The sequence below is a fragment of the Melospiza melodia genome, chromosome 3 (assembly GCF_035770615.1).
Source record: "Melospiza melodia melodia isolate bMelMel2 chromosome 3, bMelMel2.pri, whole genome shotgun sequence".
Classification (NCBI taxonomy): Eukaryota; Metazoa; Chordata; class Aves; order Passeriformes; family Passerellidae; genus Melospiza; species Melospiza melodia.
In genome coordinates this window covers 64,888,245-64,960,333 of record NC_086196.1, presented here as the reverse complement: position 1 = coordinate 64,960,333, position 72,089 = coordinate 64,888,245, and the positions used below count along the sequence as shown (strand labels likewise).

Genomic DNA, 72,089 nt, shown 5'->3' with positions numbered 1-72,089 from the left:
TAATTTCTGTTATTTGAATGCTTCTTTCTATATCTTCTGAAGACTATGTATGCAGAGGGGAAGGGCAAATCTTCATTTTTGTGAGATGTGACAAGTGTTGAGGTGTCAGTTTGAAATGACTCACAGCTGGGATACACTTCAAATCCTGTAAATCTGAGGAACCAGTAATCACATATGGGTACAGAAGCTGGCAGTCTGGCTAGGAGAGGGCCTTGTATACCTTTCTTTTGTACAGAGCAGCTCCTGCCTGCTCCCATTGGCAGCTGAGGGATAGCCTGTGTTAGCACATGGACTTACAGAGCAGCAGTGAGGATTTGTGGTGACTAATTATTTGAATATGAATCAACAATGCAACGCTGTGGCAAAACAAGGCAAATGCTCAGCATTGAGTCACATTAATAAGAATGTCACGCATAAAAGAAATGAGGTAATTATTCTGCTCTACTTCACTTGATAAGCCTCTGTTGGAACGCTGCATGCTGTTGTGAACACCACATTAAGAAAGAAATACATACTAATTGGAGAACTCAAGAAGAGAACAACAAAAATGAGAAATGATTTGGAAAATAATGCTTGTGTATATGACTGTTCATGAACACATGAAGTGTCATAAAAAAAGGAGCAATTATTCTTATTATCTTAATTCTATACTAATACAGTCATTAAGTAGGGAAGAAATTGAAATGGGCAATGCCAGGGTTACAGGCTGAAACACAACACAGAAACAAGACTTTCAGAACAAGAGGTCAAAAAACCTCTTGGCATCACTATTTGTAGAAACAAATTGAGCTAGCCTGGACAGTAGAACTGGCTGGAGGACAATTGATTTCATTCTCCAAATGTTTCTGAGGTTTCCAAATTTAGCTTCATGTCAAATCAGAAAATGTCTATATTCTCTGTAGAGGAAAATGTTATGAAAATGGCACATTAAATAGAAATTGTATGTTTGACAAAATGTATTTAAAATGAAATTATTTTCCATTTCATGCTATAATGAAAAGTGATATGGAAAGGAAAAAAACCTTTCCATATCCCTTTTATTTATCCTAAAGGTGACAAAATGGAATATGTCCACAATATACTCAAACATGAAAAGAATATTTAAAAAGAATCAAAAACATGATACCATAAAATAATTTCAATTTTCAGTAGAACATTATTTTTAAATTTGGTGTATGATTTATTTTATTTTACCTTATTTTATTGTGCCTTATTTTATTTATTTTTTAAGCCGGCTTTGTGAGTCACATGCTCATCAGGGAAATTTAGGAAATGTATCTCTTGTTTTGAGACTTGTAAAATTATTGTATAGCAAGGGAAACAAAAGAAGGTCTCTACAGTTGCTCTTGAAATTAGAAAGTACTTTTGCAGACTATACTCTCTACTTCCAGTTTTTAACAATTTATTTCTAATACTTGTAAAATACCTGAGAAAGCACACAGATCTCAAATTCGTGCAGTGCTGTTGATCAAATGGATAATTTAACATACACTGTGTTAGTTTTCAGCAGTAAAACTGTCCAATTTAGAATCTCATTGTGGCTTTTTAAATTTATGAAGGAAAAAGCTGATTTTTAGCAATATCCACTCTTAGCTACTGGAACAAACAATGAGAAGGGCAACATATCTGTATAAGACTGGATGTTGCTTTTTGGCCCCCATGGTTATGCTGTCCCTTCTTGCCGTCAGACGACTGCATTAGCAAATTGCCCGTCAGTTCCGCGAGCGTGGCACGGGGCCTTTGCAGCCCGGGGGATATCAGTAACACAAAGATTGCCCCTTGCCAGCTGCAGTGACCTGCGCCCTACAGCTCTATCTATCACATGAAAATGCACTGCTCTGCTACTGTCACTTTTCACAGCTCCATCTCAGTGTCTCTCTTCAGGTTTCCTGCTGACTGACAATGTCAGTTACAACATTTCGCACAATTTTTCTTCTCGATGTGTGAAATTACATATCCAAGAACTGTGAAAAGAGAATCAGCAGGTTCCTGGTGCTTTCTCTCCGTAAGGAAGAAGAACTAGCCACCATCTAAGGAAGCAGCACAAGGCAATAGCTCCAGGGGGAAAAAAATCTATGAATACTTGTTCACATTTTAAAACACATCTGCTATGATTCTCTTCAAACTGTTTGTTGTCAGAAAAGAAGGCCAACAGACACTACTTACCTCAAGCAATTTTAAAAGATATTAGCAGAGATTAATTCCTGAATTCTTAATTTTCAATATTTTGACTGGAAAGATGATTCTAAGAATAATGTTTATCCAGAAAATTCCAAGTTTTAAATGCTGCTTACTGACAATGTATAGACTAAGAATTATTTGCCTGGTAATTTCAGTCAAGTAAATACAGCAGGTTTATAAACACACAGGACAAAGAGGAGAAAAATGTATTTACAGACAACAATTTTCTTATTTATTCTGCTCAGCAAAAGTAAAGTAGGATAGATGCTATAGCTGCAGACCCACGGCTTTTTGTTCTAGGCACTGACTTAAGAAAAAGATATTAACTTGCTCACCAAAATACAGCTGACCCATTTTCATTATATTTGGTGAACATATTACACAGTTATTTTTCCTGACACCTGAGAGAGAGCCCAGGTGAGGCTACTGAGTGTGGTGAAGAGATGTGGAATCCCTTGCCACGTCCTACACCTCTGGCTTGGTTTTTTTGAGTTGTTGAGATGTTGCTCTATGAGCCACGGCATCAGCACAGCTCCCAGTGATGGGGCTATGGAGACTGACGTAGGGTGAGAGGTGCAGTCCACACAAACATTTTCTCACATGCTTCCCTTTGCAAAAAGTACCCCCAAACAGTCAACAATGAAAAGGAAGATCAACACAAGCAAATCTGATTTATAGTTAATTAGAGAGATGGAGCAAGCACTCACTCCAAAGACTTCCTTTCTGCTTGTAAAGCAGCAACCAATTCCCCACTGAGGAGGCATTCGTGCCATCTACCTCAAATGCTTACACAGAAATACCAATGGCAAGAAGGCATTTTGTATATTCTTTTTGCATTAATTGAACATTTGGGAAACAAGGACAAAGCAGCTTCTTACTGATGACACGAACTTACTCTGGAGGTGCTTGACTGAAATTTGAAGAAAGAAACATTTGCTCATGAAGGAGTATAGTGGGAATAGAAATGCCTGTGCCATGATGAAACCCTATCTGTAATGTATCAAGTGAGGTCATTGATAAAAACGAGTGCCACATAACAATTTCCTCACCTCCACTTTAAAAAATTTTACAATAATTAATTCCTATTAATGTAAATTTTATTTAGTGTAAGTTTTAAGATTGTATTTCTTGATAGTTTGTTCTTTTCTTTGCCCATTTCCTAAGCAGTCCTTGCCACTAAAATAATATTGTTATGCCTAAATTATGCTGCTCTTAGCATCAAATTTCAAGCAGTTTTTAATTATGAAAAATTAGATATGTAACTTAGAGCTTCCCCAGGATAATCTTTGCATATGTTACCAGGACTTAACACACCAGGTCAAAACAGGTTTTGCAGTCCTTGGAAGTGATCTGTGGGCTAATTTTTACATGAATAAACTGTTCTTGTACACTTTCTCCAGTCCATTAACATGAACAGTCTCTTCTTTAGAATTAGGCACAAATGTCCTCACTGATTTTATCTGATTGTCAGGGTGATGCATTTAATATGTTGTGTGCTTTGTAACAGTTTATGTCCATCTCCTACAAAGTGGTAAAGGGGGTTTTATTTTTATTAACAACAAACACAGTCAGTGGGGTTTCATATCATACTTTGGGGTGTTTTCCCTTGCAGGCAATTGAAGAGTAAAGCAGAACTGCAGGACTATTGATGCCCTTCCTAAATGTTCTTGTGTAAGTTATTGCCCTGGGAACCTTAAGTGTTCTACTACCACAGACAGCACTTGAATATCTCTAGAAACAAAGACATATTTTAGACCCCAGAGACCCATTCAGGTTACAGATGACCTGACATGCTGTACTGGTAGATTTTCAAGATTTGGACCTCCAAATCCAGTTTAGCCAGGGTTTATATTCAAAAATCAGTCCAGGAAGGAAAGGTGTGTGTCAGTCTTGTTTTCTAACATGTCTTAGTCACTGAAGGATTTTTCTTTAGCCTTTTGAAAACGAGACAATTATAAGTTGTAATTTTGTATCTATTCATTTTTATACATGCGTGTCCAGCCTTGGAAGGCCATTCTCTATAATCACTAATATTTCATCTTTTAAATGTGAGCTTTTTCTGTGTTGTGTAGGATCAAACTGCTTGGCAGGGCAGCAAATTTGATTTACACTAGGAAAGGGATATTATGCATATAAAATTTCACAGTTCGTTTTATATCCTAATCATCAGAAGCCCTTATTTGAGGTCTGAACCAGAGGGATTTGCTGCTCAGAAAATCAGTGTATCCAATATCAAAATATTTCAAAAAGTTAATTTCATTTCATCCTTCCGAAGACAGTTAATGAAAGGTGCAATTCTAGTGAATAGTCTTTGGTCACAAAACTCTCTGAGTCCTCTTTAGTTTCATTAAGAGAGAGATTTAATGTAATGTTAGATGCTGACATTTAAGGGTCACTGCACTCCTATACATTGCAATAGAATGGATACCCATTAAAAATATTGTAAGACTAATCCTGCAAAGGGTGAATCAGAAGCTGAGGACACTCAGACCTCCTTAGGGGCTACTGATTTCTAGACAGATCTCTAATGACTCAGCTCTGCTCTTCTGATGCTCGTGTTCTACACCTTGTTGTGATTGCTCCTTGTTCCTGGCTCACTGTGAGCTTCACAGGGATCAAACCCTGCCTTCAGGGATGTGCCCAAACTCCTATTCATTTCCACTGGAGAAACAATGACTATTGCCAGAAAACCCCCTGCTACTCTAAATTAGGTGAGGGAATGCCCTCTTTTTCCTTTGTTGAGGTGGTTCAGAAGGGAAGGGGCTTGCAAAGTCTGTGAGGCAGACCTGTCAGCATTTTTCCTCACAGTTACAGACAGCCAGGAAAGAAAGAACAGAGTACTTGGGTGAGATTAATCTGTCGTGGCAAGAGTATTTATTTTACTGACTTAAATCTTGCTTCTCCCTCCTCTTCTCTCTACAGCTGTGGGCCATTATTGGTACGTATTTCTTCATTTATAACATTCTGAAGTAAAATATCTTTAATCTTGCTGATTTTTGGAACTGAGTGTGGCTGAGATGCTGTGCCACTGGCAGAGTACAGGCAACAGAGAACAGGTCTTCTGGCAGAACCAAGGCAATTTTTGGCTCAGCAAAGGCTTAAATTGCTGCACCCCCATACTGGGTTCAAGGTGCTGCAGAGCTTAAGCTGATGCAGAGGGCAACAATCACAGAGTGTCAGGTCTGTTCTTTTGCCCACATTAGTGGGTGTCTTCACTGTGGCTGCTGAGCTTATCCAGTCTTCAGACTCCTTCAATATGTCACTTAGGGATGTGAAAAAGTTGCTGGAAAATGTGCTCTATATTTATAAAGAAAATAAAAAAACTTCACTCATAGGTCTGTGTTGTTGCTCTTCTCATGTGTTACTCACCCAGTGTGAAGTCAGCAGTCAGCTCCCCACCCAGGTCTGCAGAACTGAACCTCTGAGTCCAGTTCTTAGTTAGAGTCCTCTTAAACCATGCACAAAATCAGCAAGGGGATGCTGAGAGGGGGGTGCTGACCTGAGAGTCAGTGCAGACCTGCAGTAAAACCACAGGCGAGTAACTTCAGATTCAGTTCTTCCATCTACACTGATTTCTCTCTGGACTCTGAAGACCATGACTGAGAAATGAATGCAGGCACCAAACCTGAGTACCAGCCTTAATAAAACCCTAATTGAGAAGAAAACCATTAAATCCTAACTAATATCCATACTTTGACACACACCTATGGAAAATTATTAGCATTTTAATTGTAACAAGCTACTTTGTGTTTTAAAACAAATAATAAGTCAAAATAATGTTTGATTGCTATGATTAATTCAGTTTTGACTCACAATCCAGTTGTGATTAATTTAAACAATGTGGGTCTTGAAATATCCATTTAATAAGGTAGGATAAATCCTAGATACATTTAAAAATGCAATTACAGGATTTGGGGTTTTTTTAATCATCACATGTAGTTCCAAAAACCATGGTGCTGTAGAAAAAATATTACTTAATATATGCAAAGTTTTAATAGTTTTCAGATAGTTCTCTATACATTTGGCACAATTTAAGTCTCTGAACTTCCCTAGACATTGTGGTGCACAAATATAGACTGATCAAGAGAAAATAAATCCAAAATTAGCCCATCTAGCAGTTTCCAAATGATGCCTGTGCTGCAAGATGCAATCCTTCAGGGTGTCTTTGTGTGTACAGTACTATTGATAAACCCCAATTTTTGAAAGAAATGTCTGCACATCCATCTTCAAAGCAGGACAACCATTTCAGCCCTAGAGCTAAAAGTTATTACTAATAAACCAGTCTCCAACCATGAGCTCACAGTTCTAAACTACTGGTTATGCAGGGGAGCAGTAAAGCACATCAGACTCATGGTCTTCATCAGCACATCTCCCTTTCCTCTTCCACTCCAGTCCCTTCCTCACACCAGGATTCATGCTGAAGTAGAAGACTGTCTGGGCAGTCACTCCTCGCAGTCATTTGTGCCTCTGTGACTGTATCAGCAGAGCCAACTGAGGACAACAGATACTTCAAGTTATTTCAGACAGGAAGTCAGGAAGGTACATGACCAGCCTGAGAAGAGGCTGCCTACATCAAGCCAGAATCATGCTTGTGTTCTGCTGCATCACACTGACCTGTTTTGTCTCTGAAGGTTGTCACAGCTTTGAGATTATTGTTAACAAAGTGGGAAATAATAGCCCTGTGACTACCTTTACATCTACAGGGCAGTACCAGATAACTGCAAAATAGAAGTCATCTAGATGCTTAAATCAGTGTCAATATTTCATTACCACAGCTTGTGCCCAGATAATTTTCCAGGCTTCAGCCAGCATGTGTAATGAGTCATTGACAACTAGCAGTGGAAGTGCACACTGGTTACAGACCTACCAAGGAGGCTGAGCATGAGATCACTTTCCAAAATTCCCTGAGATTCTGGGACAAATAGTGACACACTGGGAGTTCCATCCATGATGCCTGGGTCTCCTGGCTGAGTAAAGGTAAATGGCATTTTTCTGCTGCTGTGACCACAGCATGTAACCACATACTGCAACCACAGATGGTAGCACCACGCCTTCGGAGGAGCTGCTCTTTCCCTCTTTCTTCCTTGTACCTTTCCCTCAGTAATTCTAATGCTATGAGGAATGTTTCCACAGCACTCTGTGGATTTTATGTATTGAAAGATCAAAGCCTAATATGGAGAACTATCGGATCAACCAGGCTGACTTTTTACAGTCCCCGGGCAGCAAATTTCAAGACTTATTTTCCAAGCCCTTTTTCAAATGGGACACAGGAGAATTTGTACAGTGCTGGTACCCTAACAGTTCAAGCACATATCTGAGCAGAGAAAACATTCATCCTTTTTGTTGCAGACACCCGATTGGATATGCTATGTTCTTTCAACTGCTTGATTGCTATTTGGCAGTAGTTTCTGAACAATTTCAAATTTAATGGTTGTGTGTATCAAATAAAGGGCCTGCAGTAAAGCAGACTACAAGGATATGCATATTTTATGCTTAGATCTAAAATTAATAACTGCTGTTAGTGCAAATAAGTAAAAGAAGTAATATGTCATCACTGGACTTTTGTTTAGACTAATTTATGTGATATCTGCTCTGCATCAAGCAATACAAACATACTTCTATCTGGCTCCAGTATTAGTACATACATTTGGGATGAAAATAGTATGACAGAAAAAGCAACCTGCTATGCTTTTGATTTTGACTAAAATATGTTTCTCAGCAAAAAATAAATTTATTTAAGGTAAGAGAGAAACACTGTTCTTTACCTCAAGAACTTCCAAGGCTCTCCTCTGAAGCCATGGGGATTTGAGAAGAGTCTGGATTAATCCATAGGTAGGATTCAGTAAGGTGCAGAAACTACTCAGAGAGAAACATATCATATGTCGTCCATCCATCCATCCATCCATCCATCCATCCATCCATCCATCCATCCATCCATCCAAGCTGAAAGTCAGTTTTGACCAACACTAGAGAGCTGGTCAAAACTAACCAGACAAGTTGAAAATAAAGTACTGGGTCTTTCCTCTGCTTTCAGAGACTCATAAAATAAAGAGTTGTCAATTCAGCCATTGCTGATTTTAGTGAAATCAAGTGAGAGGTGAGGTAGCAACCCAAACCCAAGGGAAAGGATTTGCCACTGCAGCAGTCCTGTCAACAAGTGGGAAAAGCACAAAGGAAAGCCTTTTATGTCATGGAGGTTTCTCCCTGAGGCTCCACAGAGCCTTAGTGTGCATCATTTCCTGAGAGAGCCCTTCAGAAACACTTCAGACACCCATATATGATAAATATTCAGCGAAGTCCTTAGCAGAAGACTAAAATTTTAGTTAATATAAATGACTGCTGTCTGCAGCATAGCAGGCTAGTCCATGGAGGGAGAAACAATTTTTGATTTAGTCCTAAACAATACCTGGGGCCTCCTTCAAAATGAAGAATCATTCTTTCTGACCATAAAGCACTTGAAATCAACATTCCTATAGCAGTGAACAATCAAAAATGTATTTTCAGAATGGGGAAATACATAAAAGTGAGAAATCCTGTTAAAATGGAATTTAAAAGAAGAAGAAAAATTGTAGACCCTATATTTATGCACACTATTAAAGTTTCAGAATAATTGTATATTACATATCTAAAAAACCCTCAGAAACCAATCCTTAAAGGACCACACAAAAAGGCAGCATGAGTGTATAATATAGCAAGGGCAACTAATTGGGATAAGAAGAAATCCTTCAAACAGTGGAACTCATGGGAAGCAATGAACAAAATAGCAAGGGACATAAACCATAATAAGTCAAATATCAATTCGTAATAAAGCTGGCCAAAATAATTGTAAGGAACAGTGCACAAAAGGAATAAAAAAGAGTAATAAATATTTTTTTGCAACGCATTAAAAGAAATTTTGTCAGAGACACTGTAAGGTTCAGAGATGATTGTGCTGTAATGGTAGTGCTGATGAATGACAAAGTAATATGCATGGGGCAAGAAACCCTAATTGCACACACTCAGTTATGAGCTCTAGATAAGCTATTATCACTGAAAAAGAGATCTGGTGGGTTTTGTTCTTGTGGATAGCTCAGAGAAAATGTCAGATCAGTGCTCAGCAGCTACAGAGTACCAAGCAGAATGTTATAAATAATTGAGAAAGGAATAGAAAAATTGAGAAAATGCTGAATAAAATTTGCAAAAAACCCCCCTAAAATTTCTAGATATTATGTATTGCTGGGCAATGGTGGGTTGTCTGTGGGCATTTCATTCAAGGGTATTCTTTCCATCCCTGAAAAACAATGACTTGGGGGCGATCTCAGTGATATAAGCTTGGTTTTGTTACTTTAAAAATAGATTTTATTGTTTGTGCAATGAAGAGGATGAAATAATGCTCTTACTGGAAAAAGACAATCACAGCATTTTTCTCAGCTTGATACAACCATCTGCTTGGTCATCTTGCTACTTAGGAAAAGGCATTTTCTCTTATTACGAGCCAATATTACTCAACAATTGCTGGGTGGAGTCAGGTGCTTACACCAGGTTTCACACCTTTTTAGTAGGGAACAGCCTGGTGGAGAGCTGAAACTCCTACCAAGGATGTCTGTGGTGTGAAGGCTCCCAGGTCAGGTGAGATTGCTCAACCCCGAACCTCCTCTGGTCATCATATCCATAATGACCCTCATTTCCTGAATATGGCTGGGTGAAGGAATAGCAACAAGCCCCCATTTCCTTCCTAAAAGGAAACTTAAGCATTTCCTTGAGGCACATGAGATCTAATTGCCTCTCTTGCCTAAAACGATGTTCACTGCCAGTAGAATGTCCTTGGTATGATCTGCAAGGTATTTATAGCTGGGATATGTGAATTTCTTTTGGAGCAGGCTTTGGAAATCTGTCTAAAACATAAAATATCGATGAATAAGAAAGTGGACATGATTCTATAGCCTAGTGCCTGAGTCACTTGTTGGAGAAGGTGAGGAAATCTGGATTGGAACTGCTCCTCTTGTTTGTACTCTTACCACATTGAAAAGCATCCTATCCAACAAGTGACAGGTACCTTTTCAGTGTCTCCATGTATCTGAGACCTTGAATCCAAAAATGTCTTCTTGCCTGGTATTTGAGAACCTCTCTTATTCAATACACTTGAGAATGGATTTGAGTTCTGGGTCTGTTAGTAGTGACTATAGTAAATAGTGATTAGTCTTAAGGGTCAGCCTGCTTAGTGCCAGCATGATGTGGATCCTTCTGGGTTGGCCTTTCTGTGCTAGGGGAAGATTCATTTCAGAAATGCAGCCATCTGCAGATCCACAGGTATTGAGGACTTACACAAAAGTGTGGCAAGAATGTCCTCAAGCTGTTTTGTGGATTTATTGCCTACCTAACTGCTGTCACCAGTTTCAGTGAAGATGATCCCTATGGGACTACCACCTTTTTGCAGATCCAGATTTTAGGTCACTGTTATGGTTTGGGCCTGGCAAAGCCAGAGCCCCCATGAGTACACCTTCTCCCCGGTGTCTGCTGCGAGATGTGACCAGGAATAAACAAAGCAGGCTCCAACTTCAACATACAGAAAAGTTTATTAACTAAGCTACACACAAACAATTACTAAACTACAAAACTACACACAAAAGAGGGAAAAAAAAAACACGAGGAAAATGAAAACCTCACAAAAAAACACTCTCCCCCTCCTCCCCCCTAAATTCCCAATACAATACATCCTCCAAAATCACAAATTCTAGGTCCAACACCACCCTTTAGATTACTCAAACTTTCAACTCCTCAAGAGGAGAGGGAGTCCTTCCATGTGTCATGGTGGCCTCTTCCGTCCTTGTTCCGGTGCTCTCACCACCGAACAGGGATCAGGGCTGCTTCCAGGGTTGTCTTTTTTTAAGGATGCTTTGTCCAGTTCCAGAAAAACACAGTATCTCACCTTCTCACCTCTGGGACATCCGTCCCCCCCATATTTTATATACCCCCTGGGGCCGAGGGGTACCCACACTGAATCTTCTCTGGCACTGGGACATTTCACCCCCTGGACTCAGTCTCTGTATCTCACGGAAACATAGCTCTGTCCATGGCTACACAAAAGAGTCCAGCATAAAATGCCACTCCATCTTCTCCATTCTTTCAACATCTCTCACTCTCTCTCTCTGGTCCAGACCTCCATCACTCGTTCATTTCCTTCATCCTCCTCCACTCTTATCACTCGTCTAGGAAGGGTTAATGTTCTGTAAGGCTTTCATTGTCCAAAAAGGGTTAAAAAACTCCTCCAGGCGGCTGGACTCCTGGCTGCACCCCCCCCCCCCCCCCATCTCCTCAGCTGGGCTGCCTGCTGCCAGCACATATTTACTGAATTTCAAGGTAACACAGGCTGCACTCTCTCTCTCTCTCTGTCTGTCTCAAAAAAGGGGCGGGGGGGAATGGCTGCCCGATGTCTCTTGTTGCTCTCCACCCTTCCATCCTCCAAGGCCTCCTCACTCCCATCTCTGTCCAGGCCCAGGCCTACCGCATGGCTGCCCCTCCCCTGCCCAGCAGCAGCGGCTGGACACGGGAGAGCTCCGACCTCCGTCCCTCGAAGTCCCAAGAGAGCCTCCTAGGCCACAAGCTCTGCTTTTAACCCCTGGGTGTTCTCGGAGGTGTGTCCTAAAACCCACTGGCTACCCCAGGTGCCAATATCAAAATCCAAGCACCCATTGGTTTGACCACAACATCCCAGAATTCCCACTTCTTCCTGGTGAAACCACCACAGTCACCCGTACCTGTAAAGCTGACCATTTCTCTGATGACTTTCTTCTGAGTTCATGCATCTTGAATACCTTAGTCCTTATTTGAATCTTCATCTTTTTGTTAGGTTTTGGACAGTATTGAAAGAAAGCTACAGAAGAATTAACCCACTGATGGGGAACTGATCTTTTGAAAACTGGTCTAAGACTGGAAGGAGTGCTTGTTACACCAGAAAATCCCACATACCTCTTTAACTTCTCTTCCAAGTGCAAAAGAAACTCCCCCAACCTCACTTCTCTACTAAACACATAATAAAACATCAAAAAAAAGAGGGATTTACACAAATCTGTGCACAACTTCTTCCTCGGGAAAGAGAGCAGGAACCACACATGTTACATTGCCTTAAAGTGCTACTGGATGGCCATCTGATCCTGCTAATGAAGGGTGTGGTGCAAGAGCCAGAGCGAACCAGAAAATGACACATTGGCTTTTACATTAACATTTTGTTTGCCTTTGAAGAAAAACCAAAAGCAAGTTAGAGAGTTCAGAGGAGATCTATTTTATGGTCTGTGCCTTTGATTTCCTTTTGAAAGAAAGTTTGCTTCCTTTCCAAGAACTGACCTCCAGGACAACTTTTTTTTGTTGCATTTCTCTTCCTCATTTTTCTTGTCCATAGATAGGCCAACAATATTGCAGCCTCTGGAATCCTGAAATCTTTGGCACAAGGAGGAAGCTATTGTATAAATCTGCTTTAATAGGTCAGAATCTCAGCTGGTGTGAATTGCTGTAACTCCACCAGAGTGTTGCTGGTTTACACTAGTAAATAATATGGGTCTGCTGCTCTAACTGCCAGAATTCATACTTCTTTCAGCAGAAATACCAGGTCCCATTAAAATCCTTCTGTTGGTTTCTGCTGGACAAGCAGAAGCCCTGTTACTCTGTTCCAATATCTAATTGCCATCTGGAACCAGTAGCAACCACATGAGAATGTTAAACTGCACCTTTGAGAAGCCTGCCTCTCTTTGGGCTTGATTCACTGCTGCAGCACTAGGTCTGTGTAACTTAAAAGAGTTGAAGGGAGTCCTCCATGCTGAATTCTGTGCCCTGTACTTGTCTAATCACTTTCCTTACTACTATATGTTTTCTCCTTTTCCTAAGCACTTATTTTGCATGTTTTGAGGGGAGGATGGGCTCTAATGGAAAATTGAAGATTCTGTCCCTTCTGTAAGATTAACATCCTCCATTTGCCAACGCAGTATAAAAGCTGCCTCATATTTTCTCTTGTTTGTTTCTTTTTTGCTGAAGTCATCATCACTCTGGGATTTTTTTCATTCTTCCTGTGAGCTATTATTTATGAATTCACTTTTAAATTATTCCCCTTTAACTTCTAACTGATCCCACATATTGTTTTGTGATAAACACAAGCACATTAGCAGAAGGGAGCATTAGGATGATTAAGCTTTTTGTACGGAATAGGGCAGGCCAAAATATTTTCACCAGTGATTATATTTTCAGTTAAATCAAAAGTTATTGTCCATATGCACATGGAAGGAAGACATTTAAAGACTTCAAATGTGGAATTCACTGTAGGTAAACTATTTGAGTTTTTGTTGGTGGGTTTTTTTGGGTTTTTTTTTTGGTTGGTTTGCTTGTTTTTGTTGTTGTTTTTGGGTTTTTGTTGGGTTTTTTTCTTTTGTTTTAAAGAAAAAAATGGCACGTTATCTTCTTCAAAAGGAACTGACATGGCGTGAGTAACATGAGTCTTGATATAAACATCTTCTCTGAATCTGCCCACTGGTGCTTATCCCATGAACTATCACTTCTGTAGCATGGAGCGTTCATCTCCCAAACACATGGGAGCCTCAGTATCTGCAATGTCTGCACAAAAGCTTGGCATGTCCCATAAGAAAGTCTGGTTATTGCCCCAGGCAGTAAACAAGATCCTAAATCCTCTTAAATCTGTAAGACAGAGCTTCTCAGGACTTGTGCATAAAAGTAAGTTCAACAAATGGATATTAGTGTGAAATATTTGTACTATCAGATCCCCAGCTTCCATGTGGTGAGGAGTGTTTTTAAATGTTGCAGATGAAAACAGGATAGAAAGACTCTGGAACCAATAAAAGCAAGGCACGGTTCCACCAAAGATGTCCTCAAAGAGCAGAGAACAGGCAATGATTTAAGGACTCTGTGCATGAGATTTCAGCAACCTCCAAAAATCTGGGAAAGGTGAGAAGAAATGTTTCCCTCACTGGAAAGGGGAACTAATCTTTGAATGAACTACAGTAGTTTTCTAAGAAAAGAAATAGCATATGTTCAGGGCTATTTCTGTGCTGTCTGGAGTTACATAAACACAATACAGTTATGGATGCTAACAGCTCTAGGTTCTTTTTATTAGTCAACCAAGTAGTACATTTCATAAGGTATTATTCATCCAAAATTTGCTTCCTGCTCAGTCGTGTCAGTATTTGACCCTTAGGATTCTTCAGATAAGCTGTGTATTCTTTTCTGTCCTTCACATGGAAATAACACCTTTGCTGTGTTACAGAATGAGAATGAAGCTGGAGACTGATGGCATTGTGCTGCAGTGGACATGGTATTATTATTAATTTAAAATTGTATCTTCATCCTGAAACTAATTTCCACTCCTGCATGCAAAATAGATTTATTTTCAGAAGTTAGTGTGAAACCAAGAGGTAACAACAAAATGGAAGCAGTAATAGGGAGGATTCCTTGGTTTCCATGCTTGCTGTACAGTGGCAGCTAGTTAATGCTAATCATAGAATCATAGAATATCCTGAGTTGGAAAGGACCCACAAGGAACACTGAAGTCCAACTTTTGGCCCTGTCCAGAACAGTCCCAAGAATCACACCATGTGCCCTGAGAGTGTTGATCAAATATTTATTGAACTCTGTCTTGATGCCATGACCAGTTCCCAACCACCTTCTGTGTGAAGAACCTTTTCCTAATACTGACCTTAAACCTTCCCTGACTCAGCTTTGTGCTGTTTCCCCAGGTCCTGTCACCACACAGGAGAGATCAGTGCCTGCCCCTGCTCCTTCCCTCACGAGGAAGGTGTATTTGTCCTCAGTCTCCTCTTCTCCAGGCTGAACAAACCAAGTGACCACAGCAGCTTCCTCTGCAGGCCCTTCACCATCTTCCTTGCCCTTCTTTGGACACTCTCCAAGAGCTTTATATCTTTATATATGTTCATGCTGCTCTCGAGACTTACATCACTTGGACATCCCTCAAGCCGCCGCGTGTCACAGAGGGAATTTGCTGAAAGATCACAGATGTGGACTTCCACAGCACCAGAGATGCTACAACCAATGCACAGAGAGTACAGAGATTGTTCCCAGATCTCTTGTCATCCAGCTGTGAGAGTGCTGGGAGCAGGAATGATCTGGAAAAGGAGAATCAAAAATGAAACCTCCACAATGCCAGTATTTCTTGAATTCAGCCCATTACCCGGTCTACTTCAGAGAAAATAAAAAGTTGAATGTCATTCCCCCCAAAATTGTAAGTAAAATTAATAGATTTTTCAATCCATAGATATTTCTCTTTCAAATAGTGTATCTTGCTGACTTGTTTAAAAAACAAGTCAGTGATTTCAGCCAAGTCTCCTACTCAGAAATTGAGTTGTAACAGTCTGCGAGATCTGATTTAACTTCAGTTGCACACAGTGTTTTTCTTCCACTGTTATTCTGTGTATTTTAAATAAATATTTTACTTCTTTATGTGTTTACTTCGAAGCAACAATATGAGTACAGTATAATCTTGTCTGCACTAGGACTGAGAATAACATGGAACATATTCAGAGTAGTATAAAAGAAATACCCTTTCTACATGGGTGTTATATTCAGGTTTTATTTGCACATATTCCCTATAATTATAGTTTAAGTGGGCTATTTTCCATACCCACATAGGCAGCATTTTCCACATAAAGGTTCACATTGACTTTAGACCCACCCACAAGGTATTTACTTGCATCTATACATATAATGATCAAGCTCAAAGCTGCTTCAGCCAAACCTAAATATTTTAACTTGTGCTTCTTTTGCCAGCCATTTTCTCCTGCATGAGTTGTTTCCAGTTTACACAACTGCTTTTATAAAGTTTCCGGTGCAATGTGTTTGCTCTTTCACATGAGTATTGAATGCAGCCTCAAATTCAAACACAGATTTTGAGCAATCAAAACATTATGAAAGTTTTCTCAAAAAAGTTTTATTTTACCTGTTTTCCAATGTTTAGGTTGTTTGCAGAAGCTGGATCTCACTTGAAATTAAATTTTTTAATCTCCCACAAGTTCAGCAGAACTAAGTCATACAAATTTTTGTTTATTTTCTATGTTCATCTCTTGGACATCAACTCGATTCTTATTGCCAGGCATTTTGAATCTGCAGATATGAGAACGGGCAAAATACTGAGCAGCAGCACAAGCCATAAACCCCTTTCCCACTCAGTTTTGGACCTTTCCACTAAACTCTTTCTCAAGCTATTCCTAATGGCACTATTGTAAACATGCTCTTCTCCCTGGATTTTTAGATGGAAAATATGATGACACTGTAAGCTGTAAAGTAGCATGGAGTAAGTGAGGACATCTTTGCAACAGGAAGATTCCCAAAGAAATAACATCTGTATGTATGTCCCTTGATCTCAGGGAAATGTCCTCTCAGGCTTGAGAGAATTTCCAGTTCAGAGCAACCCCCAATGTTATCACTCTATTCAAAGTGGACCATCAGTGTAAAACGAGCATTTTTCTCAAAAGAACATATCCTAAGCACAGGAAAATTTTGTAGGTAGGGATATTCCCAAACAACATGAAAATCCTCAAAGGGAAAGCACCACAGAATGTGAACTCTAGGGAAAAAGAAGGTATTGTACACATACATGCATAAAATGTGAAATCTTTCAGGGAAAACATTCTGTCCAAAGTAATATGTGAAGGGTTTTGTTTTGAAGAAGCCACCCCCTGCTGTGGCAGTAAGTATGCATGTATGATTACTAAGATGCCTAATTAAATTATCCTTATCTGAATGCCAGCTGAACTCAACAAAGCAGATAATAAGTTCCAGAAACAGATACCATGTGGGGGGCAAATTATTTTACTTCGAAAAACTGGAGCTTGAAATTAGAGACGTGTAAATAATAGAGAACATGGTTTCCCTCCACCCCCACTGTCTGCACCTGAACTGCTATTTCCATCAGACGGATCATGGAGCCAAAAGGCAGCTGCTCTCACAGCTCTGCATCTGTGAGGAGATTTTTGTCTGCCTTCTAACTCCACTTTTAAAAATGGGTTTCCTGCAGATTTGCAAATGGACAAGTGGGAGTGATACTGTCTTATATTCTTGCACAAATTAAACATCAGCTATAAAGAATCAGAGTATTATAAACTCTTAATTACTTTTCAGAGTTTTATCTTGGCTGCAGATTAAGTGCATCATGTGAGGAGAGGCACCAAAGATGGTTTTGCATGGAACTAACTCTTCTGAGGAAAAGCCATCCATTGGGGCACTGCCCAGCACATCTGGAGTGTCAAGACATCTTTGTGCAGGAACAATCAGATCTTCCACACAACACTCCTGGATCTGAGTCCCAGAGAACATTGTGCTTTCTACATTTCCAAATATATTCAATATGTGCCTGTGTTAAGTTAACCCATCATTATCCCTGCTGGATCAAAGCTAGGTCCTAAAAATCCATTGGCTCAGGCATTTCCAAGCACTTAATGGACTTCTTGAAGTGCTAACTCAGGTTTGATGCAGCACCTGAGAGAACTAGGGCTCCTTGAACCTGAAGACCCAAGGAGTACACTGCAGAAACCAGATTATCTTTAGCATCAACAGAAGCCAAATATTAGCCTTTTTAGATCTTACAACTCATCTCTTAGATTTAGGTTTCAATCACTTTCCCCAAAAAGTTTCATGTGACTATTTATGGGCACACTCTACAGCACAGGAGTGGTCCAGGCTTTTGGGGCAGTGCCCAGTCAGTGCCCAGCTTTGGCACAGGGGAATGCTTTGCTGGGAAGTGTTTTTTGGAGCCAAGGCCCCTCTGGGAAAATATGGCTTATAGGGCAGAAGAGGGGACTTCACTGTTTTGACTTAATGCCAGTTCAGGCCTCTTCCAAGGACAGCAAGCAAGCAGCCAAAGAGGTTGGTAATTTTGGCACATCTTGGACTTACTAATGTATCTGTTGAGTCAGTAAAACAATGCAAAGCAATGGATTTTTCAATGCAGTGTGATAGGTAAATCAATACTAGAAACATTATTCTATGTAAGGTGTGATCATCTAAACACTCTCATGGTACCTATAGAAACAACCTTCTACTGATTCTGCATGAAATTCACTGATCCAGGGAGCTTTCTGTCCCTTGGTTAACATGAGAACATAAAAAAGGGGATCAGATATCAGCCATTTATTAATCTGAACTGCTGGAACTTGAGCTGAGCTTCACGAGGACCTTTCCTGCAGGCAAGAGCAGCTCACAAAAGCATCATCCCTAAGGGAGGGTTCAGCCAGTGCAGATTTGCAGTTTCTTGTCCCAGACAATGGACTCTGGTGGAACAACCTCACTCATCTGTACTGCAACTGAGCGCTACTGGCCTCACACCAGTACCAGCTGCATACCAGTAGCAGAGCAGTTCTGTGGAGAGCCAGCAGAAACTTCTGTCCTGGCCTGACCTACCTGGCCAAAAGTTAGTCAGGGAAATTTCTTCATGCTTCAGACACATTATAGACAATTATAGTAAATATCAGTAATAGTATAGTTATATCAGTATGTCCTTGGAGGAGTTAATAGATCTAATATATTACACATCATATGTGTATAATGTATGCAGTCTATATAGTTGCATGTGTATTATCATAAGGCATACATTATGTTACATATATTATAATATATAATATTTTTATGTTAGTCTATATATTGTGATATCAATAAAAAAAGTAGGAGCATTTAATTTATAACAAAATTTTCCCTCTTTTCAATTTTTTCTTTTCTTGTTTTTTTTTGGTAAAAAGTGTGTTGCAGTGGTAAACACGAAGGTACAGTACTACAAGACTAACACTGCTGGAGTTTGAAAGATGTGTTTTATGTTCATAGCACAGACCAGTATACATCAGGAAACAAATTTTCTAGGGAACTCATTTTTTTCTGTGAAGGCCAATATAATAAATCAAATAAAATTCACTTTTGCCTTGAAATTCTAGTGATGCTGTGACTGGTTTTAAAGAAAAGATTTGGCTGCAAGAAATGTCTATGGTGAAGGTAAAATTCCTAAGGAACAAAGGTTTTTCCTCATGCTGGAGGCACAACTGCAGTGCAAAGTCTTGGTCAAGAACTGTTCATCATTCCTTACAGATTTCCTTTGTAATATTGCCAAAGCCAGCTTCAAAGATTTCATAGAAATTATGGTCGGAAGGGACTTTCAGATCATTCAGTCAAACTTCCTGGTACACCACTAGTCAGGAAGCACTAACTAAATTCTTTATAACCACCTAAGGAACTTGGATGCAACAAGTATTTTAGAAGTCCAGAAGACTGGAAATATTCAATATTAGAACAATTTAAATACTAGAGCAACTACAGACAGATGCTTTTAGGCCTAAGGAATTTTAGACGAAATATCATTAGTGAAGGAGTGGAATTGTGGTTCAATAAAAGATTAAGAACAAAAATAAGACTGCCATAATATATTATGCTCCCATGGAAATTTGGCCTGATCAGACGAAGCTATTTCTTTTTCCTCTCTTCATAAAATTACTTCTACTTACAAAAGAAAACTGCATTGCTTTATTATACTTTGCCTTCTCCAAGATATTAGAGTCACATGATATTAGAACAGAAAAGCATGGTTTTGTTGGCTAAAACAGGATTGCAAATATGTCTGAAGTGTAGCTGATAATGAGGAAATATCAAGGTTCCCATTGAGATTCCAGCAGGATCAGCTCTGGTACAGTATTATTTTGTATTCACATGAGAAGTCTCAGTAGTGTCATAGAGTCCTTGCTGAAAAAAATCTGTCAGGATTTAGAGATCTGTGAGGCAAAAAATACTGAAAAGGAGAAATTACTTTGGCATGGTGACGTGGATAATTTGATTAAATGGTCATGATCTGACCATTTAATGGGTGCATTTTCATACATCTAAGTGCCAGGTATGGGAGACTGAAGAATACAGTCTCTTCCTAGAGGACCATAGGTTTTATCCTACAAAACATCAGCTCAAAAGAGGCTTCTGTCTTTGTGTATAATTGCCTCAACAGGCAGCTTCAGGGCAAGCTGTGGCAAAAAATCCTAGTGCAAATCTTGAGTTTGCAAGAAAAGTATCAGGGAGAAATAGGAAAGCCTTCTGCATCCTGTGGGGCAAGCTTTTAGTGAGGTGTTAATCTCTAGATCCACTGCCAGGTGAGAGAGAGGCTCTAAATCCTCGTGGTCCTAAATCCAGCTGACTGGGCTGCACATTCATGGAGGCTGGAGGAAGGATGCTGTAGCTTGCTGCGGAGCATCTTCCCAAAAACAGCTGATCCCAAGCCCAGGCTGTAGAGCAGGATTGCCCCTGGGGTTGGTCTAACAAACCATGGCAGCCACAGGCGGGGTGTGGCACACCTACCTGCACTGCTTGGGAGCACTGTGCACCTCAACACATCTGCCCATGCAGGCTGAGAAAGGCTTTTGCTGTTTGGTCATTTTCATTCACCCTGCAGGGAACAGTAGCAATAAATTACAAATGTGGAATGGATTGTGCTGTTAGTTTTGCTGACAGGGATTTTTTAGTTGCATTAAATTCCAATTATTTTCCAAAAAAGGAACTTGTGGCTGACTTTGTATTTATTTTCAGCACAAGAACTAGTTGTGTGCTAATTTATTGTGTGTTTTTGAATTTATTTTTTTTTACTTAATAGGAATAAAAACTACTATACCTGCTAGGAATTAAAAGTAATATGATAACAAATAGGCATCTGCTGGAAGAAAAGAACTGTAAATCATTAAGGACATGTGCAATCCAGGCCTCTTTCCTCTCAAGGCTTCATTGGAGCAACATGTAGAAAGAAACAGCCAATATTTTAGAAGCAACAGGAAAAAAAATCTGCACATAATTTGACTTTTTTTCTATAACAGCATCTTTACTTGCATGTGACCAGCTTATTAATCAAAAAACTGGCAATATATAACTATAAAACGGGCTTTTCAAAGATTTATCACTTTGTCATGCACACAAAGAGATGCACATTTTACGTGTTGGAAAAATGCCCTCAGCAGCAAATAACGTTTATACAAACTCTGAAAAGCCAGAATTCCATATCTTGTGCTAATGATGTTTAGTATCTAACAGAAAGCCTGAGAAGGAACTTTAACATGTATTAATAATACTATGCATTTTAGGTAGATATTGAGCACCCAGCTCCGGTGTGATGAATGTACACATAAACTTCAAAATTAGTCTTAAAAGCATATAAACCACTTCAGTTGTTAAGATTTTCTAGAACCAGCGTGTGTGGGTAATATCACTAAAAGCAGGTATGTTGGATAAAAATGAATGATGTCCCTTTTCCAGTATAAACCCAGGAGTTCATCTTCCAGTGTTGTTTATAAATAGAAGAGAGTCAATTTGCTTAGGATCTGCAGGACGTTTGGGTACTCCATTTAGATAATGACAACATTTTTAACACAGCTATCACTCATTAGGTCAAGAGGTTGTGATTAATCAAGAAGTGTTTTGGTTTCGTCTGATAGACATCTAGTCTCTTTAGTTTACAGTTGAATGAAGATGGCTTCAAGAGTTTACAGAATAAGCTGCAATGATACATTAGACTGAAATTGAGATGGAAGAGAGATGTGTGATCTATTTTAACCATTCCATTTGCATTACAATGTGCTGTGTGTGAATTCATCTAGGCATTGCTAGAGTAAATTAAAATCTGCTGGGAATGTGTTGAATGCATTACACAACAGGAACGCGCTGGCAGGTTACAGCTACAAGTCTGCTGAATGTTACTAGATGATATTGTTGGTGTGTGGATGAAAAGAGGAGAGTCTTTTAATAACAAATGGTTGGTTAATGGCTGATCAGGAGATGAGAAAACTTGAGATAGAATGAGTTTTGACAAAAAATGTCTCATTATTAAGTCTGTTTCCATGGCATATTTGGATAAACCTCCAGACTGAGGCAGTACAGGTCCTGCCACACAAACTGCAGGACAAGGATTCACACTTCTGTCTGAAAGATTAACTTGCAAACACTTGGTTGCTGTATGAAATGTCTCAAGATACTATAAAACCTCAAGGTCACGGTCTAAGATTATCTACCAGCATTTTCCTCTCACCAAGCTCTGATCCAGGTTTCTGGGGTATTGTAAAGGTCTTTGCTCTAGCAACACCTCTCAAGGAGCCAAAAGAAGTATGTCCCAGGGAAGCAGACTGCTCTCAGTAGGAAATGAGAAGTATAATCAGCTGCCCACATCATCTGTGAATACACACCTTGCACCCACAACCACAAATCACATCTGCAATCTGCAGTCAGCGCTTCTTAAAACCCTTGCAACACCTTTGTAAAAAACATACTGCCACAGCCTACATTGCATGGAGGGGTTTTTTGTTCATCTTTGAATAATCGAGTAAATCAAGTGCTAATTCAGTGTAAAGGTTGTAAAAATAATACATAGCTTGACAGTTTATTGCTTTTTCATAATATACTTATCTTGCTCATTAGAAAAAAGTGGGTGAAATTTCTGAAACCTTTTTTCTTTTTTAATATATGCTCTTTGGAGGATGCAGCCTGAAGAAGCATATCACCTTTGTGTTCCCTTTCTCCTGATCACACATACCCATGCAGTCACATGTATGCATGCATGCTTTATGAACTTCCTTTCAGATGATGCTGACAGGTTGAAGGCAAAGTAGCACCAGGTGAGCAAATAGAAACCCTGCAAAACTTTTTATTAAGACAAATCCCATAAATTTTACTCTTCCTCTTTTTCTCCAGATTATCTAACAATCCTGTGCTAAGCACTGCACACATGCTTTCTTTAATGCTACAACCAAGGAAAAATATGAATACTTGCAAAATACACGCACTGAAATCTGTGTGACCTCTAATACTGTTATTGATTGGAGACATCTGAAAAATTACAGTAATGACATGTTGTTGTAATTAGCATTGCAAGTTTCCCTGGTTTAAATTAGAGAACATGCGCTAGAAAGTCCAGAAGCTGCATATGAACTGCCTTATGATTCTAAGATGACTTAACAACTATTTCCACACTTGTCAAAGTCTAGCATTGATTCAGAAAACACAGTAGGCTCTCCAGACTGAAACACCCTCCTCAGGCAGGGAATTCCTCTATGGGATGGTCTTGCTGGCTCTCTCCCAGGGGACACACTTGTCCTGCTTTTGGCATGACTCAACTTCTTGTTGAGTCGACCTTTGCCCCCTCAAATGAAAGGGTTTCATGCCCTGGAAACTGGCTCTCTTAGCAACTTCCACTCAACTAGAACCTTGTTCTTCCACAGCAACACTGAAGAAACACAGTAAAATACCTGTTTGAATTATTGAAAAAATAATATACTTGGGGAAAAGGAAATGCCAGGCAGACCTAAAGCTCCTAAGCAGGCTACATCAAAGGGTGCATTACACATAGCTGGAGGATTAATGTCCATTTATCTAATTAATGTTTTTATCATTTAGCATGCTATTAAAGAGATTTTAGAGAGAGCAATACTTTCAGGTAAAACCACAAATTCTAGTCATTAGGCAGCTGCCTCTTCTGATCCTATTATTAAAACACATATCTTAAGTAATCTCTGAAAAGTCAGTACTTTCAGAATATACCAGGAGAACAAGATATTATTTTCCTCCTGATATTCAAAAGAAACCTATGGAGGAAGAAAAAACAGTCTATCAAGAGCTGCAATGTTTCCTGAACTGAAGTAAAGGGAAAAAAACCCAAATAAATGAAATGCTTTAAACAATTAAAGGGAAGGATTTGCACAGGAAAGAACTTCAGTATGAAAAGTGAATAAAAGGAAAACAGGCTAGGAAGACAAAAACAACTGAGGCAGCCTATTCAGTCTTGACTTAAAGTTTTTCTAATATTTGATTAAGTCCAGTTATTGATCCTGCAACAGTACCTCTAACGATCTCATCTTCTACCATCTAATACTGACACCAAGATTTTAGAAAAGGGGCCGGTCCCCTGCTGAAGTTAAAACAATGACTGCAAAATACCAAGGAACAAAGTTCAAAAGCAACAACAGAAAATTTGAAAGTCCTTACATTTCCACATTGGCTGTAGAGACAGGCTCTCTCCTTGCACAATTGCCCTGGCAAACAGGCGTCTGTTGCTGTAATTCACATTGAACAGCAGTCACCCATCAGGGCTCTAACAGGTTTTGGCAAACTCCCCTCTGCCTGTGGCTGGTAGGAAGGAAGAAAACAAATACCTGTTTGTTGTAAAATGCCTTGGAGTGTGGAAAAGGTTCAGAAGTCCTAGCAAAGCATTTGAGGAGTTATCTTTAAAAACATGCAAGTGTCTTATCCCTCGGTGAGCTAATCAGAATCTAGCTTCAAACCCAACCCTTGGCCTCACTGCACAGTGTATTTGGCTTTTGCTCCTGATCTGGTCTGACCACGTGCTTCTCACAAAGCCCTTCACTTCAGAGATGGCTTTCCAGCATTATATTCTAAATAAAAATACAGGCTCCTCTTTGTAAAGGGGCTTGGAACTGAAGTCTGGTCCTTTGGTGGAGAAAAGGTATTGAACTCGTGCCTGAAGGGAGGCTCCTCTCCAGAGGCCAAAGCAAGGCTGGAGCAGGGAGCACCATTCCCATCCCTTGCAATGAGGGTGTTGGAGCAAGCTGGATGTGGAGGAAAGGGGCATTCACAACCCCAGAGTGGTCTGCTTGAGTTGTGCTTCAAGGACAACAAGGTGTTCATTGCAGTGACTTAACATCAGTAGATGTGAAAATAAAAATCTATATCATAAGGAAATATATTAAAACCCCTGTTTTGGTAGTTTGAGCCTTGGAAGTCATGTCAGCAGCTCAAAGTTCACAAGATTTTTAGTTTAAAACATTTCAGGGTTGTTTTTCTTGACATACTGTTGGTGTCTAGGATGATACCAGAAAGAAGAAAAAGTACACTAGCTTGCAAACACAGACTTGAAGTAAAACAACTCCAGCATCTCCAAAAACTTTCTAAATGAGGCCCAAAAAGCCCTTTGCAAATATTAGGGAAATAACCTTTGTATCACCAAAAATATGGTGGAAATCCTATTCCTATTTTATGAAAGGTGGAAAAAGATTAGAAAGAGGCTGTCCTTGATTAATGTTATGTTTCTGTCTGGCATTAGAGAGATGTTACTTTTTCCACCACACTCTTTGGTGCACAATGATACATAACATTCAGCCCAAACCTCAAGCCCTCAAAAAAGAGCCCTCAAGACAGACAGACTGACCCAAAGTGCCCATGACATAGTGGGGCAAGACTCAGTCCTGCCTGCACAGAGGACTGAGCCAAAATAATCATTTACTCTTCAGATCTATGTCTTAGGGGAAAGGCAAACAAAAGAGCTACCAGTGACACCATTTCTTGAGGCAGCATTCATTTATGTCTTTAAATCATTTCTGGGGGCAAAAGGCTTGTGTTTGCACAGCCCTTGAGAGACATGGTGCCTGCAATCCTCTTATTTCTTTTTTCTCCCTTGTTATTTCTTTTTCTCCATTGCCCTTCAGCTGCTCCAATTCAGTGCAAAATGTTGTTTGAAGAGTTTTTGGGCACTGCTTTCCACAACAACCATTGCACAGCTGAGTTAGGACTTACTGCCTGTACAGCAGAAAAATAAACTGGGCTAAAGTTTCTTCAGTTCAGCAGTAATGGAGTGGGATTTCTTTTAATTTAGTTAAATACTGTTGCTTGACAGAATGAAATCTGATCTCTAAGGTAGAGATTAAAACTGGTGGACCTAGTGCAGACTATTTGGGGTTTTTAATTATTCTTCTGGTGAATTATCCTAATTAAATTTGTCAGACAATCATAGGATATAGCACTTGTGTAGAAACTGATAATGCTGGCCATTCATCTCCTGTCTAGTAGCTATTATATTCTCTAGATAAAAATCACATGAACTGGAAAAGCAGCATTCAAAATATTGAAGTTGATGCACAATCACCTAATTAACTTTTCCTTAAGCGCTTGGAGAAACATGGAGTAAGTGGAGAAATAGAGTATTTTACAGAGCTTTTGCCAAATGATGCTGTTGGTCACACCCAGTGTTGTACATGAACACATTTTGCTGGATGAAGAACCTGGCACAAGATATTGTTTGGAAAGGGAAGGGGAGGGAAGACAAGGCAAGGCAAGGCAGTGCAAAGAGCTTTCTAGCTTTTTTTCAGTTTGTGTTAACAGATAATTGGCCATCTACTGGACAGAATATTATTTCACCATCCTAATAACTTGGCTGCACATAAAAAATCTTTTCATACTGCAACTTGGCTCTGAACCATTAACATTTTTCTTAATAACAGCAATAAAATGGAAGTCAGTCCACAATTAATTCCCTTCACCAGACTTCAGTGACCTAAAATATGTAGCCTCCTTTGGAATTCTGTCAAACTCAGATGGTGGTTTCTGATGGATATTATTTATGCTTCCATGTATGCAAACAGCCACTCATCAAGTTTTTGATAGATACTATTAGGAATTTATATTATACATGTCTAAGCTTACATTTCAGACTTCTGTGGTCATATTGAAGAAAAGGATTTTTGACTTTATAAACCATCATTTGCAATTTCATACACCAGCTTTAGTTAGCAAATAGCTTTCTCAGTTGAATTGAATTTTTTCTGCATAATAGCCAAATGTCTGTTACTGATAGAGATACCATAAAGCAAGAAGACTAGAATAAAAATACTGAATGGCTTTATTCTAGTTAAGTTCCTTGATGGAATGATTTTGAAAAACAGACATTTTAAAACTTCCAGTAACACACACAAAAAATCCTCATATATTTGAGAACTGGTTTTTTTTCCCCCATGCAGGATGTCAAGAACCATGGCCTGGCCCTCATGACAGTACCCTGTTGCTCATCCTGAGCTTCCAAGCCATATTTGTGGCTCCCAGGGAGTGTGTGCTGTGTCTCTCCCCAGCCTGTCTGCAGGAAGGCAATGAGACAAGACATAACAGAGCTGCTGCTGCTGCAGCAATCTAGGAAGACCAGCTGGAGTCAGAAGATTTCTCTGAGCGCCACTAGGAGACCAAAAAGTGCCTGGAGAGACACTCCAGAGGCACTGCAGAGTAAAGGAGGTATAAGTGTAGCTCTCCATGCAGGATGTGGCAGTTCTCCATGCATGTTTTCCCAGGGCACCTGTGTCATGGTTTAAACCCAGAGAGCAGCCAAGCCCCACACAGCCACTCACTCACATCCCCATGGCAGGGTGAAGGAGGGAACTGAAACACTAAAACTGAGAAAACACGGGTTGGGAGAAAGATGCTTTAATAGGTAAAGCAAAAGACATGCATGCAAGCAAAGCAAAACAAGGAATTCATGCACCACTTCCCACTGGCAGGCAGGTGTGCAGCTCTCCTCAGGAGAGTAGGGCTCTATCATGCATGATGGTCACTTGGACAGACAAGTGCCATCACTCTGAATGTTCCCTCTCTTCCCTCTCCTTTCCCCAGCTTTATGTGCTATATGGAAAGCAATGTCCCTCTGGTCAGTTGGGGTCAGCTGTCCTGGTGTCCCCTCCCAGCTTCTTGTGTCCCTCCAGCCTCCTTTCTGGTGGGTTTTGTGAGGAGCAGCAATGGCCTTGGCTCTGTGTAAACTCTGCTCAGCAGTAACCAAAACATCTCTCTATTACCAACACTGTTTCCAGCACAAATCCAAAACACAGTCCCATACTTGCTGTGAAGAAAATTAACTCTATCCCAGCCAAAACCAGCTCAACCTGCCTTTAGTCATAATCATAGTCATGATTTAATAATCTAGCCTTTCACTATAGTCATTCAACCAGAGCAGAGAATATGGCTCCAAATGTTTATCAACAGCTGCAAACCGAGGAGCCATTTTAGACAGCTGCCCTGAGCAGTACAGGTTTGCATGCTCACTCAAGAATTTGAACATTTTGTCGCCCATTTATTCCCAGAACAATTACTGGGGGAGTGTGGAAGGGAGCAGCCTTGGGTTCTGGTTTCTGGCCCCCACAATCATGATGCGTAACCAGATCATCAGCGAAATGTGTCTCAGCCATGGCGTGGGGCCTGGCAGTGGGGTTCCTCCCTGGCGCCCAGGCCAGCCTTGGGCTCCCTGCTCCCAGATCTTCTTACAGCTGCCAGCTCCTGCTGGGGCCATGCAGGTCCCCAAGAGGTGTGTGGGGTTCCCATGGCCTCAGCCCAATGTTTCTGTGTGGCAGGAGGCTCAGCTCCCCCTGGCAGCAGCAGGAGCTGCCATTGCGCTGTTGTGCTGTGGGCCCGGCTCCTGCATGTCCCAGCCTAGGCCTCCCAAGGACAGGGGTCTGCAGGCTGCCAGCACTGTGAGGCCCAAACCTCCTGACCTTGTGTGTCTCTGGCAGCAGGACACCTTGTGGCCCACATCAGGACAGCTCTGAGCACAGGGACAAGGCAAACCGCAGGCACCCCCAGCTGATTTAGGTCCAACGCAAAGGTACTTGCTTGGTGCCTGAAGCCTTAAGAAAGTGAGGTGTGGGTGTTTTTATCGCATTTCTCCCCATAGACACTCCATGTCAGTCCACGTTCTCCTTCTTCCTTAACTCTCCCTTGTTTTCAATTCCTTCCCAATGACCAGGGACCCAGCTCCTGGTGTGGTCAGAGCCGTGGCAGGAAGGAGAGCGACCTCCACGTTCCCAGATATGGCCCTCTCTGTACAGCACAACTGCACTGCCTGCTCATGCTGTTAGATCATATTGCAAATTCATGTCTCATTTGACCCTGAGGTCTCCTTCAGCATTGCTGCTTTCTAGGATTCTCCCTCCCTTTGGATGTCTGTGTTTCAAATTACGTTTCCCTGGGTGTACTGTGTTACATTTTCCCATGAATGCTGTTGTTATTTTCCAGCTCTACATTTTAAATCACACTATTACACTTTAATCACTACTACATTTATTACCTCTGTTTTCATTGATGCACTCAGCTCCTTCTGAGAGTGAAGACTGTAAAAATAGAATTGTAGAACTATCTGTGGCTTCTTTCTTTGATATTGCAATTGTCCAGCACCTTTTCTCTCTCCGTATTTTATTGAAAACATTGAAGACACCCAGGAAATATCCTCCATATGACACAAGTTGTGAAACTGTACCTTTCCCAACTTCCATTAGTATTTCTTCAACATCTCTTGCCTTTAGAGTCAGTTTTTAAACAATCCATCAGGCCCATTTAAAAATACTTGAAGAAAGAGACCTCAGAAACACCATCTGCCAATACTTCAATCAAATATTCACATTTTACACTGTGAAAAGTTCCTTATTTTCTTAGACTGAATTTATACTGGTTTTAGGATATTTTGCAAAGGAGATCCCTTGTGTGATGAGTCATCTGGTTTCCACACATTCCCAGCTCGGAGGTGATGTCCCCTGAGGCCTGGATGGAGCCTGATGCAGCAATCAGTTGCAGAGACAGCAACCAGCTGAACCTTACCAGGACTGGACACCACTTTTAGAGAAGTTAAACTAGATTGCTGTTGGCTTAGTTGACAATTGCTTTTTCTGCAGCTTATTTGACATTAGGCTTTCTCTCAGTTTTCATTACAATTTTGATTTAATTTAATATTTATATTTCAATAAGAATCCACTGTCTAAGTTAAGAAAACTGTGTTTTCCTTACTCTGAGAGACAATCCTGAAATATTTGTAAGCCTTTGGGGTTTTTTTTCTGACTAATCTGAAGGGGATCTCAGGCTTCATCTCCCTCATCTTCTAAAGGATCAAAATGCTGTGCTACTGAAAGTTATAGGCATGGTAGAATTACTCCTAATAAAGAAATTCAGAACAGATGTAACATTGTATTCTTAAAATAGAGCTATTAAGGCAGCTTTACAGGAAAAAATGACAGGGTGGGCAAACCTAAAGTATATGTAATATATTGTAGCATGTTCTAGAAAAATCTGTGAATGTTATACAAGTAGTACTGAAGGGAGGGATAAGAACTGAACTACATTTTTTGCTGCATATCCTCTGTGTCCACAGCTCACATCAGTAATTCTAGAATCCTCAATATTTAGAAGGTTTTGACTTTGCTGTATCTGAACAGTTCCCAGATCGAATGTGCACTCAGGGCAAGCTTCCACCAAGGTTTCCAGGGCTCTTTAGAGAACAAAAATTGCAAAGAAAATAGATTCACGTAATGCATTGATTTCACTGTCTCAAGGTGCTTTCAAATTTTATCCCAATTCTGTTCACAGAATTAGTTCACATGCTCCTTGCTATGCTTTCAGTCAAATATTCCCATTGAAAATTCAGCATGACAGAAAGTAAATAAAAAGCAATTCTTTTAGAAATAAAAGTGCAAACAAAACCATTGATTTCTCAACACCATATTTTGTGAACAATATCTCCATCATAAAAATATTTTAAAAAGCCATCCTCTCATCAGATGAGTCCCAAGAAGCTCCCAGTTACCTCTTGCCTATGGTACCACTCAGTCCCGTCCTGTTTTGAAGACAACCCTGTGGCTGGTGGTGGGATGCTGCTGCACTCTTGCTCCTCTATTCTGTTTTTCCAATACCCAGCAGAGAGAGAGCATCAGTGTTCAGGCTTTCCTCAGTGTTGAACATGCCTGGGAAGACCAGCAGTACAACTGGAGCATTGGTGGCAGTATTTATCAGTGTATAATCATCTGTAGTCAGGTCCAAGTCTCATAATGCATGAAGGCATCACAGGGCACTGGTTTTGCTTTTCCCAAGAGTCAAATGTTTTGTTCCTAAAGCAAACATTAAAAAAAAAAAAAAAAAAAAAAAAAAAAAGAAAGAAAGAAAAAGAAAAAAGAAAAAAGAGAACACATCCCATGATCCCATTCCCACAGGCCAGATTTTATTCTCATTTGCTCTAAAACCAGGAACATCAATAAAGAGGCACCAGTCCGACTGTGCTTAGAATCAAATTTCTAACCTTGTACTTTCAGATAGCTCACAGCATTGAAATAATGCAGTGGTAACATCAGGTTAAATCCTGTCTCACTCAATTTTGCCAGAGTATTTTCCATCACCTTCAGTGGGGCCAGGATTCCACATAGAATATTTTGCTTTCTTTAAGGGAAGAATTTGCATTCACTCATCTTGAAGAAAGTAGACTGACTTGCTGGGAGTACTGCCTGTGCCGAGCACAGAAACACCAACAGGAAACAATTGGCTGCATTAATCCTCACTGCTGGTTTTTGAAGTAAAAGTGCAGAGAGTTTTTTCCGCTGACTTTACTTCTCATCTTTGCAACAACCTAGACATGCTTTAAACATAATCCGTGTGCAGAACAGGGTTAAAACATAAAATATCACAACCCGAAATCCCTACACCAAGAGACCAGGGGCTCGGGAAGAGAAACTGCTAAACACTTCTTGTCAGTCTAGAAGCTATTCCACAGCTAAACCTGCTCATTTCGGAGATTTATTTTGCTAGAAAGGATTTTAATCTTCACATTTCAGTTCCTCAGAGGAGGCAAAAATCTTCCAAGTGCAGAGTCTGCAGCAGCGGTGAATCAACTATTGTAATACGCTGCCTCTTAAAATACTTCAGGGTAGTCAGGCATTAGGAAGGCTCCTATTTTGTGTGAACTGATCAAATACAGATGTTGCCAAAGAGTTGACCTTATTGACCGTGACTTAACTAGAGATTGAATGGCAGACAGACGGTCAGTAGTAGGGTGAAACCATGTTTTGGCGGTAGGGTGTAAATGTATATACAGTTTACAGGATGTGAATGACACCAAGCAAACATCTGTTCTATTGATAAATACTTGTTTTACTTCCAAAAATTTTTATCCCAGGGAAACGGTATGTGTGTGTATATATATGTATGTGTGTATAACACATTCTGCCCAATATTGTTAGGTGTCTCGTGTGCATGTTGTGGTCCTGGAAAATTCTTGAAATAGAAAACTATTAAAAATGGAACTAACTTTTCTTTCTTCCTGCAATATCAGATTTCATATAAAACTCATCAGCTGAGCTGAGTATTAGTCTTGATCAATGGCAGGAAACCAGGGGATCAAATGTTAATAAATCAGAAACAGATACCTCCACTTGAGCAGAGATATATCACCAACCTGAAAAATAGGTCAAATTATTTGACAAATTTTATATGCATATACCTAGAGGAAAAAAAAAGCTTTTCATAAGATTCCTTGAAAACTCAATCAAAGGACAAATGTGGAGAAAAAGTAACCTAACAAGGTAATGAACATAGAACATGAAGTCAGAGTCCTAAAATCACCTTTATTTGACATAATAAAAAAAAGATTAAATGAAAAGACTTTTGTTAATACAAAACCAACATATTTTGATTTGCAAATTAGCTCTGTCCTACTGCCTTGTGCTCCTCGGGAGAGGGTAGTGAAGTAACAGAGTGGGCCTGGTTTAGTGTGTGGTTACCTTTGCTCAAGAGTTAAATAGAAACATCACAATTACAGCAGCAAAAAATGTACATACAACAGGTCTGAAGTGCTCAGAGAGACACAGTGCTTCCAGTATCTTGGAAACTTGTAAAGGCACTAGGACCAGCTTTAACTTTAATATTTTTAAGGTGTGATGCCTAACTCTGTTAGCTCAAAGTTCCTTATATTAGTTTCAGACAAGCACCCTTGGAGTGTGGTCTTCTCTTCAAATTGAAACTATTTGCTCCTGTGCATAGCCTACTAAATTTAATTAGAAAATCCTGGTAGGCCAGCAGGACAAAATTTCCCTTCCTTCCTATTTTCCCCTTCCACAATATATCACCTAGAGTAATTAGGACCAGCGAGGGATCATCTTCACTGGATTAACCTTAACTAAATTGTATGCATTCAACATGTGCTCTTTTGATTAACTTGAGCCTGGACTGCTGCCTGTGGTACACCCACCTTGTAATTCTACACACTTAATTAATTTCAGATGAACGGCAAAAAGGATAAGCTGAATTCTCCAATTAATAAACTGATATTAGTTAATGTATTTTAGCTTAACTTTTAATTTTCTTCCTGTGTAGGGATAGGAAAAACAGAGAACAGGAGAGGGGTGGAAGGGGGCAAGCTTTGCCAACAAGCTTGTAACGACTTTTCAGGGCCCGATCCTGCTGCAGCCTAAGCAGATAACTTTCCTCCCAACAAGGAGAGGAATTTTGGCAAAAGGATCAGTCCCTACATTTAAAGTATAAAATGCAATAGGCAGGAACAGGATTTTTTTTCTCTTTCAAAATGATAAATAAGCATTACTTAAAACCTCCTCACCTTAACTCGGTTTTCCATATGGTTTCACTCATGCGTGGGTTTTCCTCCTTATTAAAAAAAAATACTATAATGTCACTGGCTGTGGGCCCAATCCTCCAGGCCTTAGTCCCACAGGCTAAGGCTATTTTTCTCTTCTCTACTGTCATAGGGAGCTGCCTAACAGTCCCATCCTAGATGCATTTGCCCAGATAAGTAACTTTGCTTTTGAATCTAGCCCTTGTGAATTCAATAGCATTTATCAGAGGAATTAAATTACTCATGTAGAAAAATATTTGCAGGAATAGATCCTAAAAATGTTTCTGGAAACACAAAGAAAAATCCAAAGAAAGATGCGAGGGAAAAACTTCCTAGTTCTTTTTAAACTGCCTTTTGAACTGTTAATTCAGTTGCTAATTATTAAGCAGAGGTCTTAATCTTCTCTGAGCAAATTGCAGTGAATACTCAGTTTCTTATTTTTAATGTGTAGCTTTGCTGAATTTCTCTCCAACATTGGTATGTGTGGTTTCAGTAAAATGGATAGGATTAAAGTGAAATCTGCATAAAAGTATTTTGCTGAAATGAAGATTGGCTGTTCAGTGTCCTACAGGATTGAATTTTGAGTGAGAGTGAAATCAAGTTCACAGAAAACAAGAAATATACAGTCATATATGGTTCTTTAAATAATTCTGTCTCTGTAAAATCATTCACTGTTTTTCCTCTCCAGAAATCAATATTCAAACAAATGCTACCAGAAAAAAACAACAAATATTAGCTACATAATTCTATTGAAGATATTTCTAGGTTAGGTATCAACAAGCTGTTTGTGCATGATTCATATTAATTGCCAGTACTTGGTTTTTCTACCAACAAGAATAACAACAAATAGCTGTAAGCAATAAGATGGCCTAGCAAGATGTTTGTTTCCTAATTCCTATTTGATTACTTCAACAAGTCATCAAGTAGTATTTTAACATTTGTCCACTACTAAGAGATAGTAAATTATTTGCTGATTTGATTGATAATCTTTCAGAAATAACAGGAAATTTATTAGGTAGGATCATTATATAAAATTTTTCAAACATCTAAACAGTTAATGAGCCTTTTTCTCTCTGCAAAAGGAGCTTTGACACCTTAATCACTTCAGTGGTCTCCTAATTCTTGTGGATACTTTGACAGCTTTACCTCCCACCTGTAATTATTTAAAAAGAAATCAGACAAAACAGTTTGAATAGCAAAATCCCTTATGAGAAGGGAGGAAGATAGAGAGTCTTAAAGTAAAGTTGTCAGTATTTTGGGTAATTTTAAAACCATGGAATATATGAAACTACGGCCAAATTTCTTTTGATAAAATTAATTTAAAGAAAAAAAATAAAGGAAAAAAAGCTTCTATTTTAAAGTGTCTGTTTACAAACACTTGTGAAGATTCAAAGAACACTCATGATACAGAAAAAAGCAACTGAGAGGGCAGAAAAGAAAGGGTTGCTTCATACTGACTTACCTTGTAGCCAGTCGGTGTGCGAGATCTTCTGGCTGAATACATTGTTTTTATTAGTGTCAGGTACTTGATTTAAAGTGAGACCTTGTCACCTTCCAGAGAGATATTTTTCCTGGAGTATATGCACGTATCTATTTATCTATTGAGTGTGAGTGTGTATATACACACACCTAGCAGTAGGCCTGGTTAGTGTCGGCTTGACTGAGAAAGGATGTTAGTAATTACCATTTCTCTAAACACTACTTTAGCATGGTTTAGTGTATCAGCTGGCTTCTGCTGCCACAGTACCCGTGCTGCCTACTGGAAGTGGCTGGAAAGCCAAAAGCCACAGTGAGAGCCGTTTCCATCTCCAAGGAACTCAGTGGATTTGCTGTCGATTCCTGAGAATGGGAATGTGCTTAGCTGTGTTTCAGGGTGTCCATGCCCAGTGGGGACCATCTTTGGGCAGTGCTGCGTGACAAAGCCCAGGAATGGTGTAGGACACAGGCTGGCTGCTGGACTGGTGTGTGCTTATGCCCACTGAGCCAGAGCAGTTGGTCACAGAGGAGAAATTAAGCTTTGGCTGATGCTGAAAACAGCAGTAACAGCAGTTCTGTAGGACCTGGAACTTTCCCCACACCTGCACAGGGATCCATTTGCAATGGACTTTCTCTGGTTCCCTGTTCCTTCCTTGTGAATGTGTTTTCCAAGGGTCACCCTGAAACAAGGAACGCAAGCTGAGAGCTGTTAATCTAGCAACAGATGCTGTAAACTCACATGGCTATTTTTCCCTTTTGCAGGCAACATTTCTACTGTTTTACAAACACATCAAGTGAAGTTCTCTTGAATTGACACTAAGACAAAAAACAGCCTGTGTGCATTAGCAGTAGAATGAGTCCATATTAAGAAGAGCTTCTGGTATTACATTTTATGAGCCCAGTAAATCAAGAGCATTAAGGAAAAATAGGACATTGCTGTTTCATGCAGTGTCTGCAAAACAGAAATTTTCTTATGTAACACTGGGAAAAAATAAGTAAATTTTCCCCTCATATTTATTATTTTACAGTTAGATCACTTTTGAATCTCTCTTAGCTCTGAAGAACTGTTTTTTCTGTTTGAAAAAACAGGTCTGGGGTTTTTGTTTTGTTTCGGGTTGTGGGGGTTTTTTCCTGATGTTTGTGTGGTCTCTATAGTACCTTTCCCATGAAAAGGTAAAGCTTGCCTGGTGAGGTGTTACACAACACTCTCCTTTCCCATGTTCTCTATGTGTGTTGATTTTCTAAAACAGCTCTTGAAACTCTTCTTTATGTGCTTGAGAGGCTTCCATACTTTATCACCAGCTGGAATGTTATTAATGTTTAATTTTTACCTTGAAGTATTTGTACATCAAATCATTAATCTCTATTGTTCAGTTTTGACTACAGTATTATTAAACAGTCTATTAAGTAAAAAAGAGACCTAGGGAATGTATAAAAAGGCACAGTATTATTCTGATGACAGCTTCCTGGTGGTCCATCATATATAAAACCAGCTATTAGGAATATGTTTCAAACTGGCACTGTAACACATATTTCATAGTTGTTAAATTTAATTGTATAAATAGTCACTGACTGTATTTGGACAGTTTTAAAAAAGAGAACGTGTAATATATCACCCCATGAAAAACATTCATGGAACATCTTCAACAACCACAGCTAGGAGACAACCTTCATTTTTTGTCAATAGTATCTACAGCAATTAGCTCTGATATTGAGCAAAATTAGAACTTGATCCTTCAAGCATTTATACACATGAGTAGTCCCACAGGGAACAATCAATATCCTCCATAGTCATGGAAATATTCACATGCATATTGTCAATCACAAGTATACATTTTTCAGGAACAAGGTGTTTTTTCTAACAGTGAGCCATTTTTTGGGTTCAGTCCTTCTTTCTCTAAATTTTGGTAGAACAACCCACGTTAGTGTAGGATTTTGGGCAAATGCAAGATAAATTCTGAGAACAGTAAACATATTTTTCCTTTTAGTACAGTGACTTCTCTTAATATTAAACTCTACTTCACACGAATAAACACCTAGCAGGGCGATACAGAACACAGCATAACTCAGGCATAAATTGATTTTTCTGTAGCCTATACGGTTCTTTCAATATTGACATGCACTCTGCAAACTTTCAGTTGTTTTCTTAAAACTGAAGGTGCATTGGCAAGAGCCAGTGAAATGCAGTGTGTTTTGCAGCAGACATTTCTAATCTACTATTTATTGAATGACTTCCACTAAAGGTAGAAGAAAGATAAAGCTGCTGCTTTCAATTATGCAATCAAGAATGTAAAAAAGCAAAATTGTAGATCTCATATGGAAATAATTATATCTGATAAACTGTGTCAAACAACAATAGTGTTTGTGCTAATCACATTTTAGAAGGCTGGTATTGTAGTTGATTTTGCTACAAAATGGAAAACAATTAATTATAAATTCCATTGACCTATCCCAAACCGTCCTGGTTAATCAACTCGGTTCTAAATCATTGTTGGCTTAGACAGTAATCCAATCTGCTAGTTCCACCAGATTCTCTGCCATCACTCATCAAGAAATCAATATTGAAGCTAAATAAGACTCCTCCTAAGGACTCAGCAGTAATGACTGATACCCACCCTGCTATTAAACACTGTGGCTTGCTTTAAACTCATCTGTTGCATTCACCTTTATAAAGATCAAAGCTCCAGCTTTTGGGCCAAGGACTTTTAAGACACTCTCTCTTAATAGGGGATGCTTCAACCCTCTGTGGCAGGTAAGGACTGAGAACTTCCAGCTCTGGATGCTGTTGAGAACAGAGCACTCTGAAAATATGTTTTGGTCACATCACCACATCATCTGAGTGGTCTCCCCTCTCTTCTTTCCCTAGGAGGCTGCTCTCCCTGGCCCTGCCCTCCTCCAGTGGGGATCCCCAACCCTGCCTACTTAACCAAAAGGGATCCCCATCCTGCCCACCTGCCCTTCCTGCCCCACACAGGTCAGCCTGTGCCATTACCAGCTCCAGAGCAGTAGGCACTGCCACCATCACTGCCCTTGCAGGGACAGGCAGCACGTGTACCAGTACCATGAATAGTCAGCGTGGTATGCGCTCCACAAATGTCACCAATAATCTCTAAATCAGGCAGCATAGAGAACAGCCTGACTACAAAGCCAACAAGGAACAAATGTGTTTAAATATCAGTAGGAAATCTGCTGTATAATTGCTCATGGAAATTGACAGCTAGTGAATTAATGAACATGAATCTACTACTAAGCAAGAAGTAGGAATCAGATGATCTTCATAAATTACAAGAGGAGGTTTCTCTCTCTCATTGCTTCTCCTTGAATGACTGCTTGAGACAGCATGAAACTCTTTGTCTGTTATCCTAATTAGGTCCTCTAATCTTATAAAAGATACTACTTCTGAGAGAAAGCCATGTGCATAAAATAAAACCATGCATTTTGTGCAGTACAGATAATCACCAAAATGATTATACCTTTGTAAATTAATTAAAAACATCCATGTGAGATTAAAGCTAGAAGATATTAATAGCTCAAGATACCAGAATATCACATATTTTCAGTTTGCTATTTTAGAAAAAAAAAAAAAAAGAAAAAGTCTCAACACAATGATTTAATGATTTTAACTCACACATTCTTATTTTCCAGAAATTTTGGTTTTGTTTTTTTCCGTTACCATTTCCTATAAACAGATACAAGTAACATACTTACACTTCAGGAATGTCTTCATTTTTATCCTGCCATTCACATCTGTCCCTGCTTAATGCTCTGCTGGTGGTCTGGCTCCATGGTATGCCCACTGCAAGGTTCATCTTAAACAATATTTACATTGATTAGGGACCCCAGTGCACTAGAGGCACTTACTAGAAAACGAACACAATACCCTGGGATAACAGCGAACATCTAACTGTTCTATTTTTCAACTTTTTTCTGAATGTATTGTTTAAGTGTATAAACACTGTCAAAATGGAAAGGTGGCGGCAAAGGACACTGTGTGAATGTATAATATAAAAATCTGTGTGGAAAATGTGCAGTTGATAAACATGCAGGGAATGGACACAGTGATGGATTTTTATTCAAGTTATAATAGTATGTGTTGCAATTCGGAACATTTTCTTTTCTGCGTATGCCCAGTAAAACTCTTTCCTGACACTAAAATCTTACAAGCTTAGTAACATAAAACTGGAGTAGGAAAGTAAAAAAACCCTAACAATCCTATGGTGGGATTCAATATTTTGCCTTACATCACATAACATGTTAATGGCAAAAACAAAGTTGAAGCCTACATTTTGTTTTGAATGTGAAGATATAGGGATATGAAGGTCTTTTCAGATTGAGGGCCTGAGCTGCTAAATTTGGAAACATTCCAGCTGAGTGGTACTATGGAACATAATGACAAAGCTCTTGTTAATGCAGGCTGAAAAAAATCAGAGGGTAGCTTGGGAAAATTGCTTAAAGCAGGTTTGGTATGGAACCCCAGACCTCCAATTGGGATGATATTCATTAGGTCACTGAAGAATAGGGACCACAGTCCTAGTGAGGAGCAACTGCACAGACTAAGAGGATGCTTTTGGTCTCCCAAAAATCTAGAATTTTCATATCTGCCAACAGAAAAATTTAAATGTTACTGTGTGGGACCACTGTTTGGGTGTTCAGATGCACTTGGAGTATAAGCAGAGTAACAATCTGCAAGGAGTCAGGGAGAAGAGATGTCAAATAAGGGGGTGTTGTGAAGCTCAGAACTGGTCAGTGGGTTTTCTCTCCTCTACCTTCAGCCTCTTGTGTCTCCAGCTGCACCCTGCAAGGAGAAGGTAAGTTGGAGGAGAGGATGACAAGGATCATACAGCTCTTTTTCACATTCCAGGTTGCTGAGGCGCTTCATGTGCATACTGAACGGGCCAGTCCTGAGAGCAGCCACTTCTCTGGAACCTCCCAGGCAAGAACAAAGTGTGATCTGAGAGTGAAACCATGCACTCCAAACCCTTCACTCCAATATGAGCTCAAGGAGAGCTTTTGTCCTCAGTGTGCCATGCCACAGAGGTCAGAGAGCTCCAGTAGCTTTAAAATGGACATGGAATAAGAAGCTGATCCATCATTGTAGTCAGGGTATCATATATGAGAGATGCTGGTGATATCTAAAAGCATTAGCAAAGTCTGTCTCCTTCCTCTGGCTCAGAATAGCAGTTTCTGTTTTCCTATGAAAAGTTGCTGAAGCAGTTGATGTTCCAGAGAATTTTATTCTCATCAAGAGAGACAGTCTCTTTCCAGATTTCTCCTAGGTTCAGAAACGCTTTGAGGTGACTAGAAAATTCTTATCTGAGAACCACAATAGCAGGAAACGCACAGTCCTTTTTAAAGACAGCTTACACATTTGCTTTTATGCATACAAACTATTTGTGTATGTGCTTATACCTCTTCAAATCTGCACAAAAGCTGATCAATGTACAACTATCTTAGCAAAGCCCTTGTGCTGATTTATTAGCTGAAGAGAAACATGCATTCTGCTGCCCTTTACTAAAATGTTGTTGATGACGATGGAGAGGGAGATATTCTATTTTCAGCAAAAGATGGAAAAGCACCCCCCTGAAAAATATCCTTCTGAATTAAATTATGCTCTTGTTTTTTCTAATCTCTGCACCCTGTACATAGCACATGAATGATGCCAAAATCTTGGGGATGGGAAAGTGCAGTCATTAAATGCTGGAAACCAAAAGAAAGTTTACAGGTACAAAATGCCACTTTACTGCAGCATATGAGTAAAAAACCATCTATCTGAAAAAGTGCTTGATTCTGACATATGTGAAGTAGGTATAAGCAAATCAAAAGTGATCCCTCTAAATCTTGTTTTGCAATGTGTAAAATAATGCAAGCTATATATTTAAGATGCAACTCAAATTAATATGGTTGTGTTCAATCTGTCTGTGAAATGAGATCTACTGCTACTTTTTTATGTCACAGAAATTCCCTAGGACTGTTTTATGAACTCCTTCTGGTTCATTTTTTAATATTAAAAGATGGAAAAAGGCCTCTTTCTGTTTCTCTGTTCTCTACCAGTGAGTCATGGGTCCCTTGCTGCTCCGAGGGGAAAGTTGTTTTAGTAATTCTGGAAATAAACTTACTGCTGAGTCAGCCTCACAACAGAAAATGACAAGTTTCAAATTAAGAAACACATTAGAAATAAGAAGTAATGGTGTATCTCTCAGCCTCCCCTGTTAGAATTGGCTGGCATGTCAGGAGCTGATTTAGCAAGTTCCATATGTATTGGACATGAGAAAGGTACATAGGCAGGACAAAAAATCAGTTTCATTTAGTAGGAAAGAGGATAAAAGAAACCAAGGTAAAATGTAGGGTAAAGATGGAAGCCGCCCTAAATACTTTACTGACCATGGCACTCCACCCTGAAATGCTTAAATGCATCCCTGAAGTAGATCAATATGAAGAGATTTTTGCTTTCGGCTTTCTCTGCTAGGGGTTTTCAAAACAAGCAATTTTAATAGCATTTCTAAGTCACTGTATACTTACAGATAAACCACTGGGATTTCGCTACTCTGTTTATCTGGGATTCTAGATTTTACAGAGCAAATAATTGGAAACAAAACATTTCCCAGCAATCAGTCTAGTCTTTCTGATTTGCTAAACATGTCCATATGTAGTTATCGCTTGTATTTGGAAGATTGGTAGCAGTTTTAGAGGAGAAATATGCTACAACTGCAAATTCAAGTAGTCATTTGGCAATCGTATGGTGAAGCCTTTGCAGTTTGTTTTGGTAAAGGGAACCCAGGAATTTAATGCTACTGATACCTTAATACTGAATAACATTTTAAATGGCATACTTTTAGTCTGTTAGAGTAATACAATCAATTTTTCAAACGGTACCCAATACCTTGCTGTGGAGGAGAAAAATGCTGCATCCTTCCCCTCTGCATCTTTGGACCTGATTCTGCCCTGCCAATTGTCCACAGATCGCCTCTGCAGCCACCACTGCAATGGCACCAGCCCTTTGTGTTCTCTGAAATCTGAAAGAGCTTTTGCTAGTGAATTGTTTTGACATTATTCAAGGGCTAGTGAAACAAATATGAATCCTAAGACTGATTTCAATTTAATCTGAATTTGAGTAATTAAAAAAAATAAAAAGCAGTCTTTGATAGGCAGAATTTCTTAAAATATTGCAGTTGTCTGATTATAATTGGTGTTTCAGGACAGCGAAGCGCTCCAAATTAGCATGAAGTCCCTCCTGACTGTACAGAAGCTCTTGACTGGAATCTTTCACTGTCTTTATTTCTTTCTTTTCTGTCTTTAAATACCTCACTGAAGAGCAGACCTGAGGCTCACTGAAGTCTTCTAAAAATACATAAATATTTTCCACTAGTAATAACATGGTACTAAATATTGAAATGACTTTACATTTAAAGTGTCACTGTGACTTAAGTTACAAAATTTTTTGCAGAGGAGGAGAAAATATTAGTACTAAATAATGTGCTTGCTAAATAATTTTACACAAAGAGCATTTAAAATTATAGCTTAAAAAACTCAACATTAATATTCCCTGGGACTTTTTACTAGCAAGTGTCACTATGAAAGATAATGAAAAAACTTACTGTAAAATCTCTGAGTCCTTTTTGTTTTCTTTCCTTCTCTTGCTGTAGAATGCATATGTGCTGAAAAGTCAGAATTGTGCAGAAGAAAAATATTCCAAGACACTGTAAAAGTGCCTTTCCCTTTTTCGCAGCCCGAGGGAACACTGACTATTTCAATAATCGGTGTGAACTCTTTGCTTATGATTTCTGTTTCCTTTCTCTGTTTCTCCCTCCCTCTCAATTTTTTTCCACCATCGTATGAGTGTTTTCTCAATAAAGGAAGTAGAAGAGCTGCGTGACAGCATTTATTGAAAGAAAATACAAAATGTGTATTAAAATGAGAGAGAGTTTAAAAAGAAAATATGAGGCGGGAATTGCAGTCTTAAGAGAGGGGCGGAAAGATGGCAAATACTACAGGAGAGCAAATTATAAATACTGAGCTTTTGCTCAGCATGAAAAGCAGCACCTATAGAGAACAAATTCCATGCGTTTTACCTTCATCCCAGCTTCACTAGGGATCAGTGCTCCGACTGGAATAACTGTGAATTATCGTCACTATAATGGAATCCTGCAATTTACCAAAAGGATCAGGAAAAATGGACTTTCACTAGAACTTTCATACTTTTCACTCAACCTTCACTAGTCAGACATATGGACTATGTTAGCACTTCGGGTTACTGGCCCAAAGTCAACATTGAAAATTAATTTCCCAGAAATACAGAAATTGCCATTTTTCACACCTTAGGTAAGGAAGGCCAAAACAAGTAAAGCTAAAAGTATTCAAATGCTAGTTTTGAATCAGTTGATTTCCTCTGAAATAGCTGCTCTACCAGGATGACAGAAATTTTTGTATACAAAGGCATGCGACCCATCGCAAACCTGGTTGTAATTATGGATTTCAAAACAGTATCTAATAAGCCGAGACCCAGACAGCAGTGCACAGCAGTGGAACATGTCCAGTATTCATTAAAGATGTCCAATCTAGAAGTCCAGGGTTTAAAGACAGTTTTCAGACACAATTTTCCCACTTGTCTCAGGAATAAAGTAGAATAGCAAAAACAGAGGTAATAAAACGTGGTCAACCTCAATGACTTGGCATGCATTCTTGGCAATAGCTAAATAGAGAGACCACAGCTTAGCTCTGAGAGTGAACTTGCAACACCCTGAATTTTGCATCCTTTTTTTTCCTGTGGCTGTTTTTGTTGGACCAAAAAAAATAATCCATTTGCCCATATTTTCAAAGATGACACACCAAAACCTCATCCACCATAAAAATACACTTAAATGCACCACTGTCTCTGGGAAATAGCACATTTCTCTCTGGGAATTATTTTGATTCCCCAATTATCAGAAAAAATGGAAAGACGTATTGATATCCAGTAAAGATGGAAGAAGTATTATGGTGTGGAAGGATAAAATCATGATCCTTTACTTGGCTTTTCTGTTATGGGTTTTGGGCCCATATGAGAACATCTCTGGCTAGGTTGCCTGCAGTGTCTAAACCTGTAACCCCTGGACTCAAAAAAAGGCTCTTGGAGGTAAAAGGTGAAGCCCATTAGTGAATAGACAGAGCAGACTTGTAAAATTCCATATCTGCTATTGCCACAAAGGGAGAACATGTCCCAGTGCCGGAGTGGGAAATATCCGGATTAACTATCCAGCCTATGGTTGCCAAAATGAGAACCAAAAGTGCAGTGTGTGAGTACATCCATACATAATCATCCAGATGAGCTTTTACCTTTGGGTTTCATATTTGTAATAACTTGCCCAAATGTCAGTATAATTTACAGTAATAAAGCCATGTGCATTTGCTATTATATAGTCTTTCAAAAAATGAAAAAGGCATCTTGGACACAGGACAATGGTAAACATTACCTCCAAATGGTGCTTATTCATAGGAAAAAACCCTCTTGTTTTAACAGACAGGCATTTTCTGATGAAAGGGTCTTTTGCAGATGTACCTCTCATTGAGAAATACCCTATTTTGTGCCTGTGAAAAAACCAAGGCTGACTGTTTAGGAGACTGATGTCCCTCTATTACAAATCCGTACTGCAAAACCACTAAGGAGATTGTGACTTTAAAAGAACCAGTTTCATTGCTTGGCTTCAGACAGTGCGAGAGGGATGCAGAGGGTGAAATCTCTGGATCATATACCAAAATAAACATTTCAAATCTAATATACACACACAGAGAATTGTTAAAGTGTAACATTCCATAACCTAATATAAATTTTGGTACAACTTAATCTGTTAGAAAGAAAAAAAAAATCAACGAGCTTATAATATGTAATCTTTTAAATTGATCAGAAATATTTCTCTGGATGGAGCAATTTCTGGCTTCTGAAGGTGCACAGGTAATCTGTATGATTCTGAACCAAGCCCAGAACCAGGACTGTAGGTCAATGTGACATGATGGTCTTACTCTTATGCTTGAAGACCAGAGCCTTTTTTCAGCCAAGCATGGCACAGGGTTGAGAGCAGAGGCCATGATGATGTGTAGGTGCTGAGAGAACCACTCAGCACCTCAAGAGGTCAGATTGCATTGCCCTGCAAGCAGCACAGCTGGGTGCAACACAGCAAAAATTAGATTTTCCACCCAAAGAAAATAAAACAAAAAAAAAAAAGAAAAGAAAAAAAAGTGACTCACTTTCATTGAAGTTTAGACACATGTCAAGGAACCAAAGCCATTTGGGTCCTCACTAAGCTACCATGGCAATATCTTGAAATTTTCCCTCAAAAGCTGATCAGAATTTAGCCAGGTTTCTGGAGCAAAGCATGAAATCAGTTAAAGTAAATAGCTTCCCATTTCCCTCTGATCCACAACAGCTTCCTTCTTCTTGTGCTGGAGTCCTGGAGACCCAGGGACAACTGGGGCTGCCTGCCTGCCCCTGCGTGCCAGTCCAGCTCTGCCCCTGCATGCAAAGGTCCATGGGGATTTGCCAATTTGCTCGCTCTGACAAGATGAATATCTCAATTACAAATTCTCACCAAGCAGCTAGAAACCTTTGTTTTTTGTTTCTTGGTGTGTGCTGAAGGAATTTTATGGAAAAAAAAAGAGAGAGAGAGGTGAAGAGAGAGGTGAAGAGAGACCAAAGCTTGCAGTTATCAGGCAGAGCTTTGTTGCTGAAATGAGTCCCACCTTTAAAGTGCAGACCTTGTATTTTAACAGCTAGTGAGGTTTTCCTCATACTGAAAGAAAAGCTCCTGGGTATCTTCCAGAAAATTTATTTTTTCCGTCCCTTTTCCATGATCTCCTGAGCTGATTCTCATCAGAGGTAGCAGCAGCCTGCCCTTTCTATTCTTCCAGCTCCTCTGGCATCTGTTCCTCTCCCCCATTGCTGATATACAAGACTGAACTAGTGCATGAGAAGGCAGGGTGTTTGCTTTCAAACAGGAAGGAAAAAGGACAGAGTCCATCTGGGGTACGAATTTAACCATGGGTTCCTTGTATGACTAAGTGTGACTGTGTACCATCCTAATTTCCCCTTGAAAATCTGACACGGATAGAGGCTGTTGAATACATTCATGCTTGAAGTGAATTTAAGCAAGGCTGTGCTAAAGGGCAAGGAGTGCTTCATTTCAGAGGGAGGTCAGACTCTCCTGCTATCCCAAGATGTCATAAGGAATGACTAAAAATAACTGCCAGGAGTGGATTCCTCATTTGCTGTGTACCAATTAAGCGGGACTCAGCATGGCTTAGGTCATGTATAGATGGTGGTAAATGTAAACGCAGGCAGGCTCTTGCATCCCCCCTCCTGAGGAGGCTGAGGAGATGGGCAGACCCCTCCAGCTGTGCTGTGCATATGCCTCCCTTCACCCTTCCTGCTGCAGATTGATGCTTGCAGCGAGCACTGGTACGGGGATGGATGGCATCCAGAATGACTCATAACAAAGAGCATATGGCAGGACGAGATGTAGCAATCTAACATCTGTTGCACTGCTTATTATTAACATTTCTCACTTCTCTTGGAGCTAGTAACCAAAACCAATAAATATTGTCTTCTCAAATCCTACCTGAGGAAATCCCATATCCTCTTGGATTTTTCACCACTAATTGTGTTTGGTGCAAAAGATGAGAATTATTTTATTCTTTAGGCATTTTAAACAATCCAAAATTCTCTCATTCAGAGCTGTTTGAACAAGCTACAGTGAATAATAACTTCTCTTTTAGTTTATTCATGTCCTAAAGATTTAAATGGCTCCTATTCCACATCCCAAGAGTCGAAGTTTTGTTGTTGTTGCACTGAGGTGAAGGGGATGAGTTAAAAACAAACAGGATGAAAAAGCATCTTCCAAAAAAAGTAAACAGAGCATCCATCAGCTCATGGTACAGTCTCCCTTAGAGTATGGTAACAGCAGTTGTACCTAACAAAGGAACCATTCCTGAAGGAAGTAAGAACGACCTCTATTTAAATTATTTTTTCTCAGATCATTTTTTTTAGAGAGAAGTGGGACTGCGAGTGCAGACATGTAAAAATGGAAAATCAGCTGATGAAACAGCATGTCCACTTTGCAAAAGATTCACTGAGTGACGACATGAAATACAGTGGGCAGCCCGTCACAGGCAGAGATTAAACCATGTATCAAAATTAACACTGACCATAAAAAGGTATCCAAAGAACAGTGTTGTGACTGGATGATCTAAGTTACTCCCTTTCAGACGAGAGATGGAAATTGTTGCCAACAAAAATGTTAGGATTTGACAAGACTTGGCAAATTGCTGGGATATAAAATCATGTTTTGTGAGTTATAAGGCCTTCCAGGAGATGTGACAAATCCTGAAAAAGGGTGGAAAAGCATGCACAGCCCACAGAAACTTACTCCCTTTTCATGGACCTGCCAAAAGAAAGGAAATATGAAAAAAAAGTGCACAAGAGACTTGCCAGTGACAGACTTACCATTTCATTTAATAAGCACACTTCATAAAATGTTGAAAAAATTATTGTAATAAAGACTATGCACATTATTATAAACAGTGACTAGCTCAGAAAGCAAAAGTGTTAAATTTTTGCCCTGGAGACAGCGAAACTATTGATATTGGGATCAAATGTCCTAACCCAAAGAGTCACACCTAAAAAAGAATTAGAATCCCATTAGTAGTTCTCTCTATTATGTATAATTTTCCTCCTTCCCTGTCCCTTAAAAACTGATCATTGTTGATATTCCAAATGTTAATGGTAATGGTAGGAGCCATTGACCACCATTGTCCCAGCTCTTCCCAGAGTGAATGGAAGCTAGAGGTGTGCAGAGCAGACCTGGAAGAGGAGCAGGAAATTCACTCTCACCTGTGTGAGGAATTGGATGCTGTCCTTCATCTGATCAGTTGTTGTTCATAACAGGCAGGAGTGGGAAAGTGGGAATCAATTTTGTGCAGAGCACAAGTGTGACAGAGGAGAGGAAGCAGCCCTTTGTGGAGCCTGTGAGCTACCTGAAGGTTTAAAACACAGCAAACAGGTTACAGAATCACAGAATAATGAGTTTGGAAGAGATCATTGAGTCCCGCCTATGCCCTAACACCTCAACTAGACTGTAGCACCAAGCACCATGGCCAGTCTTTTATTAAACACATCCAGAGACGGTAATTCTACCACCTCCCTGGGAAGAGCATTACAATACTTTATTATTCTTTTGGTGGAAAACTTTTTCCTAATATCCAACCTAAACCTTCCCTGTCACAGCTTGAGACTGTGTCCTCTGGTTCTGTCAGTTGCTTCCCAGTGGAAGAGACCGACCTCCACGCGTCTAGAACCTCCCTTCAGGAAGTTGTAGAGAGCAATAATGTCCACCTCTAAGTCTCCTCTTCTCCAGGCTAAACAGCCCCAGCTCCTTCAAACATTCCTCATAGAGCTTGTGTTCCAAGCCCCTCTCCAGCCTTGTTGCCCCCTCTGGATGCGCTCAAGTGCCTCAATGTCCGTCCCAAACGGAGGGGCCCAGAACTGGACACAGCACTCAAATGCAGTCGCACCAGCTCCGAGTACGGGGGAAGAATGACCTCTCTGCTCCTGCTGGCCAAAGGTTGTCGCTTTCCCTGACTTCTTGTGTGGGTTATGCACTCGTGGTTTTAACAGGATTTCATCCCAGTTGGTGGCACGAGCAGAGAAGTGAGCCAGTGACCTGGGCTGACCAAACACCCTCTGCAGAGCTGCCCGAGCAGAAGGGAAGGACGATGTGAGCTTTGGGTGGACCCAGAAGCAGCGAGACAGCTCTAAGAAGGGGCTGAATGTAAGAAAAACCTTTTGTGGCTGAAATAGCTTAGTAGACTATGGAAAAGCCTCACAACAGAAACAGAGCCAAGATCTTCACATTGGAAATTTAAACCTGAAAGCATGGTACTCAGAGCAAATCTGTCACGCCAAGATGTTGTAGTGGATGTGGCATTGGTTCAGTTCCATTTCTAGCAGCTTCCACCTCGCTATCCATAATTTCTTTGGGGGTCAAATGCAGCGGAATTTGTCTTAAATAATAAACAAATGTAATGGAACACTTCAAAACTGATCAAGTACAATATTTATTAGCAGTGATTCTACATTTTAAAAGACTTTAAGTAAAATGGAACTAATTGCTAAAAAACTTTTCCTTCCTTTGCTTTTTCAAAACTTGTCTCCTTTAATTTCCTGAGATAAAATGTGACATTTAGAATATAAGGTTGCCCATAATTAAGCATTCTAACATACGTAGTGATGGAATTTATTTTAAAATATTGCCCTCTGTGACTGCCTCATGGGATACACATCCTGTTTTCCAGACAGTAACAGGATGTAGCAGTTGTGTCATTATGATTGGATTAGTGGATTTAATTATGTGAATGACTATACTAATTTTCCATTTTGATATGCATCATCTCCCTAGTCTCTGATAATGGAGACCTCCCATAATATTATCTGGAGCACACTGGTATTAGAATGAGCCCTCAAGCACAAATTTAAATTGGACACTTGCAACACTGCTGATGTGCAACTTAGCATATCCCTTACTCCTCACTGCCTTCCCAAAGACCTTCTTCACATCTCAGGAGGACACAGGAGAATGGCTTGGACCAAAATACCCACATACACTCATCCTCAGATCTTTTCAAACTCTTTTCACTTTTTATCACTCCAGAGCTGAACCCAAAAATGACACAGCAGTCTGTAAAACAAATTTTCAAAATTCTTAAAAATATATCAGACTCTCTTCAGGTCTGCCAGGACTGTACTTCCTCTATCAAATGCATTTTGTTCCCTATTTACACTCTAACAACTAAACACAAACCTCAGCTCAGCTCAGGTTGAATACAATTCAATAGTATTTAATAGTTTCCCTTCCCTTTTCCGGCAAGGGGAATACATATGTAAATATATATATCTGTGTGTGTAAATATATACTTGTATACACACACTGAGGCAGAGAGAGAAAAATCTTGAAAATTACTTAATTGCTTACATAGTGGCCTGAATTGTCATCTGAGAAATTCCCCTTGTTCTATTTTCCACACAATGTAGCTTGCTGTAGTTTTACAGAACTCAAAATAGTTGCTCAAGATGTGATTATCTTCTTCTAGAAAATAAACAGAAAAATGTGGTCCCACCACTTGCTACTCTAACATCTTCATTTATACCAAACTGCATTACATTTCTGAGAAGGACACAATTTTTCTTGAAGAACGGGCCCTTGCATGTCCAAATATGCACCGGCATTCACTTGTAAAATCATATATACACAGTTCACTAGAATATCTGAACCAGGCATGAGCTCCAGAGTAATTGTCTTCTGGCATTAATTTGTTTTTCAGTCAATAATAAATAAGACACAAATTGTGACTGATGTCATCAGAGTTCAAAAGCTTCACCCCTTCAATTGAGATATCAGGTCTCTGAGAGAATCATGCTTCAATCTTGCTGCCAGTCATCTCATCACCGAATTTCTATATCCTTCTTTTGACATGTTCAACTCACAGAACAAATTATAGAATATACTAAGGTAATGAACATGTGGTATATAATATGTTTTAATATATGAAGGCTTAGCAATTTGAGAACTAGCACTTAGCCTTATTTTGGCTACTTCTGTTTCTTACTATTCTCTCTCAAGGGTTTTAAATAATGTCTGCATGAACTGCAGAAGTATCTGACTTCTCTCTCTCTCTCCAAAATCATATCCTGTCTTAGAGCTGGCAGGAAATTCCTAGAGGAAAAAATAAAGCACATATTTTTAATCTTAACCCAGTACAATTCAGTACAGTCACACAGTTCTTGTACTGTTCTCAAAATTGCAATTTTTTCATTAGTTATAAAACAAAAATAAAAAGATCCTGTGAAGTTCTTCTCACAGAGTTGGAATGAACAAGTGCCATTATCCTTTCAAAACATAATGTATTTTTATTGTTGAGATAGGCTCAAAGTATAAAACAAATTGTAAATCCCTGAGTTACTTCTTCTGTCATCACAGACAATTTAGTTTCCAAGCAATAATCAAAGTCAACTAGGACTATCTGATAATTTTAATTCAGACCTGAACTGCAATATTGGATGTCCTGATGAGCCTCCCTTATCAAGAGCACATCAAATGTTGTTTTAGTATTAGAATTGGCCTTTACCCAAAAGCAGAAACATGTTTTTGTTGTTAAAGCTCTGAAACTGCTGGTACAGAGCAGCAGAGATATCCCACTGTTGTGTGGAAGGAGCTACACCAATGAGTACATGAAATACAGGCTAGGAATTGTCCACCATCAATTTCAGACAGGTAATGGACATCTGATAGGCACAGAACTACAGCTGGGAGAGTTTAAAATGACATCTATAACTTGACATTATGAAAAAGGAGGGGTTTGAGTAAGATTCCTAGATAACCCTCCTTAGCACTGAATTCCATCACCTCCTTTGCCTTCTATTCCACCCGTGGTGAGGAGCAGGAGAGGAAGGAACAGGATAACAGGAGGGAAAAGACATCGCTTGTTAGCGTAATGTAAACTTTTCTTTCAGTATAGCAGAAAATACTCAAAACCATCCTGGGTTTTCACCCTCTATACAGCTCAAGTATGAAGTTTGGTGAACCCAAGAAATAATGTGCACAGGCATTCTTTAACCATTCCTGATGGTGATGAATGTAACATTTCAGGTTCTTGCTCTTGGCTGTAGCACCCAGCTTTTCTAAATAAATAGTGCGCTGCATGTGTCTAGGGCATAGATAGCTAAAGCTAAGTGATGTCAGGCTAGTCCTCATAGGCATCACTTATCTTTCAGTTTCAAATAGTGTTAGAGAAGATCACTGTGTTCAAACTGCAACCAGAAATAGTTCTGTTAGAAGGACCCACTTTATGGAGGTTTCTGCCTGCAAAAAACCACCATCATGATATTTTCCAAAGTTCTAGTTCTACTGATCCCAAGTAAAGCTACTCTGCTGCACCATCTAGTGACAATGAGAATTGCACTTCAGACAATTGATTTAATTAAAATATTGCCCCTTTCCTCCAGTCTTATCTTTCATTAGTTACAGAGTTAAATGCCAGTGCCTTTGAAGCCACTGGAGACTTCCTGTTATCTTCAGTAGGCTGAGGATGTCATTAGTGCTCCTAAAACACTTCCAGTGATGTTGAAGGAAGAAAAAAACTCTCATCATTCTGGTGATTCTTTCTGGCCATAGTACCACCATTCTGTGCAGAAATGATGCAGAAGCTCAAAGTCCTGATGGAAATACAAACCTTCCCAAAGCTGTGGTTGCTCAAATCTCAGGTTTTGCTTTGGGAGACTCCAAGGCTCATTAACTGCAGTTCGTTTTACCCTGGCCATTGTATTAGAGGTGATACAAGTTTTGCACTAGGAAGCATGTTTCTTTTATTGCACTCTCTTTACCATCAAACTGAGACACGCAAAATACTCTCTCTTGGATGGAGGTCTGTGTATTTGTAACTTTGAGACTGAGCTTTCTCAGAATATGCAGTACCCCTAGATAGAGATAATAGCTTTTATAGAACTTAGTATTTGGCTTAGTTCAATGGAAAGTCCTTGAATTTCTGTGGGATTTTTTTGTCTGTCAAAGTTATTCCACAGATAGCTGGATTCTCTAGCTTTCTCTGGACATCACATCAGGATAGTTTTGATGATGACAAGAGCATCGGATAAACAGCTAGCTCCGTACAGTTCATATGGCCAATGCAATCACATTTAATTAATATATTTCACTTCTGATTTTTCTCAGCTTATTGATTGGAATAAGGTCATAAAAATATATATTTTTGAAAATAGCTAGTTGGTTCTACAAATTTCCCCAAGCGTGTAGAAGAGGTGATTTGCAAAAAGGCTGTCTCATGGTTTGCCTAGCACTGTGAGTGACATACGCTGGGGATTGGCTAGGTGGCACTGGTGCATACTTCTGTGGTGCCACACAGATGCGACTCTTTCTAATGGGATATTTGTTGGTTGTATTTCCTGGCATGTAATTGTTCATCTGGAGCTTGATGGTGCTATTGCTCTGTACTAATTATAATACTGGTAAGAAAGAAGGATGCTAATACCTAGTTCCCCTTGAATCTTTCACCCTGAGTTCCCCTGTTTGTAAGCTGGATGTTTGCTACAGGAGGAAAGAAATCAAATACTTCAGCTATTACAGGCCCACAGTTTCAATGCTGATGGTTTCGATGTCTTTTAGACATTTCTAAAGATCCAAAACATTCTGCAAGTTTTGGCTCGGTATTGTTTTTCCACACCTGAAGTACAACCGAGAGTAGACAGAGCAGCACTCTTGGCTCTGTGCTCTTGCATAAATATCAAAAGCCAATAGGGAATACACAAGGTTTCCCTCTTTTTTTTTTTTTTTTTTTTTTTTTGGTTTTGTTTTGTTTTGTTTTGTTTTGTTTTGTTTTTTGGTGGTTTGGGTTTTTTGTTGTGTTGGTGTGTTTTGGGTTTTTTTTTTTTCTTTTTAATTTTTTTTCCTAGGAATAGCAGTGAATTTCAGTACAGTGGTATCTCAAAAATATTTGTTCTCTTCAGCTCAAACCTCTTCCATGATATGAAGGAACTGACTTCTCCAATTCAGAGACAGTGAATCTACCAGCTAAAGCTTTACTGTGCCAAAGTAGGAGCTTGTCCTGATGTCATAAGGGACTGATTAGAGCAGTTGGCACTAATTCCATGTATCTGTCATGGCCAGGTAAAAGATGAAGATATGTATAACATAGCTGGATGCAATGGCATTACTTCTGGTGGGAGTCTCCCCCTCTCTCACTCTCTGTTGCATTTGTGACCCACAGAAAGGGACTGCCCTTGTAGGCAAGGGTATGGCATGTGGTGGGCTTTGTCCTGAATGCAACCTCTGGGAGCTAGAGGAATATCCATGAATATATAATAACAATAAATCATCATGCAAATTCAGCAAATGGAGAAAATAGTTAAAGGCAAACCTACATGAGGGATTGATGCTGAATGCAGAACTAACTGCATGGAAAACTACATTCAGGAGGAATCCTTAGACATGCCTGCAGAATAATTCACTTTCTACTCCTCAAAATAGCATTTGCACTGTTCCCATACACCAGAACTAAACTGAATTTTAAGGAGGTTGGAATTACAGTTCTGTAGGATATACCCCCAAAAGCATGGAGTGATTTTGCATTAACGACAGGACTGAGTGGGAGATGGAGGAAGAAGCAGATTCAGCTGCCAGCTTCCTGCTGCCAAAGGCCAGCACAGCTGCCTGGTCTGCTGAGCCACAGTATTTGGGTATCAGCATTTTGGAAACACGACTCTCATTGACATTGTAGCTCTTGCACACTCAGGTCTCCATGTGGCACCCCCGAGTCCCCTCTCACTCCCTGACTTTGAGCCAGCTGCTGAGCTGGGCTCTCAGGACTCTTGGGAAGTGATGGTGCTATGGCACATGACATGAGAGAGCAGGAAATCCCTCAAAGAAAGTAACTTGACAGCAGCACAATCTCATCTCAAAAACAGTAGCAAAAATACTGTTCTGGGGCAGCAAAGTAATTATTTGCATTTTCTAATATCTGCATTGGTCTAATACTCTCTGGAGTACAGCCTTACATAGTGCACCCACAATTTTCTCCATGCTCCTAGGTTCTGTATTTGGAACTCTGTAAAATCCTTTCCTCTGGTTTTGCCAAAGACAGGCTGGCTACATGAAGCTGTTTTAAGGTCCTCATGAGCTGTACTGTTTCTGTCTTTGCATTCCTCTCTGGGTTTCTCCAGCAGTGATCATTTTTGAGGCTGTTTACAGTCCTCCTCTGTACTTCCTTCTTTCAACATCTAGAGGTCAATTCTTGCCCCCAGCCCATGATGCCAATTTCAATCTTGTGCTCCTTAGATTTTGAATAAACACCTCGGCTTTTTCCCAGACTGTGTCTACACTCTGGGAAACTGTAAAACTTCCTTCAAGTTGAAGGAGTCTGCCCATAAGTTTCTGCAGAGGTGCTTCTGCAAAGCTACCTCCTCTTGTCAGTGAGAGAGTTCACATAGGTAATAAAATATATGAGATAAACTCACCCATCAAATAATGATTTATAAAAGCCATAAAGGAGAAAATTAATTTAAATGATGCTCTATGTAAATGCAGTGTAACAGAGCTGAAATCTAATCAATAAAGACATTATCTGAGACACTACTGTTATGATTCTGCTAGTCCATATACTGTATTATTAGAAAATAATGACAGGTTTGTAGGCTGAAAAACTAGCTGTTATCTACTTTTCTTAAAAAGAATAAGGCTAGCCTGCTTCTGGTAACTTACAGTGAGAAACCAAGGTGGCTTTTACAACATTGTCTCTTATGGAACTCTCCTGGTTGTGGTTAAAACCTACATCTTAGGCCTTTAAGTGACTTTGTTGTTTGATTAAGATCAGTGCATCACTCTGACTCATCAGGTGATGTGAATGGATGAAAATAGAACAAATCCTGTTTCTCTTTTGAACATGAAGAACTATTTCCTTCAACCAGAAGGGATTAAGAGTTACCAAAGAATTAATCTCTAAAGGTAATAGTTATTTTCAAATGTTTATTCAAATACAAAGGTGGAGGACACACTGTTTGTACATATGCAGGCTTTCAAGGGCCTAATTATGAAAATACAATGTTACACGCAGAGTAAAAGTATGACAAACACAACTGCTCGTAACCACCCATCCTTCAGATCCTGTGTAAAATTTTCCAGAGTGTTAAACTTCTTGCAATCAAAGGGAACACATTTTTTGTGTTATGAATTTCTATTTTGTGATAGAAGATGATGTCATAAATCTGGAAAATCAGTCCAAGATTCATTGGTATTTGTAGCACTCGTGGGAGAGACACCAATCCAGGATATAGATTACTTAAGACATCTGCTGTGGTATATGGGCATGCCTGATACAAAACTAAATTTTGCCAAGGGATATACTAGATGGACAAAATTTCTTGCAGAAGCCTATGATCATTAAAGGAAAGCATAAACCCAACCCAGAGCATGCTGCAGCACTCACTCAGGCACGTAGATTGGCAGATGTGATCACTTTATATTCCTTACTGGGACTTACCTCAAGAAGTGCCAAATTTGTTCTAAATTATGCAACAGTTGTGGAACCCCTGCAGGCATTATTACATGATAACTTTAGTTTTTGTGGACAACTGTTTCCAAGTCTTGTTTTCAACTAGTTCAAGAGCTGGACTGTTAGAAATTAGCACTTCCTTTGGACAATCCCCTTTGTAACTGTAGATGCTTCAGACTGTGGTTTAGATGCAGTGCTCAGATGCATGAAAAGAAATCTGAAAGCACAAACACTTCAGCATTAAGTAGAATAAAATCAATGTTTTGCCATTATAAAATTCCTTTACTTCTGTCTAAGACACTGAATATGTATTGTGTATCAAAATTAATTGTCTCCTAATGGCAATATTATTGTCAACAAATCTCAATGTGGATCATCTCAAAATGCTGCTGTAGATCTCTCGTGCTTTCCTCCTAATTGATAATTCATAGAGCACATTGAAACAATTGGTTCTGTGAAGACTCTAAATTGAATATACATAGGAATTCAAAGTGTCTATTAAGACTTATTCTGCATTGTAAAGAATATACTTCTTCCTAATGTTGCCTGGGTATGTTGTGTTCCTTTGCTTTATATTCTAACCAACTCATATGTTCTGCATCATTTGGGTATGAAATAAAACCTGATACTTCAAAGTTGCTTTATTTCTACCACCTAGATGGATGTGCACAACTCCTCTTCTTCATCTGTAGGAAAAGGGGGACCAAGGCTTCCTTCATTACAGGCACAGGAACCATTCTGTCTGGAAATAGAGTTTAGTTTGCAGAGACCCTCTAACTCCCTTCAGAATCCCTTGCCCAAGTAGAGGTACCTCCTCTGGCTTCACTGCCCCTACTCTTCCCTGGAGCAGCAACCATTCAGTTCTGCTGAGCTCCTTGTCCTTCACGCCTCACATACCTCTGCCCTGCACAATTTACTGCTGGATGTATTTATCTGCTGCACTCCTGCATGCTGATTTCTTCTGGCAGCTCCAGGGGAGGGTGGCCATCCCCTTTGGTCTCAGATAACACTCCAGGGAGGTGTTTCTCTGGGGCTCTTGGTCAATCCTGAGCACCCTTCATGCTCACAACCTGACACAGCACACACGCTGTGATGACTGGGGACATTCTCTTGCTGTTGGGTAAGTGTCCCACATGCCTGCTGAAGTCTGTGTTTCTGTTATTAAACTGCTTCCACAACTCTCTAAATATCCCCTCCAAGAGTTTGATCCACTGTGGAACTTTGCTACATTTAGTCACCATTCCATCCTTCCTGTATCAGTCAATCTTTCAGTAGCTATTATTTTTTCTAATTACCTTAGAATTCATCAGATGGCTAAGATGACTTGAAGCAGAAATAGGTGATATCTCAGTTTACTTCAGCACCTGCTTTGTGTAGCCCTACATTTAAATTGCACAGTCCAGTGGCTGGACCTTTTCACCTCTGCTAAAAACTCTGGGGTGAAAGAGGTTGCTTGACTGTGATTTTGCCTGGTGCCTTGTGCAAGAGAACCTGGTAGCTGCTGCTTTCCATGTCACTTCCCAGTCCCACAGTGCAGATGCCATGCTGGAGACACAGGAATGAAAAAAGAACCGACTGCTCTGAACCTGCTCAAATACAACCGCCCTTTAAACACAAAAGATGCAATGAGTTCCCATATTGTATGCTCTCCTGAGGCTAGGGCTTGGTAATGGGTTCTGACATAAACTACAACCCTCATCAGAAAAACTGCTTATCTAGCATGGATAGAGCAGCCTCATGCGAATGACTGGTACAGGCCATCACATCCCAGCATGGGCTGATCCTCCTCATTTCGTCACACACCTCTCACTGCACCATGCTCTGGTGGGGATGCTTCACCTCATAGTGATCCATTCTCCAAGGTGCCATTTCCTGCTGGGTGGGAGAAGTCTGCACCAGGACAGTATTTCATTGCCTATTAGTCTGTTCTAAAGAGAAATATTTTAGTTTGTTGTAGCTCTCTTACTCTAAATCCTGCACACAGCAAAAAAGGACTAAAATTTGGAGCAGCAATTTGTCCCAAATGAAATAGGATGTGAAGGAAACAATGTGATCCTCTTTAACAATGTGATCCTAGATATCTACTGACCTACTGTTAAAGACTGATTGGTTAATTTTTTCTGGGTTACTTCTAGGACATTTCCCTCAGGGAGAAAGAAAAACTGTGCATATGCCACATTATAACAATTGAAAACAATTTAAAAAAAATATATACACACACCTGGATATTTGGGCTTTTGGGTTTTTTTTTTTGTTGTTGTTGTTTTTTTGTTTTTTTGTTTTTTTTTTAAGCTGGAATCCTATATGCCTATCTAAGGTGTTACAGCTTCAGCTTGTTTGCAGTTAAGCCTTTTCCCTGACAAAAAAGCACAGCTGTTGGAAAGCCATCCCTCTAGTGGCCACATTCTGTAGGGAGCTTCCAGCAAGTTACACAAAAGCAAAGCTCTGCAGGGTTGGGTTTTTGCTTTTTTTTTAGGTCCTGCAATAAAAAAAAATAAAATTAAAAAGTCACATTCGTGTTTAAATGCAGTGCTACCTAAATTAAAATAATGGGGGAAATACAGTATTGTTTAGTTTCCCAGTCATGAAAGTATTGTAAACATTAGAGCTGGATTGATGCACTTCTTGATGACTTGAAGTGGTTTTCATAAATGAAGTCCAAATATGTAATAGCTGCTCTCAATTTTCTATGAGAAGATTTATTCAAAAATAAATTTAGCTAAGGGGAAAAAAGAGACAGATTTGAAAGCTGAGTTATTGCCAAGAACTCAAACATTGAAGCAGCCAGTCCCTTTTGAGACAGCTGCAACATTTCATGGTGTAAAGTCAGCGAATTTCCACAGGCCCTGCTGCCAGAGACCACAAAATGGTTTCAAACAACGGCTCACTTCATGATATTTTTGTTTTTTAAAAAAAGTGTCCTTGTGCTGCTGAGTGGGCAGTGTGCGCTAAGTTAGCAGATTAATGAAAATGTTTCACTGGCACAAGATTTTGATTGCCCTAGTGCAAAATTGCTTGCAGATTGGAAAACAGCATGTTTCATTTCAAACTCATTCTCTTCCCATACATTAGCACTTGTCAATGTAGCCATTAAGCACAGTCAGTGCAGAAATTTAATTACAAAACCATTTATTTTATTGAAAGAAAAATAAACCTAAGCTACCTCAAATGCATTAGGTGGGTTCAAAACATGTTCGGCTGATAACACCCAAGGGTAGAGAGGCTGCTGTAAGAATAATGTTCCTTTCATGTGTGGTGGGGACTCAATATTAGAAACAGCTGCCCATAAGTCATTCTTTATTTAAGTTCTATTATGAATTAAAGAACAACTGATTTAATGAAGGAACTTTTCATATCTGAAGTTACTCAGCTGTGGTATTCACTCTGTCTTCTTTTAAGAAAGAGGTTAAATTTTAAATGCTAAATAGGTGAACAGAATGATACTTTTTAGTGAATACTTTTTTTCCCTCTTTTTTTTTTTTTTTTTTTGCTCGTGTTACCCTTTTGTTCTCCTAATGCTCAAAGAATGTAAGGTCTGCAGTATTAAAGGAAGTAACAAAAATGTGCTAAACACATCAAAAGTAGAAAATCTGTATCTTATTTATGCCACAGAATTCTACACTCTGCATGTCTTATAGGCATTTGGAAAGGCCCAGGAATAAGGATCTCTAACAAAATGATAGATGTGGGTCAAGCAGCACTCTGATGTCATGGTACATATTGCCTCTGTCTCACTACTAATGAGCTGCCAATAACAGGTCTGTTTTACTGTTCTGCTTGAAGAAGAAAAAAAGGAGTTATAACCTTAGTGGTTTGGACTGATTTGTCAATTTAAGCACTCTTTTCTTCCCTGTCTGAGATATCTACCCACAATTTCTTGCAGACATACACTCATGTGGTCCACCCAGCTGAAGAGGCTGGAGCAGGAGATGTGCGTGGTCGGCAGCGCCCCGGGATGGATGGCAGGCAGAGACACCACTGCTGCTGTGGGCAAACCACAGCACAGAGAGAGCTCAGTGGCAGGCACAGCGTCTGCCATGAGGAGAGAGGCTCTGTCTGGCATAATGACTCCTCCTCAGCACAGTGCTGTGCCCAAGCCACCAACATGAGCGTGCCTCGTGTGTGCCAGGTGGGAGGAGGAGGTGGAATTCTCCCCACATCCCAGACAGGCAGCGCTTTACACGTGACTTTGATCATCTCCTGCCAAGTATAGCCAAGTATGGAAACAGATGCTATTGATGAATATAAAGGTATTGCATAGAGCCACAACACTTCAAGTAATGTCTTCCTGTGACAGTCAACATTATCACGTCAGGTTCCACAGCATTGCCTTTCATTAACAGAATTACCAATTAAATGCACTTCTTTGTTTTACATTATTTCCTTAACCACCTATTTCCACTTTTTTCCAAGTTTACCATAGAGAGAAACATCTTAGGTTTTTTCTGTTGACTTTTAAAGTCTCTATTTAACTTTACTCATGCATTCTTGTCTCCACCAGCAGAAGTGCCACCCAGAGGGACACATCGTCAGCAACGAGAGGGGCACAAAACCCCACTCACCTGCACCCTGCACTGCAACACTATGGATTATCCTGGAGCAAACAGCATGAGAGCATGACTGTGTCAGCCCTGTCCCTCCCAGAATAAACATCCAACCCTTCCCCATCTTGCCCTGCCCCGGAGCCTGGCAGGGAAGGTGCTGGAGCCACTGATGCTCCAAACGGAGGTAAAGTATCGTGTCTACATCTTCTACATCTGCATTCAGGAAAGCTCTGTAACAGACACTGTGCCCATTCACACAAAACTGGGCACTGAGTACTGAGCAGATAAGAACCCAGCACACTCCAAGAGGTACATTCCATGCCTGAATTGGGGTATTATTTGTACCTGGATTTTACATTTGTTAATCAGATAAGTCTTCTCTCTCCAGTTCTCGTAGAGAACTGGTGCACAACATAGTCTCAAAACCCAGGAAATCCTAGACTTGCATTTCTGCCTGGTTATCAAAAATGCATATATCAGAGTGGAAGAAAAAAAAACCACAAAAAAGTAGGAAATAACCCATTGCTGAGTTTAGTTTCTGAGATGAAATCTATTTGCAAGGGGGCCAATGGGGGAAACAAATTGTCAAAAGATTTGCAGGGGATGAGGCTTGAGGGAAAGCCACCCCCAGGTTACCACAGGGGATGCTCCCTGGAGGTCAGGAAATGTGCTGTGTGTTGGAGCTCTTCTGAAGCATCCCCTCTCACTCCATAAAAGTGCCTGCCAGCACTACCCTCCTCCTTCCCTTGGGTCCAGAACCAGGGAAAAGCTGATGGGCTCAGTTGTCCCATTTGTAGTCCCTGAGTGCATCGTGTGGTGACAATTGTCTTGGGGCTTGGCTGGTTTTGGGATTTGTTTCTTGGTTTTATATCTTGTACTTTGACATAAAAGGTTTCCAGGAGCTGTTTGAATATTAACTTGAAAGGCTGCTGAAAAGGGGACTGTAGCACAGGATGCTGCAAGGGAGAGCTGCAACACAGAAACTCAGAATCAAAACAAATGCCCCTTCGGTGGGGAATAATCACCTGCAGAAGTTTCATCTTTATGGACTATTCAGGGTCTTTAAACTTACAAAATTGTCTCCTGAAAGTGTGAGATGAAAGACAGATGTACCATGTATCACTAACGCAAAATAATTTTTCTGGAATGGAGCAATTCAGTCCGTTCCCTGACTTCTTAGGACCTCTCCATCTTAACTTTTTCTGAACTATTCCAAATAAACTCCTGTCTAGACAAACATTTTGTCAGTCATCTCTATAATGAAAAGGAGCTTTCCTTTTGTATTTCTTTCCTACATGTATTTCTCTCCTAACATTCTTAGGCACAAATATCTGCCTGTTTTAGGGATTTACAAATTTTCTATTACTAGTATCTGAACTTCTCAAAAAAACTTATGGTGCACATCTGAAGTAGTGAAATCCCATTTCCATTTTACAGATGAAGCGAAAAAGAAGGTAAAATGAGATTCTATGTTTTTCCCAGATCTTGAAGTCTACAGAAAAGTCTGAGGCTGCACTAGGCTCCTGGACTATCTTTTATCTCTGTCAGCTCAAAAGGGATTTGGAAAAGGAGTTATCTGAGATTTACAGGAAAAGCAGCCTCTGTTATCCTAAATTTGGGTTCTCCCTGTGGTATTATGGTCCCTGAGTTCAATCCTTATTCAAGTCACACAAGTGAAAAGTAAGCCCTGTATTGAGAGTCATTACAGTAACTCAAAGCACACTGAAGTAGAGCACACCTTTTCATGTACTGACATTCCCTGTTCTACAACTCCACTTACCTCTGCCCTATGATGTTATTTGTTTCTTTTTAATGTAATGTGAGAAGCCATATAGAATGAGAAAAACCAGAGAAGAAAAGTTGCAAAGAGTTTTTCAGAGCCTTAAAGGAAACATGGTATAATAAAAGGACACTGAGCACAAGCAAATATGCGACACGCACGTGTCTACAGTAATGGGACACCTCAGGATCTAATTCTTCAATTCAAAGAAAAATAATCTGTTTTCTCTTAATGCATTAAGGAGTAAGACACAATAATCATAATAATTCTGAATGTAGAGTAGAAAAATGGGAAGGATTACCATGACAGGAAAAACATTTCCTCTGTCAGCATTCAGAGAAAATGCTACTGAAAAGGTGGAGTATTGGGATGCTGATCCACTGCAGACACCACCCACAACAGCCTGTGCCTTCACACAACCCCAGGTATACATAAGAGCAGTTGCCCAGTCTCACAAGAGGTGTGAACATAGCCAGAACCATCTCAGGGCACAGACTTCAGCCAGAAGAGGTGGATGTTCCACCAAGAGAGGATGTGGGGGACACACCAAACCGTGGACAAGTATCTGCATCCTCAGCTTCAGCTTGTGTGTGGTTAAAGTTATCACTTTGGCCTGCCTCAACATCCAGGGCGGACATGCCAGCTCCATTAGGTTTATCTCTTCAATGTCTGACAAAATAAATTTAATACCTAAATCCACTGTGCCCTACAAACAGCTAACCATGGAGAATTCTCCAGACAAAACAAGGGGGAGCTCCCACCTTTTGCAATGCATGCAATGCTGCATCTGTAAAATACCTCATCCAGATGGGTAAAAAAAATAAAAACTCATGAGACAGCATGAGTGTAAACATATTCCCATAGCACATGAAGTAGGGACAAGTGGACAAGTACTTGACTATATGGGTTTCACAGCTCACTGGGTGTAATTCCAAAAAGCATCTGTCACCGCCACTGGCAATAAATTTTGAGAACAACTGTACTTTGCTTCTCAGTTTAACAGGATTGCACAGCTGCTGACAAATCACCTAAGCTGAGAGACCCAGGAAATGTGTGCCTTACCTCTGCAGATCTTGTCCCTGGCTATATTATCAGTGACAGGAGTGACAGTGTTGCTAGGATGGTGTTAGACAGCACATTCACACACAGATCTGACTTGTCAAGTCAGTACTTTCTGCCTGAGCTTTTACACAGTTCTATTAAGAGTAATTTCTTCTTCTTTTTCTTTTTCATACTAAACATGTCTCACTTGAGGTTTGTAAACTTTTACTTATTTCAGTAATGCCAGAAGAGCAAGTAGAGGATTAGAAAATACAATGTGTCTTGCAAGAAAGACAGAAACCACTTGCCGCCTCCATGCTGAGACGTAGGTACAGGAGAGATGTTTATAGCAGCTGAAAATCAAAGAGGAGGGGGAGAAGGGCAAGGACAGAGGCCTCCTATGCCACTGGGAATTTGGAATAGCATTGGGATTAACTCCTACCTGCATATTATTGTCAGATGTGAGAAACTATTGCACTGAGTGCCATATTAATGCATAGCAAGACAGAATCCCATAACATAAAGAATAAACATTTTAAAAGAAAAAGGATGGGGAAAGAGACAAGACACACAGAGTCTTGTCTCAAGTTAATTAGCTGAGTTCAGTGGTCAGAAACAAAAGCCACATTTCTGTTCTCCAGCATTCATTCTTCTGAAATAGGTCATTCTCCTATACAGGCCTGTTTGAGGGCTATCACTCAACTGTGCTGAGGATCTGTCCCTCAGCCAGAGATAAAGGAAAAAATTAGAATTTAACCACGGACAAAATTACTGATTTAAGCTGTTTTAATCTACTATAAAAACATAATATAAAACTTTTATGTTAATTTAAATAGCACCTGAGTTTAACCTTACCAGTGTTCCTGCAAAATTATTGCTGAGTAAAAAAGCAAGATGGGTGACTGTTTTTCATAAGAAAATACTTTTAATTAAATTTAAACATTTTTATCCTGTAGACAAGTGTGTCTTCTCCTGCAGAAATGCAGGGAATGTTGTTTTCCCTATCACCTGCTTTGGCTAACAGAACACAAGGCTGCTGGACAGGGAGTGGGCATAGGCAGTAACCTCAGTGTAGGTTTGTCCAAAACAGAAGGGGCAATCCAAGCAAGGCTCCTGTGGTCCTGTTAACCCTTGTATACTTTTAACTGTCCAACACCCCAATCTATTTTTGCAGTGCCCAGCTCTGGGATGTTTTGGCTCTGAATGTACAGAGATCTACTTTGATGTCTGTGAGTGAGGACAAAGAAAGGAAATTGAAGAGCCAAAAGCAGCAATGTGATGGCTTGGGTTGATTCTTGTTGCAAACACTGCTGGTAGGTGACACAGTTAAGGGCTGGGTTGTGACAGCCCCAGGGCTGTCAAACTGCCCACACACTTGCACACATCTCTCTTTAAAAGATTTGGTTTTGGTGCTAATGTTTCTTCTCTTACCCACAGTGTATCCTGGTTTGATCTTGATTTTGGGCCCAGCTGAGAATTCAAACACCTGCTTGAGCGTATCTTCCCAACCACTGTTGTAGTAACATCAGTTTCTACCCTACAAATGGGAAAAATATAAAATTTGAGTCAGAGATACAACCCTTTTTAATACAGAACAGAAAATATACTTGGTTTTGTTCATCACTCTTCTAGGCTGTGAGGCATCATTGCCCCTTTAATATATGTGTATGTTAAGATTAAATAATATATTGGAAATCACAAAGTTTTTTTCTTCCTAGCAGCTGTATAGCAAGTTAACCCTTCAGTTTTTTCTGAGAGACTGTCTGCATTTATTAGTGGTCTTTGGCTAAATTGGGACAGAAAAACTGGGTTAAAAAAGAATAACCTCTGCAGAAATGAAAACAATGTTTGCAATAATTGCCTAATGATGTTATTTTCTGCTTCTGTGCTAGGAATTGTAGCTTGGATTATACAAATGCTTTACAGGGGGGTAGTAAATTGTCCTTCTCTCCATGGATTTACAATATCAATCTTGGTAATTTGTTAGTTACAGTGTATGTAATGTGATATTATTGCTCATGTTACACAAGAGGATTACACGGCTTACTAAATAAAGCAGTGGTCTTTCCATTAGGGACCGTACTTCCTTCCACACTGATGCCAAGACAAGTGAAATTAGATTGCTGATCTCAGCCTAGGACCATCTCTGGTGAATATAGACTGAGATCCCCAAACAACCAAATGCACAGAGCCAATCACTCATCCCTCTCATCTTGCTCCTAACACCTGGATTCCAGATTGTTACATTTTGTATTCATCAGCTGCTGAAACACATTGCTGTGTGGTTTTCCAGTGCAAGATTTACCTTGTCTCAGATTTGTACCTATGCTCCTGTTAGTTTATTAGAGGCCCATGAAATTCTATTCAGATTGTATAAGGGCGCATTCAACTAGTCTGTTTGACAGGCTTCAATGTCTTGCAGTTTGAAAATCCATCCCTATTTCATCTCTGACTTTCAAGATAAGAAGAAGATATTGTTATTACTATGTCAGATGTTGATGCAAATCAATGAATAAACAGGAGAAAGAGCTACAAAAATCTGCAGTTTTGTTTGAGTCAAACTTTATTCCTTACAACACTTTTGCTCTTAAAGGTCTTTCTGTGATATTCTGCTGCTCAGCCTGAAACATTTGCTTTTTAATTTCACTTCTCACAGATAAAATCCTTTTCTTCTGTCCATAAGGTTTTCCCCTTTTTATTATTTACGCTTCCCTGTCTATAGTTGTCTTATCTCTTCTCCTTGTGATTAATTGTAATACTGTTTTCTGAGCTCTGGCTAGCATTTCATTATATTTCAGGTGGAGTGGGTTCTACAACCGAACACAATATCCCAGATATAGCTGATTGAAAGAGAATGGCATCTTAACCACCTAGAATAAAATTGTTAATGCTTATTTTATTATTTTCCCCATTCTAAAGCTTTTGAATAAATTTTGTATTGATTAAAAAAGTTGCACTGCCAGCTTTAAACCTGCCAGTCTCTGTGTATCTGCATAAAGAGTAAAGCTGAGCATTGCTCTATCAGCCTAGGTCAGCCCACAGGGACTTTATCTGTGGCTGAAAGACTTGCATTTGAGTGAAGTCAGCCTAGAAATGGACTCCTTAGCACTGGTGCCTTTTGATAACTCTCAAGCATCTACCAGTCCTTTGCATAGCAAACTCAGTGAGGAAGTTATTAGTGCTCAGATCCTTCAAAAATCCTTAGGTACTGAAAGACATGGGGCACATTTGGAGCAAGGGCTGACCTTAAGGTCACTCTAAATCACAAGCCCACCACTTGTTTCTACAGCAAGCCTCTTACCCTGACTCCCAGCCCTAAGCCTGCATAAGCCCAGGACCCAGGTGTGCTCCCTGTGCTGAGACCAAAGCCACCCCTGCTTCTGTATCCTCTCCTCCCACTGTGGTGTGGGACATACAAGCCCTGGAAGCACTTTATTACCAGTCCCATAAAATCCCTTTTCCCAATTTAGGACTCATCCTTTCTTTACCTCCTGAATGGTTTTTGTGGGCCATACCTGGAAAAGCAGATCAACAGCCCATTCCCCACTCCAGCGGCTTTGCCTGCCACAGACTTCTTGAGGACACGCCTTGGTGAAAACTCTAATAACAAATGGGCCCTAAAACCAAACAACAGACATTTTGGATGTGATTTGTTGCGTTCATTTGAAAACAAAACTCAGCTCCATTCTGTGCAGTCTTTTTAAGTTCATACATATTTCTGGGGAATACTCCCCAGAAATATGTATGAACATATGGTTGTGCTCCATGGCACAACCAAAATAGTAAACAAACAAATAAATAACATACAGCCCCAGATATCTACTGAGAGAGGCACAAGAGTACCACTTGCTTGAATAACTGAGCTTCTTAGATGAGACTGCTGAATTATTGGGAATGGAACTGTGACTGTCTATTTGTTTTAAGTGGACAATAATGTCTGTTAATCACTAACTTCTGGTTACCACTGACCAAGACTACTTGAACAAATAACCTGGAGATCCAAGTGTCTGCATTCCATTACCAAGCTCCAAAAGCCACTTAATCACTTCACCACGAGCACTGCAGCTGCCTCGCAATGTGCCACACACGGATCTAATGAGCAGTTTCAACAGCCTTGGTTTGGCTTTGTGCTTTGCAAAAACACAGGCATGATAATGGGCAAGAGATGGGCAATTTGTGAATGCTTTCTGCATTTTTTTTTTTTTTTGTGGCTGCTAAAAGAGACTGAGGACTCTCAGTAGCTGAGGTCAGTGGAAGCAATTCCAGCCCTCTGGGCAGAGGCAGTGTGAGGCTGAGCTGGGGCTCAGGGTGTGTGCTGGTTCATTGTGGCTGCTGTCACCAGATCATCCTCCCTATAGGCCACAAGGGACAGAGGCCTGCATCTGGAAGGGAACTGAGGAGCAGCTGGAGATCTGAGATTTGAGATTACAAAACACCATTCCGAGCCAAAGGAGAGGATGTGGTCCCTGTGTTCTTCCACTTCCCTCCTTTCCCCACCTGGAGATTGTCTCCAGGAAGGGGCAGACCCAACACAGGGCCAGCAACCATGGGTGGCTGCTCTGAGGGGCTCCTGGAGGGAGCTCCAGCTGTGCCGTGGTGAGTCCCGCTGAACCCATCACCCAGCAGTCACAGTTCAGAGGCAGCAGAGGTAAAACCCTCTCAGACACCCCTGAGTGTCTGTTGGGGATCCCCAAATAAAACAAATGTCAGGGAGAGATGGGGCAGGATAGAAACCCACTCCCCAGAGATGTCAGCTGGGGTCTGACAGGAGCAATTTCCCACAGTTTATTGCAGACAGAGACCCCACGTGCCTGTGTCAGACAGCAGGAAGAGAAGGAGCAAGGTCATCCTCCTAAAATCAGTTCTGCAAAAGGATTATTGCTTTATGCAGAAGAGATGTGGGAGTGAGAGTGACAGAGCTGGAGAGTTCTGCTCTTTGAGGTTTTACAAGGGAGCAACAAGCCAGTGTAATTACTGAAGCTCACTACAGAACTTATAAATCCATTGTCAGTGCAGTTGACTCCATTCCCAGATTCTTAACTCTAGTTCAGTCTTTCCCCTCCATTCACAGGTACAAATGCCTCTGGCTTTGTGGAAGTGACTAGAACAGAACTGACTTGCTGCTTTTTACCCTAAGAAACTGTTGGTAGCCTACAGGTAGAAATCAAAAGCATGTCAGCTGAGATTTGGGTAAAGAACTTGTACAGCATTAAGGAACTTTAAGTGCTCAGATCTGCAAATTAGTCTGGTCTTTGTACTTTTCTTTCTTTACCAAAAATCTAGAGTGAAACTTGCTATTCTGGGTTATTTCACCATCAATTACATGCACAAATGAGGCTTTGGGCACACACCTCCAGAGTTTTTTCAAATGGTTTCAAAAATATGTGCAAAGAATGAGAGAGCAGGTACTGACCATTTAGAAATCCTTAATAACAAACAGTGTTAAGAAAGTCAGTTTAAATTAGTTGATACAGCACAAAAATATGCCAGATTTTTTTCCTGTGGTGTATTGGTGATTAATATCTTAGGAGAGGAAACATATGTTACCGTCCAACCAGTATCATTTAAATAATGTTATGGTATTATCTTGACAATGAATGTTCAGGAAAGCTTACTTGCTGTGAAATTATCTACAACTTTGGTGTTTGATAATTGCTTAGTGAAAACTTCTACATTATAAGATTGGGTTCCATTTTCAAACTGCTGTTCATAATCAAACTCAAATTGTAACACAGGACTTGACAGAAGTTCTCTGTACATTCCACTAGGATATAAAAAAGGTGATGTCTCCAAGATGGCAACAATGCTTCTAATGGAGACAAAAAAGTATGTCCAAAGGCTCTTTTTTTGAGCACCACAGAAAATCAAGCTGCCAAGGCTAGGCAAGTGGGATAGGAAAATCTTTCCCTCCAACACACTTTCTCCTAAAGGCATCAGGAATCATTTTAGTCCATGTATCTCAGGAGACTGACACAAAGTCCCTTTGAATCAAGTGGGGGATTTTTATTAATATCAGCAGGCATTCGTTGGGGAGCCAAAAGCCTGTGTGAATTAAATCTGCGAGTCAGAAGTGGAAGAAGATGGAGCCAGGCCCAGGCTGGACTTCAGGAAGCAACAGAGTATGTTTCAGTCGAAGGAATGAAGGCCAGAGCCCCAGCTTCAGTCTCTCCCCCTCTGTAATCCCTTTGTAGGCTGCTGCAGGTGGATATACTGAGGGACTCAGCTGCTAAGGCTGAAAATAGCAGTTTCCCCATTCTAAAAAACCACTACCAGCCACCCCTGTTTCCCAAACCAGAAGTGGTTTGGGAAAACCACTACATCAGTGGTTTTCCAGGCTTTGCCATGCTTTATAGATTCAAGTAAAGGCAAAGATGTCTGGAGTCCCTAGAGGGAAAATTTTCATGTCACAGGCAGTATCTTATTCACTATTTCTTGCTAAAACACTCAAAAATGCTGATTTCTTTCTAATTTTCCAGAGGGGGCACAAGGAAGTATGCCACAGCAACATAATCCTTCATAAAATTAGGCCAATAATAATATTTTTAAAAGTTTTGTCATTGGCTTTTTCATATCTCCTGCAGAAAAAGACAGAGAATGACATGTCCCTTATGTCAAAGCCCCAAAAGGAATAAAACCAGCATGAAACACAGGGAGTTTTTAAGGGGGTGTTTTATCAGCCTTCTTCCCTCTGCCCATTTTCCCAGGACATTAAAAAAAAAAAAAATAGCACAAAGATGTAGAATGAGAGGAGCTGAGGAGAAAAAGGCAGATCTCCAAGGTATTGGCCATCCCAGCCCTCTGCTCCATGACAGCTCCCACCTTGCCAGGTGGTGGCAAGGTGAGGTGAGGGGGTGGGTTCCTCATTGCTCCCCAGCCTGCCTGAAGCACACACCCAAACACATCAGAGGATTTGGTGGGATCCAGTCTCCTGTGTTTGCAGGGGACAGGCTGGACCAGGAATCTCAGCACAAGACTGGAGGTTGAATGCTATCCTTGTAGAGCATGATGCTCTTCACTTACCCTTCCACTATGGAAAGGTAACCAATTCCTGGGAGTCTGCAAGCTCCAAAAGGCAAAGGCTCCCTTTGTCAGGGAGTCAGAGAGACTTCTTTTCCTGACACCATGGAGAAGCCAGGTGTAATGATATCATCATGTATAACTGCTATAATAGATGAACCTCAAAAGGCACACCTCGTTTACTGGTTGCAAGTGCACTGAAAAGACCGTGGAGCTTAAGGCACTCTCAAAAATTACTACTGAATTTTTGAAGTGGGGTTATTTTCAGAAGCGTAAGTCAAACACACTTGATTAGATGGAGGTAGCAATATAAAATGCATCCTCATTTACTTTAGAAAGTAATTGCTTTCCATAGTGGAAAAATTAAGGTTGTGAAATTTATTGTCTAAAATTACACTTGATTAGGTGAGACAGATCTTTACACTTGCCAGCTTTTACATTTTACTCCTGAGATATCCATCTTTACTAGTAACATATTTTATGGGTTTATTAAAAACATCACGTTGTCTTATCCTACTTAACTGCAAATAATTCAAACAGAATGTTGGAAGATTTCCCTGGCAGCTTGTAAGAAAAAAAATGTTACCTTTCCAAAAGTGTTGTTTTAGAAAAAATCCTAAATATTTCAGAAAATAAAATAGTCAAGTAAACTACTGTCAAGTTTCAACAGCTAAGCGGAGTCTAACACACAGTGAAAATACAATTCCTTAGTTCTTGTGGATCTTCACCTGATAAGTTGTTGTACAAGAGCTTCCCCTTTTTCAGAGGGGCTCTCTGGAAAACTCAGGCTTTAGAGTGCATTGAATGCCATCTGGCTGCACAGCCTACCCACAGAGGCAACTCTCATGCCTACAGAGTAGCAGAGAAGTTCAATTCCAATCCAAATATTTTTCCTTTCAGGCAAGGCATGTTAGTTTTTTTTCTAACACAAATAAATAAAAAGCAAATACTTCTGTAAAAGAAATCTCACATCATCAGAATTAGAGCTGCGTAAATGATTGGATCTTTTGGTGTTGTTGAATGAAAATACTAATAGCAATAAAAATAACAATTAATTTTCAGTCCTGCTAAGTTAATTTACTAACCCACTTGTCACACTTATTTTCAGAAAATCAAACCACAAAACATAAAAATTCATTGAAAACCTTGGGTGTTGACCTGCTCCATCCATGATACAGCTACCATAGTCTGTGCTTTTCTTAATAAAGCTCGGAAGAGGCAATCACAGACCAGGATAATTTTAAATACTGCAGTTGAAAACACCTTTCAGTTGAACTCTGAAACTCTGAGATGTGAGTGCTGTGGTTAATTTCAAGTTTACTGATTGGGAAAGAACTTCTAAATCCTGCCATTCATAGGAAAAAAAAATTCACTTGAAATGAGTCCAAGACAAATGTTTTTTATATACAGGCTCAAATCTAGATTTTGAAATTATGCAAGACTGTTTAGTCCAATCAGTTATTTCTTCCTCACAAACTCCACTTTCAAGCATAATTTCATTCCTGCTTTATAAAAGTTTCCCAACATTCAATGACATTTCTCTCTAAATATATGTTTAGGTCATATGAAGACAAGTATGGCATTTATAGGTCCATTCAAGATTAACTATATGAAATAATTAATGTACAATGAACAAATGCAACCCCAAAGCTGAAGGTCAGACCCCATTAAACATGTCACCCATCATACTTACAGGAGCCCCTATTAACTTGTGCAGGATATCTAAATTTTTTGCTATCAGGTCCTCACAATGTGGGCTGGGGGTTCTGTGTGTGTTTTAGAAGTTAATCAGCCTTTTGTGGCAGTAAGTCTAATTTAAAGT

The 72,089-nt window shown here is 39.9% G+C and overlaps 2 long non-coding RNA genes across 3 annotated transcripts in view; both read right to left on the bottom strand.

Moving 5' to 3' along the window:
- Positions 1–13,540: 13,540 nt before the first annotated feature.
- On the bottom strand, positions 13,541–42,534 carry LOC134416772 (uncharacterized). 2 transcript variants are annotated; one of them, XR_010027381.1, is made up of 6 exons: positions 42,400–42,534; positions 30,518–30,818; positions 24,163–24,303; positions 20,500–20,587; positions 16,115–16,278; positions 13,541–15,284 (listed from the first exon to the last, which is right to left on the bottom strand). It is a non-coding gene; the product is annotated as an uncharacterized LOC134416772 (long non-coding RNA). The 2 variants fall into 2 exon arrangements; XR_010027380.1 differs by lacking the exon at positions 42,400–42,534 and adding an exon at positions 34,791–35,153.
- Positions 42,535–64,739: 22,205 nt separating this feature from the next.
- LOC134416878 (uncharacterized) overlaps positions 64,740–72,089 on the bottom strand; it is a 13,290-nt gene continuing 5,940 nt past the window's right edge. Inside the window, exon 3 of the long non-coding RNA XR_010027438.1 lies at positions 64,740–64,787. This is a non-coding gene — a long non-coding RNA (uncharacterized LOC134416878). The remainder of the gene's footprint in view (positions 64,788–72,089) is intronic.